Source organism: Crinia signifera, chromosome 9 (assembly GCF_055691185.1).
Source record: "Crinia signifera chromosome 9, ASM5569118v1, whole genome shotgun sequence".
In the NCBI taxonomy this organism is placed as follows: Eukaryota; Metazoa; Chordata; class Amphibia; order Anura; family Myobatrachidae; genus Crinia; species Crinia signifera.
The window spans coordinates 129,221,016-129,293,104 of NC_139225.1; the positions used below are offsets into that span (position 1 = coordinate 129,221,016).

Sequence of the window (72,089 nt, forward strand, 5' to 3'; positions counted from 1 at the left end):
GCCCCACATGTTACATCTGCCCCACCTGCAGTGTACATGGTTTTGCCCATTTTCCAAACAAATTTGTACTGCGATCAGATCTGAATAAGGGCCATAGTGTGTACCCGGTGTGTGTTCGGCTATTGTCTGCTGAGTGTGTACTTTATAACACAGAGAGCAGACACACAGTCATAGCGTTGGTGCACATTATGGGTGGTATTCAATGCCACCAGCGAGGGGGATAAAACAAGCCACCTGCGCCGGGTGCTCACCTATTCAACGTTCCGGGGGCAGCCTCACTGTCAGAGAATGGCGAAGACTCCCCCAAACGGCGAGTTTTGCGGCTAATGCAGAGAGCCCACTGCATTTAGCAGCGAGCCTCGCCATTTTGGCGGCTGCACGCGCTATTTTCACCTCATTGTAAAAACCCAGCAAGGTGGAAACGGCGAGATGAATACTGACCCGCAAGCAATCAGCACTGCTCGCCGTCACAGCTCGCTAAAGAGCAATGAATACCGCCCAACGACTTCACTTGCAGCTGGGGTATTTTACTAGTGCCTGGAACACAAATATCTTACCCACTATATAGCTATTTCGGACTCTCAAGAGGTTCCTTAGTTCTTTGGACTGCAGAATAATTTAACATTCATTATTTGTGCCCTATTAAATTCAATTTGCAAAAACACTGAAAATTGGTGGTTCTGAAAGGTAACTGACTGCTTAGGAAATAGTGTCACAGGTGTAAAATGATGACAATTGGTAGCCAATTCAATTCACATTTATTTCCCCTAAGATCTGGTCATTCAAGTTGACTACAAGTAAAACCAGCGCTTGTTGTCGTCGTCCCCCCAGTGCCATTGTCTATTTATAGGAAGCCTAACAACCTTCAGATGCTGGAATGCAAGGAATTTTTACTGGTTATACTGGTTATACTGGTCTTACTGGAATTAGGCCATTAAAATTTGGTATAAGACCTGGTGACCTGTTAACTCCTTCCCAGCTGTGCCGGCTTATGCTCTCCAGATCCAAGTTAAACAGTCCTCACGTATTTTGCAGAGATTGATGAGTCGTTTAATGACTGAAAACAACAATACACCTTACCCCTGCACAGTTTCCCACACAGAGGAGTCTACAGAAGCTCATACACTACTTGGCTAGTTGGAATGGAGATCTGCTAATGAATGAGGGATTATTGACCATTGCCCCTAAACACTGGAGAACAGACAAAAACAGAGTTAACTAATAGTTTGTACACACGGTGCGATATGGCTTCCGATGTTGCCGATATAGTGAACATCGGAAGCCATATCGCACGCTGATTGTGTGTTTTTTAGGGCTTGCAAGCCCGATGCGCGCTCCCATGTGAGCGCAAATCGGCAGCCAAATAGAGAGGGCAGATCTGCACTGTATAGTCAAATTTGTGCCCCTCCATGCATGCCGTGCTATGCGAGTCCCGATACGAACTGATCGTATTGGGACTCGCTTAGCACGGCATATCTACCGTGTGTACACACCTTAAGTTGTCTGAACTATCGCTTTGTCCATTTCCCAGTATTTAGGAGCATATGGCTGATTGTTATTTGAACACATATTACCAGAATAGTTGGATGGTTGGACAGATCATCTTAAGGTGTATGGCCAGATTTAATTCTGATATGATTAGGTTTCACTAACAAAATATAGAGAGAGAGAGAGTTCTATAGAAAACCAATCCATTTTATACAGATAATATTTAATGTGGCAGTTTCCAGGATGATTTTAACACCGCAGTGCTCCATAGCCCCCCAACTTAAAACAGTATGTTCCCTACACCAGGGGTATCCTGCTTTCTGGTATTACTATAACTCTCTGGAAGGTCCTGGACAGCAGGTGCACCTGGGAGCGGTATCCGGTCGAAGGATGTACGATGTCTAGATGGAACATGTTATGGTTGACCGCGCTTAGTGAAACGCGTCTAGTTAGATGCCCAAAGACAGTGGACCACGTCCAGATCGTCCGTAACGGTGGTAAGACACCAGCCTTAGAGAGACGGGAGCGTGGTCGACTGTCACTTTTTCCACATGAGTTTTCCATGTTTTTTTTTTTTTTGGTGCCGAATGTCACAGGTCAACTATGTTCATACTTTACTATCCAAGTGGACATAGAGTGAGATTATAATAGTGTGCCCAAAGCGAGGGGACACTGTGCACATATCCACGGGGACCCCTGTGACATTCGGCACCAAAAAAAACATGAAAAACTCATATAGACCATGTGACCACAGACCGCTCTCTTGTCGCTCTAACACTGGCAACTTCCGTTACTGACGATCTAGATGAGGTCTACTATCTTTAGGCGTCTATCTAGACGGGTTCGACTAAGGGTTGTTGTACATAACATGGTCAATCTAGATAGCGTTGATGCATTACAGAACTTAAGCTGGCCATACACTTGTCCAAACTGGCCACTTTTCAACCGATTATTGAATTTGGGTGAAAAGTGGCCAAATCAGATGTGTTTGACATCTGATCTCATGCAATGCACGGTCCCTTGCCCATCCGATCGAAGTCAGAGATCAGACCTGCTTGCACGTCCGACTCAGACAGTGTAAGGGGTATGGCTCATAGGGTCCACCAACATTATGTCGACATGCATTGGGTCAATCACTGATGGTCGACATGGATTTGGTTGACACATTAAATAGGTTGACATGGCTAAGGTCGACAGGGTTTAAGGTCGACAGAAACATTATGTCGACGATGGCTAGGTCGAAATTCAAAAATGATAATGGACTTTACCTGATCTGTTTATTACAAATATATTGTGCAACATCGGAAGGTCTATTTGTGATATACTGTACGGTACAGATGTAACAAATAAAAGCAAAGAGCGCCTCCTAGTGCATTAAATTAGAAGTACAATTGCCCATTGTGACGGGATAGAGAAAACACAAGCATCATAAGGCTGGTTTCACACACTCCGGCTCCTGCCGGACGGTGAAATCCCGCACGGCCAGGGAGCCGTGCCGCACACATTAGTTGTGAATGGACACTATTGTGTCCATTCACACGGGACGGCCACGGCCCGGCCGCACGGCTGCAGCCGGATCCCACCACTGGAAGGGACGGCTGCCGGGCTGTGGCCATCCCCACCATTGTAATCTGCTGAGTGCGGCACGGCTCCCTGGCCGTGCGGGATTTCACCGTCCGGCAGCAGCCGGAGTGTGTGAAACCAGCCTAAAGGTTACAAAAAGAGCTTCCTTGGGAATATAATGCTCAAGAGTCATAAAAATGTATGCGTACATTAAAGCAATGCACAAAATTCAGCTTATCTGAGAGATAGGAACTTCAGGAGTAAATCTCAGTAACCAGGACTTCATCGGGAGGCCCATCTCGGTGCCGCTGTTCAGAAAGATGGGACAACTCACGGTTCTTGTAACTAGCAGGAACAAGGAAATACAGCTGCAATGTAAGGAATGTACAGTGTCTGCACACAATATACATGTTTATACTCACAATCAAGGTATGTCAGGTGTGTACCAGTGTTTGTGGGACAATAACAAGCTGATGTATGCCATGGACTTTCCCGGTTTTGCATATGAGTCTTGATTAGCATCTGAAATTCAGGGATAACAAGAATGGCACCAACTACTGGTAATGAGGTCTTTCCTCCCAACTGTCCTCTCGTGGGACCATCCCATTTTTTTAGGATGGTCCCGCATCCCACCCAGGGTGGGCAGTATCGCACGGTGGGGAAGGGGAGGGGGGCAGTAGAAAGTCCCCCCTGCCTGGCGCTGCTCTGTTGAGGAGAGTGTCTATTCCCGGAGACAGAGGTGCTGGGGGCATGGTCAGCAGGTGTCAGAGGGCTGGCCATGCACCTACAGCGGTGAAAATAGGGGCATCTGCGGTGTGCGCACAGGTGTTCTGCTGAGCATATTAAAGAGGTGGGGAGGTATGAATGAGGTTTATAAATAAAATGTTCCTCCCCTGCAGCTCAGTGGATGTGGGAGGTCATGTGTAGCGGAACAGGTTCCAATATTAAATAGTCAAAGATTCCTTTCTTACAACAAACCTAGAACTCCCATCTTAGTAAATTTACCCCATGCTCTCTCATCCGGCGGTACAAGCAAAACAAGTGCTGCTGAGCCCTTTTCCAGTGTGCAATGCTGATCATGGGACTTTAACATTAGTTGCACACTGTGTTAAGTTCATGTGCAAGATGGGATCTGGATAATAGGGCGACACATAGGGGGAAATGTAATAGGATGAGAGATTCAGAAAGTAAGAGATTTGGTAAGAAATTTCCAGTATTTTTAAAGCGGCAATCATTTACACAGCAACACCAGCTTAATTTTGCAGTGTAAATCAATGGAGTAACAACAGAGGGACAGTCCCTCCTCCACTTGTTTTAAAACCATTTTTTTTAATGCTGCAACATGCGGGTGCGGAGCCGGTGCTGTGCTGCAGAGTAGAGAGATCTGGTCAGAAGCAGCCACAGCGCTGGAAGTGAGGAGGGGCATACTAACACTTCCTGCCTGCGCTGCTCCCCACTTCTACCCGCCAGCAGCACTGGGACCCGGTGCGATAATATTGTTGAAGTGACGGCTCTGCCTCTGCTGATGACTGATGCTTGGCCGCCCAGCAGTTGATGAGTTCTTGGCCGCCCAGCAGTTGACTTCAGCAAGATATGTCCGGATACAATGCTGGAACCAGCAGTGTGTGCATTATGCATACCTCCCAACAGTCCCGATTTTATCGGGACAGTCCCGATTGTCAGGGCTTGTCCCGATGTCCCACCCGCGGGCGGCAGTGTCCCGCGGTGTGGGGGGGCTGTTGGGAGTCCCCTCTGTCAGCTGCTAAGCAGCGGGGAATAAACGCTGTGCGCATGCGCACAGCGTCTATTCCCGCAGCCAGGGGACTGGGGGCTCTATTCCCGCAGCCAGGGGACTGGGGGCATGGCTAGAGGCTCACAGAGCCTCTGGGTCATGCCCCCATAGCGGCAAAATGGGGGCGTGGCCTCGCGGAAGAGCCGCGCGTATAGGCCACGCCCCCAAATTAGGCCATGCCCCCAGAGGCACGCAGGAGCATCGTCCCGATTGCAGAATTTCTAAAGTTGGGAGGTATGCATTATGTGTGTGCGACAGTAAAAGTAACTTCTATCTGTAAGTGTGTGTCTGTGTGTGTGTGACTGACAGTGTGTGCATGCCATGTGTGTGACATTGGCCCTTATTCAGATCTGATCGCAGTACAAATTTGTTCTCAAAATGGGCAAAACCATGTGCACTGCAGGTGGGGCAGATGTAACATGTGCAGAGAGAGTTAGATTTGGGTGGGGTGTGTTGAAACTGAAATCTAAATTGCAGTGTAAAAATAATGCAGCCAGTATTTACCCTGCACAGAAACAAAATAACTCACACAAATCTAACTCTCTCTGCACATGTTACATCTGCCCCCCTGCAGTGCACATGGATTTGCCCATTTTGGGAACAAATTTGTACTGCGATCAGATCTGAATAAGGGCCATTGTGTAACGCTAATTAAAGGAGAGAGACACAAAGGAGAGCATGTTGGGAGTAAAAGGGATACCTAGGATGATAGGGGGCTGTTGGAATCCTATTTCCACGCCCCCAAATTCCCATTTTGTGCATTGACCGTAAGCAAATCTGCAATAACGAGGGGGGCCCCCAGTCTAGATTTTGCTATGGGGCCCAGAAAGGTCTAGTTATGCCCCTGGTGTAAATGATTGCCGCTTTAAAAAAACTGCAGATTTCTTATCAAATCTCTCACTTTCTGAATCTCTCATCCTATTACATTTCACCCATTATGTCCACACTGACATGCAGAAAGTCAACATAGATAAAATATTGCATTGACACCAGCAAATGGTCGACATAATGGTTTTATAGTTTTATTTCATTTTTTAAAACTTTTTCCTTCTTTAATATTCACAAGGACTACGATTAGGAATGGTAACGTGTGCGGAGCACAGCAGCAGCAGAGCGAGGCCCCTGGCCGGAAGCATGGTGAGCAATGCAAGGTTATGCAGTACACTAATTGGGGAGCCACGCCCCAAGGGTTTAACATTGACACAAAAAACGTAAAAAATGCATGTTGTCATTTTCATGTGTCGACCTTTTGATCGTGTTGACAATTTTGCCAGTGTCAACATTGTGCATGTTGACCTTTTGATGTCAACATATGATCCGAACCCCAGTAGGGTAATGTACCCCCCAATGTTACAGAGATCCCAGTTCTTACATAGGTCACTAAGAGGACAGGTCTTGTGATTCCATATTCGGCAAATGATGAGAAGCAGGAAGTGCTGTGTCGGCATGATCTGTGCCGCTGTAATAAATCTCCCACTGTAATTGGAGCCAGCAACTTACCACCATAGGCCAAACCATGGCAGAGGGGAAACTGCGCCGCAGGGGCACCAGGTCTCTGCAGGTTCCATGCCGACGGCATGGACATCAACCAAAAAATGGCCACCGCCTTCTAGGAGACAGATGCTAGAGGTCTTTCTAGACCTCTGGCGTCTGTCAGTGCGTAGAGCAATATCTGGAAGTGTGGATTCCGGGAGAGCTGGTGCACTCTGAGCAGTAACCCTGGCAACAAGCATGTAACCCCATGGCAATGAGCATGTAATCCCTGGACACGAGAAAGAAACCCTATGGCAACAAACAAGTAACCCCTGGCAACAAGCATGTAACCCCTGGCAATGACCATGTAAACCCAGGCAAGGAGCATATATAACCCCTGTCAACGAGCATGTAACCCCATGGCAATGAGCATGTAATCCCTGGACACGAGAAAGAAATCCTATGGCAACAGGCAAGTAACCCTTGGCAACAAGCATGTAACCACTGGCAATGAGCCGCCGCTGAGTCCGGGGGGGGGGGGGGGGGTGCGGCTGCCGCCAAGTCGGACCTTGGTTGGGGGGGTGTAGATGCGGGTGCCGCTCACCTGGGAGGGGATGCTCTGAAATGCCATCGTCCAGTGGCCGGCGCCCCCAGGCAAATGCCTAAAGCTGCCTAGTGGTGGCACCAGCCCTGTTCATCCCTCATAGGTTTCTATGTATCAGGAGGGACTGGGGACCCAATAGGTTTCTATGGGGGATGCAAAGCTGCCCGATATATCAACATCGGCCAGCAACACTTTGCATTTTATTTATTTATTTATTAAGTTTCTTATGCTGCTTTCCCACTGCAGACCAGTTTAAAGTACTGGTAATCTTAAATGGTATTTAAAACGGTATTAGCATTCCCACTGCAGCAGATTACCGTTTTAAATACCATTTAAGTACCATTCCCATTGCAGTGAACCGTGTAAAATGTAGAGTGCCTAACCCCCCCCCCCCAGTGTAAAGAGTGCCTAATCCCTCCCCCCCCCCCCAAGTGTGAAGAGTGCCTAACCCCCCTGCCCTGTGCCCCCACCTCCCCTCCCCTTGTACTTACCTGCACGGGGATGCAGGGCAGTGGGGAGGCAGCGGGGGTCCATGCAAGGTACAGGCAGTCCCAGTGCCTGATGAGAACTAGTAGTTCTCACTTTGCGCATATGTAATGAGTGCACGTGCATAATAATGAGCCGCTCATTACATATGCACATATGTAATGAGCGGCTCATTATTATGCACGTGCACTCATTACACATGCACAAAGTGAGAACTACTAGGTCTCATCAGGCACTGGGACTGCCTGGAGGCTAAATAACGTTTAAGAGGCATTCCCACTGCCTCTTAAACGTTATTTTAACGTGTAGGACTCTGCTTTAAAAACGGGTTGAAATACCATTTAGCTTTAAATGGTATTTCAACTCTGGCACTTTCCCACTGCAGCCTTAAACGGTAAATTGCGCTGAAAATCGGCAATTTACCGTTTTTTAGCTGCAGTGGGAAAGGGGCATTATGTAGCGCAGCATACTCTGTTGCCTTTACAAAAGGAGACAGTGATACAACAAACTGGGTATTTACAGACAGTCAAAATGTAGGAGGGCCCTGCTCGCAAAGCTCACAATCCCTGGGCTAGCACCATTCTGGGATGGCGGTAGCCCATTGTAGCCTATGGGCTGCACACCGCACTGCTGCCGGGGCAGTGACGTCTGGGGTTGGGATAGTTTGGTCTACAGTATGTTGGTCAAAAAGCATTAGGTCGACACCATTGGGTCGACATGGGGAAAGGTTAACATGGTTCTAGGTCAACATGGGTTTAGGTGGACAGGACATTAGGTCGACACAAGCATTAGGTCGAAAGTGTCTAGGTTGACAGTCAAAAGGTTGACATGGGGTTTTTCAATGTTTTTGACCCGAATGTCGACACAGTCGACATGGACACAGTTTGAAGTGCACCGCATCCCCTCTTGCAACGTTTGCTACACTCGTGATGCTTCGGGCACGGTGCCTCGCTGCGCTCGGCACACTATTTTATTCTCCCACCATGCCCTAGCCTAGTGGATGGTAGGGCATGAAATACCGCCTGTCAGCACATGTCGGCTCAAACAAACAATGAAAAACCCCATGTCGACCTTTTGACTGTCGACCTAATGACCTGTCGAAGTATACCCATGTTGACCTTGACCAATGTAGACCTAATAGTGTCGACCCAATGCGTGTCGACCAAAACATACTGTAGACCAAATGACCGTATCCCTGACGTCGGCGGGGGTCAGCGCTAACTGTGCTTGCACAGATTCCCGGCACCGGGCTCAGCACATCGCAGGGTGTATGGGTGTATATTGGTGTATTGGAGAATTGTTAAGAAGAGAATAATGCAGATTTTTTTGAAGTGATAGCTGATCCTATAGATTGTAAGCTTGCAGCAGGGCCCTCCTACCTCCAAGTCTATCTGTTGTTACCCAGTTTGTTTTATCACTGTCTACTATTGTAAAGCGCAACGGAATCTGCTGCGCTATATAAGAAACTGTAAATAACTAACTGTATAAGATCCATAAGTTATCGGCACTGATCGTGCCAGTAACAAAATGTCCTACTCAGTTTCTAGTCCATGCTGATGTGGCAATATTGCCCTCCAGTGGATTTCTTTGGGATTACAGTACACCAATTGCAAAAAATGTTACTGGAAGAATTTTACATGTTAGTTGGGCGCCCACTATAGTTAGTACGCTCCTAGCCCCACTATCTATGTCGGCATGGAGTTGATTTTATATAGTGTGGCGAGCCACCGAGCCCAAAGCGTGGCGAGCGGACGCGGAAAACTAAGCAAATAGCTTAGTGGGCGCCCAACTAACTTATAAGTACCTTTTTTTGTTTCTTTTTTGTTTCTCCCCTTAACACCTCACCAGGAAACAGGAAAACAAATACATGATCCCTGAAGTGTGTACACACTGGGCGACATAATGAACAATGGGCCTAATTCAGACCTCATTGCTCATCTGCAAAGTTGCAGATGACTGCTAGTAGATGTTTACAGAAAAGTGCGTTTTGGATTCACAGTGCGCTCTCAGGTGGGCAGCAAATGTGTTAAGGGGATAAAAGGAGGTAATTCCACAACCCCTCCAAAACGAATATACTCAAAAAGAAAATGTAATATCTCCAACACTTATGCGCCTCAACCCTTCCACATGTGTATACAGACAGAATTAAGAGATATATATATAGCTTATCTTAATCCGATTGGTCGCACGAAAATCCTTTTTCAGGTATTTCCAATTTATATCATGCAAAAGAGAAGTGTGAAAACAACCATAGCGTAATCGAGTTTTTAATACAATAAAAAGTTCTCTAAATGAGCATAAAAATCATTTAAAAGGCGATCCACCCCAGACAGTTCAGCAAGAAAGAAAGTCCGCAAATTACCAGATCTTGTGGAGAACTAGTGATGGACTTAGTTCTCAAACAGGCAAAGTTGCGGCTACATGCCGATCCTGGACCTCTGCAGTCAGTCCCCGAGCAGCATCTTTTATCCTCGCCTCTGCACTGGTGGTGGGTCCCCGTAGTCCTCTCTCACAAGCCGACGCGTTTCGACCACGTCCGTGGTCTTTATCAAGGCAGACAGATTAGTCATCTGTCTGCCTTGATAAAGACCACGGACGTGCGGAGGCGACGATAAAAGACGCTGCTTGGGGACTGACTGCAGAGGTCCAGGATCGTCGTGTAGCCAAAACTTTGCCTGCTTATTGCCAGGGGTCAATACTCCTTGCCAAGGGGTCAGTACTCATTGCCATGGGGTTAATGTCCATTGCCAGGAGTTAATGCTCGTTGCCAAGGGGTTACTGCCTGCCTACCTCCGTCATCTTCCCCTACACCCCTCTGCCTTGAAGGAGACAGATGCTAGAAGTCATATTTGACTTCTAGTGCCTGACAAGGAGCACAGCGATGCAGCGTTACCAGGAAATGCCGGGAGTGCTTACCGCTGTGCTTCCTGTCAAATGCTAGAGGTCAAATATGACCTCTAGCGTCTGTCTCCTCAAAAGGGAGGAGTGCGTGTTTGCGAGTGTTTGCAGCGTATATTGTCGGCGGCGGAGGAAGGCGGCAGCAGCAGCGAACAGATGGGCGGATAACAGTGGTTGAGCCACCCGTATTACTCAGGCGAGCTACCGCTAGCTTGCGAGCAACGGGTTTGGTGACCACTGTGTTAGAGCACATGTGATTGGTAAGAATTCAGTACCCGGCTGAGACAGGCAAAAATGTGAGGCAGATGTTAGAACATCCCACCCTACAGCACACCTGTCGGACACTCACTGGAAATGGGTGGTTATCAAGAAACAAGGGGGTGCTCCATAGTGCATGGTGGTCCAGGGCACCATCAGGCCACCCCTAACACATATTGGCAGAAGACCTCATCCGCCGCTCTGTGGCAAAGTCTTCTGCCGAAACACGTTGGTGCGTGACCTGCTGACACGCTTTGCTCTGCCCGGTTGCTCCTTTGCGTTTGCCTGTTAAACACTCATCTTTTATGTTTTAATAAAACTACACTGTTATTGTCCATTTGAGTTACTATTACTAATGACTAAATACAGAGGACAGCTTTGTTAAAAATAAAAGCATGAACCTGGTGTCCTGGAGTTGTTTCATTGACGACATTTGTTTTATTTGGTCAGGTGATAAGGATTCCCTGGACCTTTTTTGTTCATTTTTAAATAGGAATATGAATAATATCAAACTTACGTTCAATTGTAGTCAAAAAGAAGTGTCCTTCCTGGACTTAAGACTCTATGTGGAAAATGGAGTTCTAAAAACAAAGACCTTCAGGAAGGAGACCGACTCCAATAGTTTTATATTCACCGCCAGTCAACACCACCAAAACTGGTTGGATGCTATTCCGTACGGGAAATTTGCCCGCATAAAACGGAACTGCACTGATGAGTTAGTTTGTAGCGAACAATTGGAAGAAGTTTCTAAAAGACTTAGCGTAAAAGGGTACTCAAAAGAACTTATCAACAACGCTAGAGAAAGAATTGATCGGAACGGAAAGATCAGTATTGTTGACAGTAAAACCAAAACCTGATACTGTTAATGATAAATTTAAATGGGCATTTGTCAGTAAATATAGCTCCATCCATAAAGATATGGAGAAAATATTTCGTAATAACTGGCACTTGCTCCAAAATGACCCAATTATTGGTGCACAATTACTATCTAAGCCACAATTTATTTATAAGAAAGCACCTTCGCTTAGGGATCATTTAGTTCACAGCTCCACAGACAGTGCTCCTCGCCAGACAATTAGAACAATTAGATTCCATCGTTGCAGGTCCTGTCTGGCATGTAGAACGGTTAAATCGAAGGAGAAAAAAAATGGATCAATTCACTGTAAATGGAGTTTCCTTTCCAATTAAACAATTTTTGACCTGTCATTCTAGGAATGTTATTTATGTGCTACAGTGCAGCTGCGGCCTGTCATATGTGAGAAAGACCTGTAGACAGATGAAGGCTCGCATTGCTGAGTTATGAAAACACATCCCCTCGCATGTGCACGCATCAAGAGAAATCATTCGATAGTCGGTGACTATCGAATTACTTATCCCGGGCTCACAAATATATGTGGGGTCAGCTGCCTGTCTCCCGGCACACTTTGTCCCGCTCGCATTTGCATGGGAACTTCCAGCGTTATCATGGGGACACCCATGAATCGCTGGGTGTTCCAATGTCCCTCCCCGCTGCGATCGGCCTAGTGACAGTGTAAATCACTGAGGCCGTTCACAGTCGGTATTTGCACATGCACAAACCCTGACCATCAGGCAGGGGACGAATTTGGTTAATTCCGAATAAACCAGAATCGGCCCCTATAGCTCCAGCACCCTGATGAAAATATGCCCATTATTGTGATCAGCCGGCCACGCGGTCATCCATAACTCGAGTATTAAAATTGTATTTCTAGTTTCCTCATAAAATGAGACAATTTTTCAATTTAGGATAGAAAATGGGACCGATAGTGTAGTCAAGAGGTCCCCACACTGTGTGACATGCCGCCCTGGGGTGCCTCGGACACTTGCATAGGTACCTTGCATTGGTCACCCAGGACCAACTCAAATTGTTTATTAAATACAATGTAAATAATAGGCAAACCAGTGCTGGTGGCTACCAATTCTAACATATGTAGACAAACAGAAGTGAATCTGATCCCTCATCACATTATTGATTCTAGGAATGACATATAAACACAATTTACTTAATTTCATATTTTACATAAGAAGAATGTGTTGGCACAGGGGTTCCATGTAAACAATTCTTATACTCAAGGGTGCCATTATTGAATAAAAGGTACCTGTTTAGTTTCATGGCGGCAGTTGCGTAGTCAGCGTAGTGTCCCTGTCAGTGTCAGCGTAGTGTTCCTGTGGCCAGCGTAGTCAGCGTCCCTGTCAGTGTCAGCGCAGTGTTCCTGTGGCCAGCGTAGTCAGCGGCCCTGTCAGTGTCAGCGTAGTGTTCCATCGGCTAGCGGCCCTGTCAGTATCAGCGTAGTGTTCCTGTGGCCAGCGTAGTCAGCGTCCCTGTCAGTGTCAGCGTAGTGTTCCATCGGCTAGCGGCCCTGTCAGTGTCAGCGCAGTGTTCCATCGGCTAGCGGCCCTGTCAGTATCAGCGTAGTGTTCCTGTGGCCAGCGTAGTCAGCGTCCCTGTCAGTGTCAGTGTAGTGTTCCATCGGCTAGCGGCCCTGTCAGTGTCAGCGTAGTGTTCCATCGGCTAGCGGCCCTGTCAGTGTCAGCGTAGTGTTCCATCGGCTAGCGGCCCTGTCAGTATCAGCGCAGTGTTCCTGTGGCCAGCGTAGTCAGCGTCTCTGTCAGCGTAGTGTTCCATCGGCTAGCGGCCCTGTCAGTATCAGCGCAGTGTTCCTGTGGCCAGCGTAGTCAGCATCCCTGTCAGTGTCAGCGTAGTGTTCCATCGGCTAGCGGCCCTGTCAGTATCAGCGTAGTGTTCCCACCCGTTCGCAGCTTGCCGGAGCTTACGTAGTTAGCGTAGTCACTCAGGCGTCCCTGTTAGTATCAGCATCGTGTTCCCGCCCGTTCGCAGCTTGCCGGAGCTTACATAGCTAGCGTAGTCAGTCAGCGCTTATTACATTGTGGGAACCATTGACCATTTTAACCTGCCTGACATGACAGGTGTGATTGTGTTCTTGAAATACCCCCACTATTAACGCCAGCCCAAAGCATAGCGAGCCCCGCAAGGGGATGCGGTACGCATCCTCCCGACCTGTTCATGGATGCATTTGCCAGTATGTAACATAGAGCACGGGCAAATGTGTCCTTTATTGTGCATGAGACGCACTTGTGCACCGCACACACACACCCCCCCCCCCCTTTGTGCAGGAGACGCACGTGCTACTGAACCCCTAACACTGTCTGTCTTCCTGAAGCGGACACAGTGCTGTGTGAGAGGCGCTCACTAGGCTTGCAGCTCCCGGGGACTACGCTGCCTCACAGGGACACTATGCTGACTATGCAGGGCTGCCACAGGGACACTACGCTGACTACGCAGGGCTGCCACAGAGACACTACGCTGACTACGCAGGGCTGCCACAGGGACACTATGCTGACTACGCAGGGCTGCCACAGGGACACTATGCTGACTACGCAGGGCTGCCACAGGGACACTACGCTGACTACGCTGCCTCACAGGGACACTATGCTGACTATGCAGGGCTGCCACAGGGACACTACGCTGACTACGCAGGGCTGCCACAGAGACACTACGCTGACTACGCAGGGCTGCCACAGAGACACTACGCTGACTACGCAGGGCTGCCACAGGGACACTATGCTGACTACGCAGGGCTGCCACAGGGACACTATGCTGACTACGCTAGGCAGCTGTTGGACTACACTGACAACGTAGCTTAGCCTATGCTAAAAACATAGCGTTAGCTGCCGTCTTGAAACTACACAAGTACCGAAAAAAAAGGTTGTGAACCACTGGTGTAGAGAATTTACACACCCGCACCTACACAGCACTGGCCACACCCACACAGCACTGATCACACCAATATGACACTGGCCACACCTACACAGCACCAATAACACCCACACAGCACTGATCACACCAATATGATGTTGGCCACACCTACACAGCTCCAATAACACCCACACAGCACTGATCACACCAATATGACGCTGGCCACACCTACACAGCAGTGATCACACTCACATGGCACTGGCTGCACCCACACGGCACTGGCCACACCTACACAGCGCTGATCACACCCCCACGGCACTGCTCACACCCAAATGGCACTGCCACACCTACACAGCACTGATCACATACACAGCACTGGCCACACCCACACAGCACTGATCACATCACCTTCACTTCTCATAATGGGGCAGATGTATTAAGCCTTAACAAGAGATAAATGCAAGGGTGATAAAGAGAGATAAACGTCCAGCCAATCAGCTCCTTACTGACTTTTTTCAAACACAGCCTATAACATGGCAGTAGGCAGGTGATTGGCTGGACGTTTATCTCTCCTTATCACACTTGCGCACAGCGTCCATTCTTGGTAGGCTGGGGGGACTCCCAACTGTCCACCCCACCGCGGGACAATGGCGGCCCCGGGCGGGATGCGGGAACGTCCCCGAATATCGGGACGTTTCCACGGTAAGCGGGACAGTTGGGAGGTATGCACAAAGCTACATTTCCTATAGGTCACAGAGATCCAGGATGATTTCTCATGTGTGCCTTTCTCCTTATAATACTCAAAATTCAAGACTATAAAATCAAAGCTTACTGTCCATGGGCCCGATTCAGGCCTGATGTTTGTGCTACTGCGCATGCCCCCGACTGCGACCGGTTTGGCAAATATTTCTATTTGTAAGCCGATCGCAACATAATTGACAGGGATCGGGGTGTATAACACATAGGTATCACACAATTAGTAATCACAAAACTACATAAAATAAATAAACTATATATTTTCTTAATAAAGTTAACAATTTTTTTTGGCCCGGAGAAAATAGAAGGGAATATGTTTAGTGATCCACCAACAGTGCCATTACAAAAGCAGTTTTTTTTTTATTTCACATGTAAAGTTAGAAACAGACTAATATCCATACAGAGATAACAGTGGAAGCATCCATTAGTGTGAAACAGAAGTGTTTGTAGTACTACCAAAACAGTCCAGCAGAGGGCAGCAGGAAGAGGACAGTGAACATAAATATACTACTTATGTTTGTTGTTAGGACTCTGGTCGATGTTCTATCGATATATCGTTCATTCAATTGAGTATATTGGCCAGTGTGTATGTACACGCTATCACTTTCTCTACATATATTATTCCAGCCCCTCCTACAGTGCAGCATAACTTCGTTTTGCCCAGTGGTGTGCTTTTTTGCTTTTCTAACAAAGCTGAATTAGGCCTTTGGGGACAAATGTAAGGTGAGGTGAGAATCAGAAAGGGATAAATTTTGGTAGAGGTTTCCATTTTATTTCTTTATTAAAGCGGCAATCAATTACATGGCAAAATCAATCTGGATTTTCAGTGTAAATGGTTGCCGCTTTAAAAAAATGAAAACAAGGTGCAGTGTGACATTTTTCGGTACTTGTGTACTTTCACGGCTCCCACGATGTGCATCGTACAGGGAAAAATCGCATCGCATCGCATCGCATGAGATCGCATGCGATCTCATGCGATGCAATGTCATTTTTCACAGAAATTATGGAAATGAGTTGAAATCATGTAAAATGCACCCCAAATGTCATTTTTCACACTGTACCACCCCCACTATCAACGCCAACCCGAGCGCAACGAGCCTGCGAGGGGCGGTGGTACGCGTCCTACGACCTTTTCATACCCCCACTATCCACGTCGGCGTGGAGTTGAGAATAGAAAGTGTGGCGAGCGCAGCGAGCCACCGAGCCCGAAGCGTGGCGAGCGGACGCGGATACCTGTGAAGCCCGCGAGGGGACACGGATACCTGTGAAGATATCCACGTCCGCTCGCCACACTTTTTTTATTCTCAACTCACATGCCTCTACTATACCAGGGACCATCTGATGACCGCACTCCTATATTCCTCATATCACACATCTCTCCTATACCAGGGACCATCTGATGACTGCACTCCTATATTCCTCATGTCACACGCCTCTCCTATACCAGGGACCATCTGATGACCGCACTCCTATATTCCTCATATCACACATCTCTCCTATACCAGGGACCATCTGATGACTGCACTCCTATATTCCTCATGTCACATGTCTCTCCTATACCAGGGACCATCTGATGACTGCACTCCTATATTCCTCATGCCACACCCCTCTCCTATACCTGTGACCATCTGATGACTGCACCCCAATATTCCTCATATCACACATCTCTCCTATACCAGGGACCATCTGATGACTGCACTCCTATATTCCTCATGTCACATGCCTCTCCTATACCAGGGACCATCTGATGACGGCACTCCTATATTCCTTATATCACACACCTCTCCTATACCTGGGACATCTGATGACGGCAGTCCTATATTCCTCAGATCACACGTCTCTCCTATACCTGTGACATCTGATGACTGCACTCCTATATTCATCATATCACACATCTCTCCTAAACCTGGGACCATCTGATGACCACACTCCTATATTCCTCATATAACACATCTCTCCTATACCAGGGACCATCTGATGACCACACTCCTATATTCCTCATATAACACATCTCTCCTATACCTGGGGCATCTGATGACTGCACTCCTATATTCCTCAGATCACATGCCTCTCCTATACCAGGGACCATCTGATGACTGCACTCCTATATTCCTCATATCACACATCTCTCCTATACCTGGGGCATCTGATGATGGCACTTCTATATTCCTCATATCACACGTCTCTCCTATACCAGGGAACATATGAGGACGGCACTCCTATATTCCTCATATCACACGTCTCTCCTATACCAGAGAATATTTGAGGACTGCACTCCTATATTCCTCATGTCACAGGTCTCTCCTATACCAGGGAACATATGAGGACGGCACTCCTATATTCCTTATATTACACATCTCTCCTACACCTGGGACCATCTGATGACTGCACTCGTATATTCCTCATATCACAGGTTTCTCCTATACCAGGGAACATATGAGGACTCTACTCCTATATTCCTCATATCACAGGTCTCTCCTATACCAGGGAACATATGAGGACGGTACTCCTATATTCCTTATATTACACATCTCTCCTACACCTGGGACCATCTGATGACTGCACTCCTATATTCCTCATATCACAGGTTTCTCCTATACCAGGGACATCTGATGATGGCACTCCTATATTCCTCATATCACACATCTCTCCTATACCAGAGAATATTTGAGGACTGCACTCCTATATTCCTCATATCACAGGTCTCTCCTATACCAGGGACCATCTGATGACTGCACTCCTATATTCCTCATGTCACACGCCTCTCCTATACCAGGGACCATCTGATGACCGCACTCCTATATTCCTCATATCACACATCTCTCCTATACCAGGGACCATCTGATGACTGCACTCCTATATTCCTCATGTCACATGTCTCTCCTATACCAGGGACCATCTGATGACTGCACTCCTATATTCCTCATGCCACACCCCTCTCCTATACCTGTGACCATCTGATGACTGCACCCCAATATTCCTCATATCACACATCTCTCCTATACCAGGGACCATCTGATGACTGCACTCCTATATTCCTCATGTCACATGCCTCTCCTATACCAGGGACCATCTGATGACGGCACTCCTATATTCCTTATATCACACACCTCTCCTATACCTGGGACATCTGATGACGGCAGTCCTATATTCCTCAGATCACACGTCTCTCCTATACCTGTGACATCTGATGACTGCACTCCTATATTCATCATATCACACATCTCTCCTAAACCTGGGACCATCTGATGACCACACTCCTATATTCCTCATATAACACATCTCTCCTATACCAGGGACCATCTGATGACCACACTCCTATATTCCTCATATAACACATCTCTCCTATACCTGGGGCATCTGATGACTGCACTCCTATATTCCTCAGATCACATGCCTCTCCTATACCAGGGACCATCTGATGACTGCACTCCTATATTCCTCATATCACACATCTCTCCTATACCTGGGGCATCTGATGATGGCACTTCTATATTCCTCATATCACACGTCTCTCCTATACCAGGGAACATATGATGACGGCACTCCTATATTCCTCATATCACACGTCTCTCCTATACCAGAGAATATTTGAGGACTGCACTCCTATATTCCTCATGTCACAGGTCTCTCCTATACCAGGGAACATATGAGGACGGCACTCCCATATTCCTTATATTACACATCTCTCCTACACCTGGGACCATCTGATGACTGCACTCGTATATTCCTCATATCACAGGTTTCTCCTATACCAGGGAACATATGAGGACTCTACTCCTATATTCCTCATATCACAGGTCTCTCCTATACCAGGGAACATATGAGGACGGCACTCCTATATTCCTTATATTACACATCTCTCCTACACCTGGGACCATCTGATGACTGCACTCCTATATTCCTCATATCACAGGTTTCTCCTATACCAGGGACATCTGATGATGGCACTCCTATATTCCTCATATCACACATCTCTCCTATACCAGAGAATATTTGAGGACTGCACTCCTATATTCCTCATATCACAGGTCTCTCCTATACCAGGGACCATCTGATGACTGCACTCCTATATTCCTCATATCACAGGTCTCTCCTATACCAGGGAACATGAGGACTGCACTCAGTAGCCCAGACTGAATCCGGTGCACCTTCACACAGCAGAGCCTGCCCAGTAGCTCAGGTCAAATCCGATCCCAGAAGTAAAGCGACGCCCTATGCAATCACTTACTGCTGAGACTCGCTCTTATCATACTGCCACTTCATAGAGAAAATATCCGACTCTGGCTCCATATATTTTTAATTGTGCCTAGTACAGAGTAATGTATATGTACATGTATGTTAGTCTGCCAATGCTTAGCACCCTGGAGCACAGGTGTAGTCATTACTGACTGACATTTCAGTCCTTTCAGTTCCTCGACACAATGATGTCATACCCTGGACCAATAATATTACACATTGCTCTCTGCTAGGGACAGCCCTAATAGCCCATAGTTATATTATTGTGTGATGATCATCGGCGCTCAGTAAGACTGACAGGAGAGCTCTGGTTGAGGTAAAAGGTTTATGGGTAACAGAGATCCAATCATGGGAACTGTACTATACTATATCATGAGATGTATCACACAGACCTATAGGGCACCACAAAACCTAGAACAGGGACTAACATAGGAATATTTATACAGTCACACTTTAATATTTACAGTAGACAAATACATAGGAAAGATAAAAACTATAGGGTTAGCGTTCCATTAATAACACATCCGACATGTTGTCTCTTCAATCGCCAGGAGATGTGCTTTGGAGCAAATTCCGTGATTTGTAGAAAATGTTCTAGGTCCGTAAAAGACAGAGCAGAGAAAGATTCACAAGGGACGAGGGGACTAATTCAGTTGCAGTTTTGCTATTAAAAAAAACCTGCAACTGCGTTTTCCCGTATGCATGTTGACAAGAGAATGCTGGCAGGGTCAAATTGTCAACATGATAACTGTCGACCATTTGTACCCAACTCCGTTGGCGACAAGCAATGGGGTATGGTCCATAAGGTCGACACAATTAAGATTAACAGTCAAGGTCGACCACTATTGGTTGACACAGGAAAAAGTCTACATACAGATGTAGAGACTCTCGTTCAGCGCCGGGGCTTGCTAGAATGCCCCTGTTGGCGAGATGGAGGTCCATCTGACTGGGATGCGCGAGCGTACCACACACACGCGTGTCCCAGTTTCCGGGCGGAGGGAGGCGTGAACCCTGCTCATCTCCGCTTCAGGGAGACAGGCAGGGTTAGGTGGACCGGCGGCGGGGAGCTCCACTGTAAGGGGACCCCCTCTAGATGGAGTGTGCTCCATCTGTAGCTTAGGTTGACATGGTTATATGGTCGACACAAGCAATAGATCGACATGGAAAAGGTCAACATGAATTTTACAAATGTGGGTGTCTATGTTGACATAAATGACACGGACATAAGTGTACCGTGTCCCCTCGTGACGATTATAATCTAATTATATGTCCACTTGGTCAGTAACATATGAAAAAAGTCCATTTTGGGGGGGGGGAAATAAATTAAATAAACTCGTGTCGACCTATTCCATGTGGACCTATTGCTTGTGTCAACCTTTTGAGCAAGTCGACATTGCTATGTTGACCTTTTTCCACATGTCATCCTATCTCGTGTCGACCAATAGTGGTTGACCTATTGACTCTCAACCTTAATTGCTTCAACCTGCCGACCGTATTTCCAAGCAATGAATCATGGATCATGGTGGAACTAGACTTTGGTGGAGGGTTTTTTACCACATTTTGGGATGCTGTAAGCATCCCCCGCCGGGTTACCGCGGCGGGGAGCATCGCCAGAAAAATCTGGAGCCTAAGGGCTTCTAATGCAAACCCACCGCCGCCCCGCACCGACCTACCGCCGCCCCACACGGACTCCTGCTGCCCCACATCGACCCCCCCTTACCTGTGTCCGGGCAGCACAGAGCTGTGCTGCCCGGACCTGTGACCTCCTCCCTGCACTAAAATCCTCTTCCAGGTGAAGGGAGGAGGAGAGCCCGGTGCAGCAGCAGCAGTGCCAGGTGAGGGAGGGGGGAGCCGCCGGGACCCGATGGGACCCGGCGACTCTCACCGCAAAGGACAGCTCTTAACGCAAGAGCTGTCCTTTGCCATAATTATCGCATATGTTAGAACATATGCAATAATTATGTATGCAAAGGGGGGCGGAGCTGAGCCGCGATTTTTAGAGAATCTCCTCCTTTGTCTTTTGGCTTTCTTATCCACAGAAGTGTACAGTAGACAATACTGAATTGTAAACTAAGTTATTACAACACGATAGAAACTGAACAGTAATGTTACATCCTGATTTTAAAAAATAAGCAGATAAGAAATATTGTTTTTTCATAAATGATATGGTTTTCTATAGATTTTATACCAGCAAGGTTAGCCATATAATATGCCATTGTTCTACTATAAAATACTGTTCCTATGGCAGGAATCACTGATCACAGAGAGATAGTGACCTGATGATAGTAGTCTGTCATTACATTTGCTCTCTGGAGCTTTCACGTACAATAATAAATAGTGTCCATAATTGTTTATATACAAGGTTTTGGTGTGTGTTCACTAAGTTTTATACCCATCCATTATCCGCAAGACATCATCCAGGATTGACGGGCCGAGATCCAGCTCCAGCCCGAAGAGAGACTCAGTAGGTGGAATGTCCATGTTGTGCGTGACAGAGCTGTCCGTTTTGTCTTGAGATACATCTGCCCCATGTTCTGGACTGAACATGCTGTTCTCAGTCATGGAACCATCAGATGAGCTGGTTGAAGCTGTCATAAACCTACTGCTTTCTTCTTTTGAGAAAGAGGAAAAGGACATCTCTTCATCACTGCGAAAGCAACTCTCTCCATAGCTGATGGACATGGAACGTTGGCTTGGGACTTCTTCCAAGTGGAGCCTGGGGGGCTTTGGAGGGGCTTTCTCCTTACTATGTGTTCCACTGACGACAGGTAGAGAGACCGCATTTTTTAGGAAAGGGCGGAAGCCACCATCACTGTCGTGAGAGTGAAACTCTTGGTCCACACTGTTGTCTGCGCTCTGGATGGTCAACTTACGTCCCTGGTTTGGAAGTACATCATACTTCCCCTGCAGAAATGAAAGCTCCCCAAACATGTCCTCTTCTCCTTCTAGCCCGATGTGAGCACTGTGTCTGAAGTCTCCCAGAGGGGGGCTGATCATCTCCCTTGATAAAACATCCCGTAGTTTTGGCTTTTTACCTCGCTTGGGAGTTGATGTTTTCAAATAAATTGGAGTTTTTGCCGGCATCTTGGATTTACAGCAATGGGGACGAGAGAGACTCTGTATGGATTAATGATGGCGACAGCACCACACGGGGCCCTCACTGATGCTTGGAGGACATTGTCTTTATAATTCCAGAAATGTCTTCACCCTTGGTCAAACGTCTTGTTCTTGTTATCTTTCTGCAGATCTGAAGAAGAAATATTACAAATTAAGCTTGGAAGGATTTGCTATTTTCTGTGATCAGATTATATTAATTGCAACAATATTCAGCTAAAACCATAATATCATTTAATATATAATTTATCTGTATATCTATCTATCGGTCATGGTTGAACCAGGCAGGGTTGGCATAGCCATAAAAATAACTATTCTCTATGCTTGTTTCTTGGAATTTGTATAAATAGATATCCGGGGTAATCCGGGGCCTGTGGGATAAGCTTCCTTCCCCGAACACAAACAGGATGGACGCCCTTCCACAGTGAATCACAGAATAATTGCCTGTCACAGTAACTTTCATCCTACTTGGCCACTGAAACGAGATCTCTGATTGCACGGAGACAGGAATCCAGTGATAGAGACTTCTGTCAAAGTGGCGTGTTTCCCTGTACAGACATAGTATGCGCCATGCAGGCCACAATGTCTGTGTATACTAGTGCTAGAGGATCAATCATCTGAAACTAAATCTAAATACCACTTACAGTAAATTGCCATAGTTATACTCTATTGGTGTGTACACACGTTAGATGTGCCTTAAGATCCTATCCACGATCTGATCAGATAGGATCGTGGATAGGATCTTAAGGCACATCAGATTTGCATCCTATCTTGACTATATAGTGCAGATCTGCACTATATAGACAAGGCAGCCAAGACTTTCTGGCTTCCGATACGTGAACGCGGATCGGGATCGCAAGGGTTAAAACCCTTGCGATCTGCATCCGATGTTGATCCGATGCCGATCCGATGTTGACTATATCGTCAACATCGGAAAGTAAATCGGACCGTGTGTACACAGCATAAGGATCGATCCAACTATTTTGTTTCTCAATTGGTGTCATGAGCCATCTATAGTCAGACAGTTTTGTGCTAACGTAGGGTTAATGATTTTGTTGATTATAGAACATGCACTACCAGCCTGAAATGTACTTGTATACCACTGTACCTGTTCCTCCACTCCTACCCTGAGAAATGTGGCTGTGGGGAAGAGAAATGAGCCAGCTGCTGACTTTTAGGATGCTTCAAAAAGTTTGGATACTTGAGATACTGTAAGTAAGCCTAGTACTAGATAATCCTAAAGTAGCAGACTATACAGAACAATATTTTGCACTCTTGCTGGATAAACATTTAGTGGACTTGCTGACTGCTGTAAATACATATAAATTATGGTGCAAATTCCCAAAAGTATTTGGGCTGCCATCACTTACAGCTGTATGTACTCCGTGACCATATCATTTGGATCATGGACTCTGTTCGCCACCGGGACCGCAGATCTACTTGTCTCTTGTCTGCGGTCCCGGCTCCCCTCCTTTCAGGCTTCTGTTAATGAAAATGGACATCACAAAATGGCCGCCCCCTAACAGCAGACCATTTTTGAGGATGCTAGAAGAGGCTGCCGTCTTCTCTAGCATCCTCAAAAAGTGTCTGCTGTTAGGGGGCGGCCATTTTGTGAGGTCCATTTTCATTAACAAGCCTGACAGGAGGAGAGCCGCGACCGCAGACAAGAGACAAGTAGATCTGCTGTACCGGCGAGCAGAGGGGTAAGTGCGGGGTGGGAGGCAGGTGGGGTTTATTTTAGGGGGGGAGGATGTGGCTGAAATTGCCTACCCTATATACTTAATACAACCCTGAAAGCCGTTCACTGATGGGCACTTCCGGCACAATGAAATCACAATTTTTTCAGCTTAAAACATATGTTTTGTGACTCTGTGAGACCGTGAGAAAATGCCACATATTTGGGATAGCTATTACAAGGTAACATATAATAGAGTTCAAATTTTGGGATATAATAAAAATTACTTTGTACATGGCATTTAGGAGCTAATTGGCTGGTAAGTGGTAACTCGACACCAACGCTTAGTACATAGTCTTGACAGATTGAGTAGGTCGACACCTAAAAATGGTCAACATACATTGATAGAGGTCAACACAAATGTTAGACTTGTGAAAAGGTTGACACAAGTTTTTCAGGATTTTTTCTTTTTAATCGACTCGCCGTGCCTGAAGCAGCTGGGAACGCGGTACACTTATATGGTGCCCACATGGACATAGACTCCTAAATGCCATGTTGTTACAGGATGTGTATGTCAATGTTGAAATATATGATCATTGATCATGAACCTGCCAGCATACGTAGAGTGTCATTTTGTTTGCAGCCTATACTGCTTAGTGCAGGCTGGTCTTGTTATGTTCACTGCATGTCACATTTTGTTTGCAGGCTGTTACCGTAGCAACCGGCACAGGATAAGCGCGTCATCAGTGGGCGCGTCAGTCCGGTACCGGAATCAGACAGGGGGCCACACGTGGTGGGGGACTTCTTTTAAAGGTATGTGCACTGTATTTGTATGTTATCCTGATAACGATGTGAAACAATACATCGAAAACGTTTGATCGTGCCACTGCCATTTGTACACGTTATTGCCTTCTGGTGCCGCCGTCTGTATTGTGCAGTAATAGTAATATGTGTAGTATAGCAATACAGGTTGAGCCTACCTTATCCATATATTCCAAAAACCAAAATATTCAGAAAACCGTGTTTTTTCAGAATATTTCAGGTTTTTTTTGTTTTTGCTATAAATGTATAATATGTACAGTATAGTAATATGTATAGTAATAGTAATATATATATGGTACTTCTTTACTTTCACGGCGCCAGCATGGCGCCGCGCGTCAGAGTCCCCTTGCGGGGCTCGCTTCGCTCGCCCACGCTGCGGGCTCGGTGGCTCGCTACGCTCGCCACGCTAATTAAAATCAACTCCATGCCAACATGGATAGTGGGGGTATGAACTATCCATGTTGGCATGGCGTTAACCCCGTTTATTTAACTTAATTAGTGGCGAGCGTAACCCGGAAGTACGCGCGGCGCCATGCTGGCGCCGTGAAAGTAAAGAAGTACCATATATATATATATATATATATATAGCATAGTAATATGTATACTACTATGTATAGTATAGTAATATGTATAGTATAGTACAGTAATATGTATAGTATAGTAATATGTATAGTAAAAGTAATATATATAGCATAGTAATAAGGAATTTGGTACTCACCGGTAATTCCCTTTCTCCGAGGTAGCAGGGGACACTGCAGTCATCACGTGTGGGATAGTATGGTGTACTGGAGGAGTCGGCACTTTAAGAAAATTTAAGTGTGGCTGGCTCCTCCCCCCTCTATCCCCACCCAGACCTCAGTCTTAAAAAACCGTGTCCGAGAGGAAGATGATAGGGCAAGCACCCGACAGGAGGAGGACACATCCATTCATATGGAGATTAGAATCCAACACACATCAACTGTTTTAACAGACATAAGTATCAACAGACACATTAAAACATCTAGAACAAAAGAAGTAGAAGAACTACTAACCAAACATTCAATCTGCAAGTTCCATTCACTGGGTAACTACGCCCCGGAACCAGGGGATATTTTTATGATCAGCATGGCAGGAAGACTAGTGCTGGGAGGGCGTGCAGTGTCCCCTGCTACCTCGGAGAAAGGGAATTACCGGTGAGTACCAAATTCCTTATTTCTCCCTCGGATAGCAGGGGACACTGCAGTCATAACGTGTGGGAATAATACCCAAGCACTACTCCCGGGTGGGAGAGCACTGGGATTCCTGCAACACTGCCCTTCCAAATGAAGCCTCAGAGGAGGCGAAGGTGTCAAACTTGTAAAACCTTGCGAATGTATTCACACCTGCCCAGGTAGCCGCCCTACATACCTGAGCCAGGGAGACTCCCCTAGCTAGGGCCCAGGACGTGCTGACTGACCTTGTGGAGTGAGCGGAAATGCCAGACGGAACTTGTCTGTGAGCCTGTACATAAGCTTCCTTAATGGTTAGGCACAGCCAACGGGCCAGCGTCTGTTTGGAAGCTGGCCACCCTCTTTTTTCAGCTCCATAAAGAACAAAAAGATTATCTGATTTTCTCAGAGCAGCTGTACGTTTTAGATAAATCCGAAGAGCACGGACTAATTTTGAATCTCCAGAAAGAACTGGAATCACTATAGGTTCGTTCACATGAAAGGACGACACCACCTTCGGCAAAAATTCCTTGCATGTCCTTAATTCGGCTCTATCTTTATGGAAGATCAGGAAAGGTTCCCGACACGATAGCGCCCCCAACTCTGACACCCGACGTGCAGAGGCTAAAGCTAACAACATGACAGTCTTCCATGTGAGATATTTTTGGTCAACCGAGATAAGGGGTTCAAAAAGGTCTGACTTGAGGAAGTTCAAGACCAGCGGTAGTTCCCAGGGTTCAGTCGGAGATACAAAAGGGGGTTGTATTCTAAGTACCCCTTTTAGAAAAGTCTGCACCTCCGGGATGAGAGCTAATCTGCGGTGGAAAAAGATAGAGAGGGCAGAAATTTGCACCTTTAAGGAGCCCAACCGCAGGCCAGAGTTCAACCCTACTTGTAGGAACTGTAGCAGTCTGGACAAACTAAAGACCGCCCTGGGAAATTTCTTGGACTCACACCAGCTGACATAGGATTTCCATAACCTATGGTAGTGGGCCGATGTAACCCCCTTTCTGGCTTTAAGCATGGTTGGGATTACAGATGATGGAATTCCCCTTCGTTTTAGCAGGTCGGCCTCAACAGCCAGGCCGTCAAATGTAGATGCTGTAAGCTTTGGTAAGCGAATGGTCCCTGTTGAAGCAGATCTGGCCGCATTGGGAGACGCCAAGGGTCGTCTATCAACAGGAGTTTGAGGTCGGAGTACCACGACCTTCTCGGCCAGTCTGGTGCCACCAATATGACTGTTGTGGCCTCCCTCTTTATCTTCTTGAGGACTCTTGGAAGAAGAGGGAAAGGAGGAAAGATGTAGACTAGCCTGTACGGCCATGGAATGGACAAGGCGTCCACCGCCAGCGCCGCTGGATCCAGTGACCTGGCACAATAGAGGGGTAGTTGATGATTCAGTCTGGAAGCCATCAGGTCTACCTGTGGGGTCCCCCACCTGAGGGTGATCTGTCGGAACACCTCCGGGTGGAGGGCCCACTCCCCTGGGTGGAAATCCTGGCGACTGAGATAATCCGCCTGCCAGTTCTCCACCCCTGGAATGAAAACTGCCGAGAAGTCCGTCGCATGAGCCTCTGCCCATTCCAAAATGGGTCGAACCTCTTTCATGGCAGCACGGCTCCTTGTGCCCCCCTGCCGATTTATGTAGGCTACTGCTGTCATGTTATCGGACTGGATCCTTATGGAGCGTCCCCTGAGGAGATCGTGCCCCTGTGCCAGGGTCAGCCTGATGGCCCGTAGCTCCAGAATATTTATGGGAAGCTTGGCCTCCTGCGAGGACCATCTTCCCTTAAACCTGTGGTTCAGAGCTACGGCTCCCCAGCCTCGGAGGCTGGCGTCTGTCGTCACCATTGTCCAAGTGCACGGCTTGAAGCTGCGGCCCTGCAACAGATGTGGGGTATGGAGCCACCATCGAAGTGATGTGCGAGTTTTCTGTGACAGATAGATTCTCTTGTGGATCTGCAGGTGTGATCCCGACCACTGGGATAACAGATTTTCCTGAAAGGTTCGGGAGTGGAAACGCCCGTATGGGAGGGCCTCGAATGACGCCACCATCAATCCCAACAGGCGGGTACAAAGGTGTGCAGAGACTGTGCGTAGTTGCAGAATCTGACGTACTCTTAGCTGAAGAGTCCTGATCTTGTCCAACGGTAGGAATACCCTTTCCTGGACTGTGTCCAAGATCAGGCCCAAGAACTGAAGTCTCTGGGATGGATTTAGTTGTGACTTCTTGAAGTTCATTATCCATCCGTTTTGGACCAGAAAATTGCAGGTTAGGAGGGCGTCTGCTGCCAATTTTTCTGGAGAAGGTGACTTTAAAAGAAGGTCGTCTAAATAAGGTATGATGGTAACCCCCTTTAGACGAAGCGCCGTTATCATACAAGACAGTACTTTGGTAAATACCCTCGGGGCGGAGGAGAGGCCAAACGGTAGTCCCCTGAACTGGTAATGATTGTCTTGTATGGCGAACCTGAGGAACCTCTGATGTGGTTCCCAGATGGGTATGTGTAGGTACGCGTCCTTGATATCTAGGGAGAGAAGAAATTCTCCCTTCTCCAAGGACGCCACTACTGAGCGAATTGACTCCATCTTGAACTTGTGATAGAACACAAATTCGTTCAGATTCTTTAAATTGAGAATGGGCCGGACGGAGCCGTCCGGCTTTGGTACTACAAAGATGCTTGAATAGTACCCGGTGCCCTTTTGATGTGCTGGAACCGGGACAATCACCTTTGAAGAGAGGAGTGATTGAATTGACCCACAAAGGGCTGAAGCTGTCTCTTCTGAAGACGGAAGTCCTATTGGGAAAAACAAGTTTGGAGGAGGGGCAGTGAGCTCCAGCTTGTAACCCTGAGTCACAATCTGAAGTGCCCAGGCATTTTTGCAGTGGGACTTCCAGGTGTCTGCAAAGAATAACAGCCTGGCGCCCACCTCGGGATCCCCTAGGTGAGCTGGGAGACCGTCATGCCACTGACTTCTCAGTGGTCTTGGTGTCTCTAATAGTGGCGGCTGCTGAGGGCTGGGCTGATCTGGCCCTACGACCACGGCGGCCTCTGTATGAAGGGAAACCCCCTCTGGACCTACCTCTAAAGCCCGCGTTCCCTCGAAAGGAACGAAAGGTAGTGGACACAAACGGCCTTTTTGGAGGCGGAGCAGATGAGGGAAGAAACGCAGACTTCCCCCCTGTTGCTTTGGAGATAAGCCTTTAGATCAGGCCCAAAGAGCATGTCGCCCCCGAAGGGAAGAGCCTCCACGGCCTTTTTGATTTCTGGTTCAGCTTGCCAAGAACGCAGCCAGACTGAACGTCTAGCCACGACCGCAGAAGCTGAAGCCTTTGCTCCTAGGATAGAAATGGGATGCAGTTAAAATCCCGGCGGTCGGGATCCCGGCGTTCAGAATCCCGACGCCGGAATCCCGACCGCCGAAATCCCGACACATTCTCCCTCCTGGGGTGTCCACGACACCCCTGGAGGGAGAATAAATTAGTGTGCCGAGCGTAGCGAGGCACCGGGCCCGCTGCGTGGCGAGCGCAGCGAGCCCGCAAGGGGGGGCGATCCACGTCCCCCCCTTGTCGGGATTTCGGCTGTCGGGATTCCGGCGTCGGGATTCTGAACGCCGGGATCCCGACCGCCGGGATTCAATACTGAATCCGATAGAAATATCAGAGGCAGCTTTCCCTATGTAGGAGGACGCATCCCTGATGCATTCTGCTAAAGAAATTAGTTCATCTCGGGGAGTATTCTGTTCTAAACCAGTAACAAGATCAGAGGCCCATTTCTCCATTGCTCTTGCAACCCAAGCAGATGCCAGAGCAGGGCGCAACAGAACTCCTACGTTGGTATAAATGTTTTTGAGAGAACTATCCAAACGTCTGTCCTGTGACTCTTTTAGGGACACCGCTCCCGGGATAGGGAGTGTGGTTTTCTTAGATAAGCGTGAAAGGGACACATCTGGGGTGGGAGGAGTCTCCCATTTTTCTCTGGATGCATCTGAGAAGGGGTAAAGGACCTTTAATCTCTTGGACATTTGAAACTTTTTGTCCGGAGACTTCCAGACTTTTAAAAGAGGGTTGTCTAACTCATCTGAGTCCGGGAAAGTTAGGGGCTGCTTTTGGATTCTACCAAAAATGGACACCTGAGGAGGTGCGGATGTATTGGCAATGTGGAAAGTGTCACGGATCTCCCTGATCAGACCTTCCACTCCCTGGACCTCATCCTCTGGGAGATCGTCCCCTGCGGGGTCCTGAGCTAGTTCAGGAGGAAATTCCCCCTCTTCCAAGGGAATACAATCATCTGGGTCGTCCGCCAGGACTATGGCCTGAACCGCCCTTCTCTTCACCGGGGGTGAGGAAGGTCTAGTCTGGGAGTAAGCCGACACAGACTGTTTTACGGAGTCAACAGACTGAATAAGGGATGAAGCCCATAGAGGCTCAGAAGTAGCTAACTGAGACAGATGGGAGTGAAAGACTTCCCTGTCTTTTCTAGAAGCTTCCATCTTAGCCGTAAAACTGGAGAGAAGGGTCTGTAAAACCTCCCCAGGACATGGGGTGTTTGGCTGGGTCCCAGGGGACCTGGAAGTAACAGCAACCTGCACCCTTGCAGAAGACTGAATTCTAGTATAGCAGGGGCCGCACAGGGAAACACCCTTGATATGTGGCGTATACTGCTCCTTGCGCTCCTTACAGGAGTACACCTTTTGTGCTGCTTTTGATGTAGCCCTTCCTGCCATACTGACAAAAGTTTTAAGCACCCCACACGCACACCCTTATACAGACACAAGTACTCCCTAGCACCACTTAACACAGTGAGAAGCCCGAGGCCTGAGTGCTAATAGGGAGAGAGGAGCCAATCCTGCCCCCCGATGTGTATTGTGTATGGGGATAACCCCTGCTGACTCACAGTACAGTTGAGGTCCCAGGGGAAGCGCTTTAACCACACAGGAGCCGGTATACCGGGACTGCAGGTGTCTGAGACTGCTGGAGCAGTGGAGAGAAGCTGCGTTCCGGGCAATGGCGGCCGTGCTGAGAGAGACGCCGATGCTAGCTCCGCCTCATTGACGCGGACGCTTCCCGCGCCGATCTGTGGGCGGGAAATACAAGCGCGGCCGTGTCAGCGCTGTGCGCGACCTATAATGGCTGCGGCCGCTGACACTCTCTCCCCAGCTAGTGCGCTCACTTCTGGCTGGTCCCCCTTTTCTGTGTTCCTGGAGAAGGCAGGGGAGGCATAACCTTGGACCCGGAACGCTCGCTGCGTGCAGCTGCGGCGGGTCCCCAGAGCGGGTGCCCTGGTGGTCTTTTGGTAGCAGAGGAACACTGCGTGCAGCGTCGACTGTACCTCTCCAGGGTTCCTCTTCACAGGCAGACCGTCCTGTCTGCCTGCCACTAACATAAAGTTTAAATAAATTAATAAAGAAATAAAAAACCTAATCTCCCTCAGGAGACCCTTGCCCAGGAGACCGACTCCTCCGGGCACTTTTTTAAGACTGAGGTCTGGGTGGGGATAGAGGGGGGAGGAGCCAGCCACACTTCAATTTTCTTAAAGTGCCGACTCCTCCAGTACACCATACTATCCCACACGTGATGACTGCAGTGTCCCCTGCTATCCGAGGGAGAAATGTGTATAGTACTATGTATAGTATAGTAATATGTATAGTATAGTAATATGTATAGTATAGTAACAGTAATATGTATAGTATAGTAATATGCAGTGGCGTAACTATAGTCCCGCAGCCCCCGCGGTGGCGGGGAGGCGCTAAGAAGGTGGGGGCGCCGGGACTATAGTTACCGCCGGCGCTCCTGCCCCCCCCCCCCCCCCCGAAAAGTTAACACCCTCCTTAACCCGTTGCCGCCGCCTCCCTCTAGCATCCTCAAAAACTGTCTGCATTATGGGGGCAGCCATATTCCGTGTGTCACTTATTAGCTGCGGGAGAGCCAGGGACCCGACAGATCTGCGTGTCGGGGTTAGAGGCGGCGGCAACGGGGTAAGGAGGGTGTTAACTTTTCGGAGGGGGGGGGGGCAGGAGCGCCGGCGGTAACTAAAGTCCCGGCGCCACCACCTTCTTTTTATTAGGAGCCGGGAGAGCCGGGGACCCGACAGATCTGTGTGTCTGGCGGCAACGGGGTAAGGAGGGTGATAAATTTTATGCGCTTTAAATGTAGTTACGCCACTGGTAATATGTAAAGTATAGTATAGCAATATTTATAGTACCAGTAATATGTATATTAATAGTAATATTTATAGTACCAGTAATATGTATATTAATAGTAATATATATAGTAACAGTAATATGTATAGTATCTCATATATTTAGCCAGATCTGTCACTCATCCCCTGTGTGTATAACGTTCACGCCCAGCGTTCTACACAAACCCGCCCCCCCTAGGGAAAAGACACTCATCCCCTGTGTGCAGGGGTGCCGGGAGAGGGGGGAGCAGGTACAATTTACCCGGGCCCGGGCCTGTCAGGGGGGCCCTGGTCTGGACACACAGGTTTTTTTTTTTATTTGGTGGCAAGTACCCCCAACATGACCCATCCCATTAGGTACAAAATGAGGTAGCGCTCCAGCACAGTCCAAAATTCAAAGAGGGGCAGTCACATCAACTGCCAGTGAGTCCAGGACAGTGATGCTTGGGGTGGCAGTATATGTGACCCCCACTTTTGAATATAGGACTGTGCTGCTGGCTCACATCTGTAATTGCCACTGGCAGGGAAGTCCAGGAACAGAGCATTTTGTACCTAATGAAATGGGCCATGTTGGAGGGTATGTGTAAATCCTTTGCAAAGAGCATGTAACCCCTGACAGAGCATGTTAACCCCTGGCAGAGCATGTAAATCAGGGCAGACAGGTTAATCTCTTGCACAGAATGTTAACCCCTGGCAGAGCATGTTAACCCCTGGTAGAGCATGTTAACTTCTTAATATGCAATGAGCATTGTAATGGGTGTGTGACATGTGTAATAGGCATTACAGTGTACATTTTTGTACGTGTATCCACCTTGGAAGCAGTGGCGTAACACCAGGTCCGCAGAGTGTGCGGGGATCTCCGTCCATGGGGGCCCCAGGAAGTTGCTGTACCGGGGCCCAGGATTTCTCTTGGCGGCCCTGCCTGTGTGTATAACGTTCCCGCCCAGTGTTCTACACAAACCCGTCCCCCCTAGGAAAAAACCAGTGTGATACACACCACCACCCCCTTGGCATCACCTCCCCCCGGCCCAGCCAGGGCTACAGTACACGCCCACCATCCACCATTACTCCACAGCCACTAGGTGCCCCCCCCCCCCCACGACCCCCCTCCCGTGATTCGCGGGCCCCCCCGCTATTCATGGGGAAAAAACCGCACCCCCCCCTCCCGCGATTCGCGGACCCTCTCGACCACCCCTCCCGCAATCACGTCACCGCACACCCCCCCTCCCGCAACTCTCGGACCCCCGCGACCCCCCTACCGCGATTCACGACCCCCGCGCGATTCACGGCACCCCTCGCGACCACCCTCCCGCAATTCACGACCCCCCTCCCGCGATTCACGGCACCACCGTCCCCCTCCCGCAAGTGGCGGACCCCCGCGACCCCCCCTTCCCGTGATTCACGCCGCGCCCCCCGCAAGTTACGGACCCCCCCTTCCCACGATTCACGCCCCCGCACGATACACGGCACCCCCCGCAACCCCCCCTCCAACGATTCGCGCCCCTTTTCCCACAATTCACGGCACCCCTCCCTTGATTCACGGCACCCCCGCCCCCCTTTATTCACGGCACCCCCGCACCCCTCCCGTGTTTCACGGACCCCCACAATTCCATCTCTCCGCGGTTCACGAACCACCACAACCCCCCCTCCCGCAATTTGCGGCCCCCCCTTCCCCCGTGTGAAGTGGGGGAACCTGCAGAGCGGCAGCCAGGGCCAGATTTCCCACCCAGAAAGAGGAGACACTGACTCACTACCACGCTGGACCCTCACCCACTGGCGGAAGCTGCACAGTGTCCCCCACCCTCCTCTTTAGTCCCCCATATGCCCACACACCCCTATCACTACCCGGCTTCCTGTTTTCCTGTGTCGTGACCTCCGCCAGTGGGGAGCCGCTGACTCAAAAACACCCTACTATACTTTTGCATACACACCTAAACAACACGCACGCACACCCCCACACCCACAAATGTCACTGTACCCTCCACACTATCAATGTACATCTTACTCTGTAACCACTTTTTAATTAAACAAAACAATACACACCCCCTTCCACATCATGTGCTCTCTATTTAACACATTTCACCTATAACTCAAGTTGCAATACAGGCATCTTACATACAATTCTAACCATATTTCTCACAATACAAACATTCACAAATTAAGGAGGCGCATCCCCTTACGCCGGTGTGAAGAGCGCCCGTAGGGCACGATGAATCACCTAGTAGTAATATGTATAGTATAGTAATATATATATATAGTAATAGTAATATGTATAGTATAGTAATATGTATAGTATAGTAATATGTACTGTATAGTATAGTAATATATATATATATAGTAATATGTATAGTAATATGTATAGTATAGTAATAGGTATAGTAATAGTAATATGTATAGTAATATGTATAGTATAGCAATATGTACAGTAACAGTAATAGTAATATATATGTATAGTAATATTTTTAGTATAGTATAGTATAGTAATATGTATAGTATAGTATAGCAGTATGTATGTATAGTATAGTAATATGTATAGTATAGTAACAGTAATATGTATAGTATAGTAATATGTATAGTTTAGCAATATGTATAGTATAGTAATATATATAGTAATATGTATAGTATAATAACAGTAATATGTATAGTATAGTAATATGTATAGTTTAGCAATATGTATAGTATAGTAATATATATGTAATATGTATAGTATAATAACAGTAATATGTATAGTATAGTAATATGTATAGTAAAATGTATAGTATAGTAATATGTATAGAATAGCAATATGTACAGTAACAGTAATAGTAATATATATAGTATGGTATAGTAATATGTATAGTATAGCAGTATGTATAGTATAGTAATATGTATAGTAATATGCATAGTATAGTAATATTTATAGTACTAGGTGATTCATCGCGCCCTATGGGCGCTCTTCACACCGTCGTAAGGGGCTGCGTCCCCTTAATTTGTGAACGTTTGTATATGAGAAATATGGTTAGAATTGTATGAAAGATGCCCTGTATTGCAACTTAGGTGTCCGCGAATCGCGGGAGGGGGGGTCGCGGAGGGTGCCGCGAATTGCAGGAGGGGGGGTCGCGGGGGGTGCCGCGAATTGCAGGAGGGGGGTTGTGGGGGGGTGGATGCTGCGAATCGCGGGAGGGGAGGGATTGCAGAGAATCGCGGGAGGGGGGTCGCGGGGTGGGTTGCCGCAAATCGCGGGAGGGGGTTACGGGGGCGGGGGTTGCGGCGAATCATGGTAGGGGGGGTCGCGGGGGGTGTGCCGTGAATCACGGGAGGGGGGGTCACGGGGTGGGGTGCCGAGAATCGCGGGGGGGGGTGTGTGTGCCGTGAATTGCGGGAGTGGGGGTTGCGGGGGGGTGTGACGCGAATCGCCACAAGAAAAAATCAACACAGAAAGGTCAACACATGTAAATGTTGACATAAGTGTGGCACTTCATTGGTGTCCATGTCGACACATGAGAATGAATATGAAAACATTCAAAAAAAAAAAAAAAAAAACTTCAAAAACTCATGTCAACCTTTTTCATTGTCGACCATAGCCATGTCAGTGTTTTCCATGTGCAATTTAATTCTGGAGCTGCCGCGAATCGCGGGGGGGTGCCGCGAATTGCGGGAGGGGGGGTCGCGTGGGTGGGTGCCGCGAATCGCGGGAGGGGGGGTTACGGGGCGGGGGTTGCGGCGAATCATGGGAGGGGGGGTCGCGGGGGTGTGCCGTGAATCACGGGAGGGGGGGTCACGGGGTGGGGTGCCGAGAATCGCGGGGGAGGTGTGTGTGTGCCGTAAATCGCGGGAGTGGGGGTTGTGGGGGGGGTGACGCAAATCGCCACAAGAAAAAATCAACACAGAAAGGTCAACACATGTAAATGTTGACATAAGTGTGGCACTTCATTGGTGTCCATGTCGACACATGAGAATGAATATGAAAATATTAAAAAAATGAAAAAAAAAAACTTCAAAAACTCATGTCAACCTTTTTCATTGTCGACCATAGCCATGTCAGTGTTTTCCATGTGCAATTTAATTCTGGAGCTGCCGCGAATCACGGGGGGTGCCGCGGGGTTGGGTGCCGCGAATCGCGGGAGGGCGGGGTTCACAGGGGTTCCGGTGGGGGGTTGCCGCGAATTGCAGGAGGTGGGGGGTTGCGGGGGGGTGTGACGTGAATCGCCACAAGAAAAAATCAACACAGAAAGGTCAACACATGTAAATGTTGACATAAGTGTGCCACTTCATTGGTGTCCATGTTGACACATGACAATGAATATGAAAACATTCAAAAAATGAAATAAATCTTCAAAAACTCATGTCAACCTTTTTCATTGTCGACCATAGCCGTGCCAGTGTTTTGCATGTGCCATTTAATCCTGGGGCTGCCGCGAATCGCGGGGGGTGCTGCGATTTGCGGGAGGGGGGGGTTGCGGGGGGGTGGGTGCCGCGAATCGCGTGGTTCATGGGGGTTGCGGTGGGGGGTTGCCGCGAATTGCGGGAGGGGGGGGGGTCGCGGGGGGTGCCGCGAATCGCCGGAGGGGGGGTTGCGGGGGGGGGGGGGGGTGACGCGAATCGCCACAAGAAAAAAATCAACACAGAAAAGGTCAACACATGTAAATGTTGACATAAGTGTGGCACTTCATTGGTGTCCATGTCGACACATGAGAATGAATATGAAAATATTCAAAAAATGACAAAAAAACTTCAAAAACTCATGTCAACCTTTTTCATTGTCGACCATAGCCATGTCAGTGTTTTTCATGTGCAATTTAATTCTGGAGCTGCCGCGAATCACGGGGGGTGCCGCGAATTGCGGGAGGGGGGGTCGCGGGGGTGGGTGCCGCGAATCGCGGGAGGGCGGGGTTCACAGGGGTTCCGGTGGGGGGTTGCCGCGAATTGCGGGAGGTGGGGGGTCACCGGGGGTGCCGCGAATCGCGGGAGGGGGGGTTGCGGGGGGTGTGACGCGAATCGCCACAAGAAAAAATCAACACAGAAAGGTCAACACATGTAAATGTTGACATAAGTGTGCCACTTCATTGGTGTCCATGTCGACACATGACAATGAATATGAAAAAATTAAAAAACTCATGTCAACCTTTTTCATTGTCGACCATAGCCATGTCAGTGTTTTGCATGTGCCATTTAATCCTGGGGCTGCTGCGAATTGCGGGGGGGGGGGGGGGGGGTGCCGCGAATCGCGGGAGGGGGGTCGCAGGGGGGGTGCCGCCAATCGTGCAAGGAGGGGTCGCGGGAGGGTTCTTTTTGCCGCGAATCGCGGGAGGGAGGTCGCGGGGGGGTGTTTTTTCCGCGAATTGGGGGGGGTCACGGGGGAGGGTTTGCCGCGATTCGCGGGAGGGGGGGGTCGCGGGGTGGTGGTTATGCCGCGAATTGCGGGAGGGGTCGTGGGGGGGTTCTTTTTGCAGCGAATCGCGGGAGGGGGGGTCGCGGGGGTGTTTTTGCTGCGAATCGCGGTAGGGGGGTCGCGGGGTAGCGGGTGTTTTTGCCGCGAATCGCGGGAGGGGGGGCGCGCGGGGGGCGGAGGTTTTGCCGCAAATCGCGGGAGGGGGGTGCTCACCTGGTGGCTGTGGAGTAGCAGTGCTGGGCAACATGGGAAGGCAGTGGGTGTCTGGCACTGTCTGTGGGCTCACTGGGCTGGTTCTCTGTCACATACCTCCCAACATGACCCTCTCCAGGAGGGACACAATGCTCTGTTTCTAGACTTCCCCTTAATGTATGATTGCCATCACCTGTTTTAAACAGGTTAATTTCTCAGAAAGGTGTTCAGCACAGATGAAGGCAATCACACATTAAGAGGAAAGTCCAGGAACAGAGCGTTATAGACACAGACACCCACTTTGAGTGACAGATGTAGCCAAATATATAGGAGATGGTATAGTATAGTAATATGTATAGTATAGTAATATGTATAGTATGGTATAGTAATATGTATAGTATAGTATAGCAGTATGTACAGTATAGTAATATTTATAGTATAGCAATATGTACAGTAACAGTAATAGTAATATATAGTATGGTATAGTAATATGTATAGTATAGCAGTATGTATAGTAATATGTATAGTATAGCAGTATGTATAGTAATATGTATAGTATAGTAATATGTATAGTATGGTATAGTAATATGTATAGTATAGTATAGCAGTATGTACAGTATAGTAATATTTATAGTATAGCAATATGTACAGTAACAGTAATAGTAATATATAGTATGGTATAGTAATATGTATAGTATAGCAGTATGTATAGTAATATGTATAGTATAGCAGTATGTATAGTAATATGTATAGTATAGCAGTATGTATAGTAATATGTATAGTATAGCAGTATGTATAGTAATATGTATAGTATAGTAATATGTATAGTATGGTATAGTAATATGTATAGTATAGTATAGTAATATGTATAGTATAGTAATATGTATAGTATAGTATAGTAATATGTATAGTATAGCAGTATGTATAGTATAGTAATATGTATAGTATAGTATAGCAGTATGTATAGTATAGTAATATGTATAGTATAGTAATATGTATAGTATGGTATAGTAGTATGTATAGTATAGTAATATGTATGGTATAGTAGTATGTATAGTATAGTAATATGTATATTATAGCAGTATGTATAGTATAGTAATATGTATAGTATAGCAGTATGTATAGTACTATGTATAGTATGGTATAGTAACCTGTCCAGAGAAGTTGCTGCTGCCCTTATTTCAGTAGCCTCCCTAGAAGGAGCAGTTTGTCCCAGCAGACAGATGGCCCTAGAGCTGATCTCACAGATTAATCAGACACCACTCACATCCCAGCTGGTTCCCTGCACTAATGTAAAATTCAGGATTCATTTCAGGTTAGATTTCTGTCTTTTCCCTTAAGTGGAAAGTGTATGGAGAATAGTAAATGTATTATGACCATGTGGTCTCCGATAATAAAAGTCCCCATCTGTCGTCACACCCCATTTCCTATGGCAATCATAGTAAATGCACCCACCCTGCTGCAGGCCCACCCCATCCTCCGATCCTATCTGCACCACCCCTCCCCTGGTCCTCTGCACCTTGCTGCATTAACAGACCTTTAGTCATTCTATTATGGCCCTATGTATGATGCATAACACTTAGGAGGTCATTCTGGTTGACTCACAAAGAAGCAAATTTTGTTGCTTTGCGAGCCAACTAATGCCCAACCCGCTGGACGGCGAATGTCCAAGCGCAGCCTTGCGTGCAGGCCCCAAATCATTTGATGGTTGCCGACCATTGAATGATTTATGTAGCTCTTGCAAATCTAAGTTACTCTCTGGTGATTTAGATTTGCAGCTCGTTGCTACTTAACCAGGATGGGCAGTTGACGGCGACGTCAGCTGCCAGACCACGGGAAGCCACCTCCATTCGCATATAGACACCCAGCATTTTCCTGGGCGCACCCATTTTCTTGGCGTACCCATTTTCATGGGTTTTCGCATGCATGCCTCTTGCATGCCCCCCACCGATGCGAGGGCCTCGGAGACTCTGTTGGGCACCATCTAGTACCCCCGGTGCCCAAGAACCTGAATCCCCCCCAATACAGGTGAACAGCGACGTTAGCTGTCCGGCCGTCTGCCTGCATCGGAGATGTGCCCGGGGATTACACCTGATTAGAGGCACACAGCCACCGAATGCCATTAATGCACCCAGCACTGCCTGTATATATATAGATGGGATTATTTAGTATGCAGCATCAGCAAAATCAGCAGTGACAAACACATCATGTCAGTGTGTATTATGTTCCAAGCACACATGGTCACATCATCCGCTCACCCGCCCTACTGACCTGGCATGTCTCACAGAAATCTCAGTCAGGGAGAAGACGGCACTTACTACATGTGCTCCCAGCCTCATTCGTACAGTAATTCCGATATTATTCCTGATTATGTCATATTCTCAGACAGATAAACATAGTTACAAATTAATATACTGAAGATCAGCCTGGTACATGGGCGGATCCAGGATAAAATGACAGAGGGGGCACGATGATAAAAGAGGGTTTGGGTGAGGGAGGGACGGTGTTAGTGGTGCCAGTGTACATGCTAACAGAGCGGCAGATAGAGGGTAGGAATGGGATTAAAAATAGGCCCTGGCATTTAAAGTACGCAGGCCCACCATGGCGACAAAAGTGAAGGATGTAGTTGTGCACGCGCCGAAGGTGGGCTCCAGATAAGGGGGTGTGGCCACTCAACAGGGGGCGTGTTCTTGAGTGTAGTGTACCACACCATATACAACTTCTACACATTATGCAACAAAATACTAAACCCCATTATACTTGCCCCTTACACATGATGCCAAATTAAATGAGCCAAAATTCACATAATAACACGGCATAATAACACTGACATCAGCTGCCTGCCCCCTGCACCCACGTCACCGGTCCATTACTATAGGAACATTGGGCGTTCCTATGGGCTGTGCCCCATGCCCCTCGCCCACACTGCTAGGAACGCTGCAGTTTGCCAGGCCTGCTCGCACCAAGGATCTGCACGTGCGCATAACTACGCATGCACGGACGCTAAAAATCGAACGCGCAGGGGACCGATGAAACTAGAATAACCCCCATTGTCCGCAATGTGCATGCGTTAGATCAGGGTTGATAGGGTTGGGGTGGATCCCCAGAGTTTCCTGGGTGTGCCAAAAACGGTGGTCGCTACCAAGGAAATGCTGGGAGTGTCCAGCCAAATGCTGGCGTATTTTGCCTGCATGGGGCAGGCGCATGATGTTGATGTGGGATACGGTCATTAGGTTTACAACAACTAGGTCGACAAGCATTGGGTTGACACCACTAGGTCGACATGGGTTAAGGTCGACATGGGTTAAGGTCAACATGGGTCAAGTTCGACATGAGTTAAGGTCAACATGGGTCAAGGTCGACGTGGTTCTAGGTTGACATGGGTCTAGGTCAACATGACATTAGGTCGACACAAGCATTATGTAGACATGAGCTAGGTTGACAGTCAAAAGGTTGACATGGGGTTTTCCCCCTTGATCCATGTCGACCTTAACCCATGTCGACCTTGCTGCATATCAACCTAGCAGTTTCGACCCAATGCTTGTTGACCTAGTTGTTGTAGACCAAACGATCCACACCCGAAGATGCCCGCCCAGAAACGGCTGTTTTGCACGCAGCCACCGAGTGAGTCCTGGGCTACACAGCGGCTGTGAGTACCAGGGAGCAGAGAAAGATTTCTCCTCTGAGCTGACGCATTCGGACAGATGCGGTTTCGTACACATCCATTCGCAGCCCTGCAAACCCCTATGTAAGGCGGGATTTCAGAGTGCAGGGCTCCGTACACTTGCAGCCCAGGTCTGAATCAGGCCCACAATAAGTGGTCTAGGACCCATGTCACCTCTTGCTATATGATCAGGTCCTGGCCAGGCTAATAGGGCACAGAGAAGTAAGTGACCAAAGTGCCTCTGTAATCACGGCCCAGTGTGTGTCAGCATTTCCTTGCAGGAAGACGGTTACATTACAGTATCAGTCTCCTGTCTCCAGTCCAGATCTCCCTGCCAAAAATATGTCAGTGCGAGGGCTGCGCCCCTCCATCTGTCAGGCCATCCCTCCTGCTACACTCCTGCTGACTGCATGAAGGTCAGAGCTCCAGAGTGGAGAACAAATATTTGGGAGTCTCTATCTCTCTTGTTATATTTAAGTGTTATTAGATCTGACAGCATGTTACTGGTCCTGGTTGATAGAGCTACAGTGTCTAGATAGGCAATAGGTCGACACTAATAGGTCGACATGCAATAGGTCAACAGAGTCAAAAGGTCGACATGGTCAAAAGGCAGACTTGAAAAAGTGTTGAGAGGCAATAGGTCTACAGAGTCAAAAGTTTGACTTAAAAAGGTAGACACATGAAAAGGTCAACATGAGTTTTGGGGGATTTTTTTCTATACTTGACCATCCAAGTGGACTATCGACAATGGTAACGTGTGCTGAGCAAAGTGAGGCACCAGGCCCTGGTGCCTCACCATGGCACTGGTGAGCAAAGCTAGCCCTGTGAGGGTACGCCTTATACTAACTGAGGGTCCATGTTGACAGGTGACAACAAAAACATTTCAAAAACTCATGTCAACCTTTTCATATTTGGACCCTGTCAACCTATTGGTGTTGACATATTGACTGACTATCTAGACACTGTCTATCTAAAACTTCACACCCCATGTAACATATTGTTACACTATGTTACTGATGAGGACATCCATATACGTTAATGGTAACAAAACTGTTGCTTTCAATTATCATTGAACTACAACATAGTTGCCTACCCTCCTGCATTCTGCAGGAGACTCCCTGAACTAACAGCAATCTCCCTCTCTCTCCCTCATTAGTCTAGCAATCGCCCTCATTTCACCTAGCCCACATTACACTGTTACATATTTGGGGGAAAAAGGAATGAGAGATAGATACATTTACAATGAATCATCAGCACCATTTTCCAGCACTATACCAAGTATAGTAGCTCTTTGGGGATCATCTACATCTGGATATAAATCATTTAAAAAGATTCCTCTCAGCTGTAGCAGTACACACCCAAGCTTCTAGGTGCCACGTTCACAATCTCTTTTCACAATCTCACCATATATGGAACTAGACACGCCCTTTGGGAGGAGCATGACACCCCCCTCAATAGGGTGCTTTGCAAAATTCTGCTACCAACTATAATCTCCCTGAAACTAGTTTTCAAAAGTAGGCAAGTATGAACTACAAGTCCCAGCATACTCTTGCAGTCATCTGAAAGGGATGCGGTTAATTTGCCGGCGGTCGGAATCCCGACACTGGAATCCCGACCGCCGAAATCCCGACACTGGAATCCCGACCGCCGAAATCCCGAAACTTTCTCCCTCCGTGGGTGTCCACGACACCCATAGAGGGAGAATAAAATAGCGTGCCGAGCGTAGCGAGGCACTGGGCCCGCTGCGTGGCGAGCGCAGCGAGCCCGCAAGGGGGGGCGATCCATGTCCCCCCCTTGTCGGGATTTCGGCGGTCGGGATTTCGGCGGTCGGGATTCCAGTGTCGGGATTCCAAACGCCGGGATCCCGACCGCCGGGAAACCGTATCGGATCCATCTGAAACTCTTAACTGAATAACTTCTGGAGAACCAGAGTTTACCTAAAGGTCCATACACACTGGGTGATTATGCCCAGTGTGTATGGTGCACGATGATGGGTAAAATAGCTGGGCTGAAAAAATGCTCAGTGCAGAGACATCCCGCTACCATAAAAAGACCACGCAGGCTAACTATGCTCACTGTCCATGTGTATGATAACCATGATCTTTAGGCCCACATACTGCAGTCGCAGGAAACATAGAATTTGATGGCAGATAAGAACCACTTGGCCCATCTATTCTGCCCCTTTTTTTTAAACATGTTACCTCAAACCATATTTAATCCTTATTTTTTTTGTAAGGATATCAATATGCCTATCCCAAGCATGTTTAAATTGTACTACTGTATTTGCATCTACCACCTCTGATGGGAGGCTATTCCACTTATCTACTACTCTTTCTGTGAAGTAATTCTTCCTCACATTTCCCCTGAATTTTCCTCCCTCTAGTGTCAGTGCATGTCCTTGTGTTCTGTTGCTCCTCTTCCTGTGAAGAATGTCTCCCACCTGTACCTTGTTAAAACCCTTGATATATTTGAAAGTTTCTATCATGTCCCCCCTTTCCCTTCTCTGCTCTAAAGTATACATATTAAGATCTTTTAGTCTTTCCTGGTACGTTTTGTGATGTAGGCCATGCACCATTTTAGTTGCTCTTCTTTGTACAGTCTCTAATGTATTTATATCCTTCTGGAGATATGGCCTCCAGAACTGAACACAATACTCTAGGTGAGGTCGTACCAATGACCTATACAGTGGCATTATTACTTCTTTCTTTCTACTGCTGATACCTCTCGCTATGCAACCAAGCATCTGACTTGCCTTCTTCATTGCTTTGTTACATTGCCTACCTGCTTTTAAGTCCCTTGAAATAGTGACACCTAGATCCCTCTCTTCCTCAGTAGTTTCCATTATAATGCCATTTATACTATATTTAGTCTTTGGATTTCTGAGACCCAAGTGCATGATTTTGCATTTTTTTGGCATTAAACTGTAGTTGCCATTCTCTTGACCATTTCTCTAATTTGCCTAGATCCTCAATCATTTGTTTTACCCCTCCTGGTGTGTCTACCCTGTTGCATACCTTTATACCGTATCATCTGCAAAAAGGCACATTTTACCCTCAATTCCATTTGCAATATCACCAATAAAGATATTAAAAAGCAGTGGTCCAAGTACAGATCCCTGGGTTTCCCTCCTTTGACTGTACTCCATTTACTACAACTCTGTTTTCTGTTCTGCAACCAAAATCTTATCCATTCAACTATCTTAGAATCCAATCCCAAGCTTTCAAGTTTATTTAACAGTCTGCGATGTGGGACAGTGTCAAAAGCCTTACTAAAGTCTAGATAAGCTACATCTACAGCCCCACCTTGATCTACTACTTTTGTCACCCAGTCAAAAAAGTCAATAAGATTTGTTTGACATGATCTTCCCCCAGTAAACCCACTTGCTTGACATCATCTGTGATATCCCAGCATTGAATGTACACTGTTACTTCATGTGCGGTGAACCAATCTGGCTGTTACTAAGCAACTCATCAGTACTGGCGTGGAAGTGGATCTGACCGCTGTACGTTTCCCTTCTTATTGGATCAAATCAGGTTGGCTGAATCTGTGACATTCATATTGTAAATATGCCCATACACTAGGGCAATATACTTAGGATTTGGTCACTTTTTATGCAATTGCGGCAATCGCATAAAAAGCATCCAAATCGCATGTATGTGACAGCAGGTCCGATGTGATGCAGGCAGACCACTCACAAGATCTGACACTGGCACAGATTATGTGGTTTGTAGCTCCTCCGGCATCCGCTCTCCCTTTTAGGATCTCAATAAAAATGTCAGCAAGTATGTTCGAGACACAGAGAGACAGTAACATGGTTGAGAATCTTACCCTACACACAGAGCTGGCCCTAACCAATTTGATGCCCTTGGCAAGATTTTGTTTAGTGTCCCCTAGCACTGCCCCTAGCTCAAACTCTGACCCAGCACCCATCACACAGCAGTACAGATCACAGCAGCATCCAGAAAACCCATCACCCTATAGCAATCCTCATTTTGGCGCCTTGTCGGCAAAAGCACTGGAAGCACAACTGGCATATTTTACATAGGTACAGTGCATGCAGGCCAAAATGGGGCGTATTTTTGCTGGGAATGGGTGTGGTCACACAATAATTATTATGACACAGGCTTGGTATTCCCCTAGGTATTTGCCTAGTTTGCCTTTCACCATATAGTGCCAAACTGGTCATTCAGATTCAGATATGTCTATCACTATATAACAAAATACAGCATAGTTACCTCCCCTCCTGCATTCTGCAGGAGACTCCCTGAAATAGCAGCAATCTCCCTCTCTCCCTTATTAGTCTAGCAATCTCCCTCATGTCACCTAGCCCACATTACACTGTTACATTTTTGGGAAAAAAGGAATGAGGGACAGATACATTTACATCAGCACCATTTCCCAGCACTTTACCAAGTATAGTAGCTCTTAATAACTGCTTTGGGGCTCATCTACGATTGTAAGTCATGTTACAAGATTCCTCTCAGATGTAGCAGTGCACAGCCACGCTTCTAGGTGCCACGTTCACAATCTCTTTTCACAGTCTCTCCATATATGGAACTAGACACGCCTTTTGGGTGGAGTATGACACGCCCCCTCATTGAGGCATTGTGCAAAATTATTTGGTACTTGTTTCCTAGCACGGCCACACCGATTTGCATCGGGGTGGTCGTGTCGGAAAAATTGCGTCGGTCGCATCGCATGCGACCAAATCACATGCGATGCGACCGACGCGATCGACCCGATTTTTACATTGAATCAAATGTGAATAGGGTCTCTAGGACCCTATTTTACATTGGATTCAATGTAAAATATTCCCCAGACCCCCAATTTTACCCCCTCAACGCCACCCCACGATTGACGCCAACCCGAAGCGTGGCGAGGGCAGCGAGCCAGCGAGGGGCGGCGGTGCGCTTCCTCCGACCTTTTCATACCCCTACTATCCACGTCGGCGTGGAGTTGAGAATATAAAGTGAGGGGACGCGTATAACTTCACAGGTATGCGCGTCCCCTCGCTGCGCTCACCACACTTCGGGCTCGGTGGCTCGCCACACTTTATATTCTCAACTCCACGCCGACGTGGATAGTAGGGGTATGAAAAGGTCGGAGGACGCGCACCGCCGCCCCTCGCGGGCTCGCTGCGCTCGCCACGCTTCGGGTTGGCGTCAATCATGGGGTGACGACGGGGCCATATACAATGTGAAATGGGTCATATTGGCCCATTTCATATTGTTTCCTATGTAAAATGGACTTAATCAAGTCCATCTCATCTTGTGCCATTATAATGGCACAAGACCGACGCGATGCTCCCGATTTCAATGTTAAAAATAATTTAACATTGAAGCCTATGGCAAAATCGCGGGCATCGCGTCGGAAGCCATGTTAATGCACGCGACCGACGCGATGCCCCCGATTTTGCCAGCAAAATGGACCTGATTTCAAAGGAAATCGGGTCCATCGCGGGCATCGTGTACCTTAACTTTAAGGTACACGATGCCCGCGATTGTGGCCATTCTAGGAAACAAGTACCAATTATTTTACCAACTATAATCTCCCTGAAACTAGTTTTAAAGTAGGCAAGTATGAAATACAGTCTGTGGGGATATATCTCCGATTTGTCTGTGCGCAGAGCCACCCAAGGCCCTTTTTGTTTTTGGTAAGCAGATATATACTTCATACTCTCCGGCATACGTTTCCGAAAAAGGTCTCATGGGGAAAGCCCAGTTGTAGTGCCCTTTACATATTATGTCCACCATAGCAGGCAGTGGTGTTGGCGCTGCTGTGCTGTGTCTGGAACCGCTGCACACTGCAGTACTGTGGAGAAATGCAAATAAACTACCATTCCCAGCAACTAATCCTGAGGGTGTTTGTTTATTTTGTGTGTGTGTGTTATATTGTGAAGAAACGTAAAATAAACTACAGCTCCCAGCTGCCCTTGTTGTGCGGAAGCAAAGGCTGCTGAATGTGGTAGTTTATTTACATTTTTCACAGTTTTGTAGTGCGGTGCCAGACACTGTGCGCTGCTTGCACTGCAAGTCCCCTGGCAGGTTGTTTGATGCATGTTGCTGGCACAGCTGAGCCAGGCAGGGCCCTACATATATGCATACCCAGTGTGCGTGATAATGCCATGGTGCGAGACTGTGATGAGTGGAGTGGCAATGAAAGGGTTATACTTCCTGCACTCCTCCATCTGCTGCATCCTCTGTAAGGGGCCTTGGGGGGGCTCCAGAGGGGTCCGAGGTGAGAGTTCACCCTCTTCTCACAGTCTAAATTCCCTGGATCCAGTGTTCCCATTAACCCTTGCAGGACCAGAATCTCTCCAGAGGAGAGATACAACAACGAGAGCCTTATGTGAGGATTGTCAGGTTCCCCAGCCAGGCGGTGGTACCAGTTCCACCAAGCTCCTTCCTTATCTGCTGTAGAATTCCTGCAGTTCTTGTCTCCTAGGAGGCTGGAAGTGTTTGTTTTGCAAGTCTCAATATTAGGGCGCCTTGTACTGTAGAGTCCTTTCTTGGTAGTTCTATGAGTCCTTCCCATGATTGTGAAACAGAGAACACTTGTACATCTGGGAAGGTTGCTCATCCGCCATAAGCCATCTTGTAGTAGAGGATCTTACTAGCAAAGAGAGGTACTGTAGTAACTGACCAGGCGCCACTTCAAATGTTATGTATAGCAGCTGTCATACAATAGGAGCCAGTCCTGCTTCAATTATATTACAGGTCGAGTATCCCGTATCCGAATATCCGTTATCCGAATTATTCCGAAATACGGACATTCCAGAAAGTGAAAAAAAAATTTTTTTTTGCTAAAAACTCACTGGGGACATATGTAACAGCATCACTGGGGACATGATATGTAACTGGCACTATATATGTGCAAGACAATGATTGCTTGGCATTCAAATTCAGTGCTGAGATAGTACACACATTTTGTTTCACGTTTTGAAACCTTGTTTTTTGAACAATTAAAATATGTTTGTGTGTATTTTATGTGGTAATAAAATATATTTGTGTGTATATTATGTGTTTATACAGCATAAATGCAAGATACTTCAAAATACATCATTGAAATATTAAAATATTCCGAAATACGGAATAATCCGTTATCCAAAATTCTCCTGGTCCCGAGCATTTTGGATACGGGATACTCAACCTGTACCACAATTTCATCACGATAACAGCGCTTATGAGAAGATACTGTTATTGATTTCTCATAAACATATATTATACACGTGTTTAATCAAAAACATTAGGACAAATACAATTGCAATTGAAAACTGGACATGTTAGTGCGTAGTCGTTTCCATTTACCCTTATAAATGCGACATTTGTATGAACTCAAATGTGTGGATTTGTCTAGAAATAGTCCATTCCTGGTTGTTCTAATTAAATTAGGCAGCTGCCATTTATATCAAGGAGAAAATCCAGAATTATATGTGTATTAGGTATATCACCAGTACATGGGGACCTTCAACGAAACGCGTCAGTAGCTTGCCAGTCTACAATACCCTAACCCCAAATCACTGTGGACCTATTGTGGACTTTATTTTACACCTGGAATTACCTTTGGGAGCAACTGTACATTGAAACGATGGGTGTACAACAACAAACATTTGTCATGGACAGGTAATATACCAATTTATCTGGATCTTTATGGTTTATGAAGATTCCATTACAATAACAACCTATTCTCATAAGCGCTGTTATCATTTTGGAATTGATCTTATTCTTACAAGTTTGATAAAATGATTTTGATTTTTACCAGGCAAGAGCTCTTCTCCGTACTTTCATTGAAGAACATTTTTAAAGCTGAAATATCTTGATATAAATTTGGCCATGAATTTTTGCACTTTAGTCAGAATTTGGCTGTAGGTGTTGTCAGTGTAATTCTGCGAGTTGTAGCTTTGCGTCATGACGTCTGCATGTTGTTGACGCATTTTGCAGTGCCACACTACTGCACCTCCTACCTGGACCCCTCATTCAACCAGGAAAGGTGTGTTGCATATACATAAACAGGTCTGGTTCGGGAGGACAAGGGGCGTGGTTTAGGTGGATCGGGTTAGAGTACTAGGAACGTCGTCGTTGGTGGTTAACTGTACTCCCCAGAAATGACTGCTAAAGTTGTGTACTTATAATGAAATTATATTGTACGTAAAATATTCACAGTCCAGAAATGTTACATACAGAATAAAAAAAATAAAGAAACTGAGAAAATTTCAGTTTCCACTCACTTTTATTTGCAAAGGCAGGAGAAATCAATCGATGGTCGGCATCCATCGAATGATTTCTCCTGGTGCGGAGACATGTGAGCAATGTTCCCTCTAATTTTACGAAGGTTGTGTGCGGCAAAAGATTTTGGCTGTGCAACTTTGGAAAGGAAATTTTAATTTTTGTGCGTCAATTATATATAACTGAAAAATGACGTTCAGTATTTGTGTTAACTTTACTTAAAAATGATATTAAACATTTAAACATTCAAAACACAGCACACAATGTAGTTATTGGGTGAAACACACATTAATTGAGTCCACAACTGTAAAAAGGGACCACTGCTGCTTTGTGCGCTCAGTTGTAATGTCTGTGCGCACGATTGTTGAGTTGTGTGCGCGCGCACGTGCGCACAGCTTAGAGGGAACACTGCATGTGAGGGGAGGTGTTTTCTTTACACATCCCCTCACATGTTAAAGAGCCAAACAGAATCACCCCCAAAACCCGTAAAGTGTCCGGTGAACATCCCTACTATATAAAAAAAAGGCTAACTACTCCTCACCTCTATAAGGCGAAATAGCTCCAGTGACCACTAGAAAGCACTGGACGGACCAAATTACTCCTTAAAAAGAAAGTGAAAGCAATTTTTGCAGGGACACTGATCTGTTTCAAGCTTGCTGGATATGGAGAGTGGGAGCTGTTAAGACAGCGTGTCACCTGCCACGTCCTGCTATTGCACACTACTGGAGGTGGTGGAAGTGACGTTTGCGCTCCATATGCCTGTCACCTGCCACTTCTGGTATCAGAAAAAGTCCACGGCGCTTATAAAAATGGCTGAACTACGCCTTGTTTATAATATGTCTAATAGGGCTGATTTTCCTAACGGACACATGGCGAGATAATCAGTTGGGACACTGTAAAAGATGTTTTTAACCTGTGGGGAACTAGCAGGGAGCACTTCCTGTACTGACTCCTCCCCATTGTTTAGAACTCTCCAATGGCTTAACAGCTAAACACTTCCACTGGTGACAGTCACTCTCCAGCCTTGAAAAAGACAGCTCGTCTGTCAAAACGCATTGGGAGGACTTTGCTATATCTACCTGTGTAACATTGAATTGTGAACACCTGGCTTCTGGCCATATACCACTCTGCGGGTACCGCAATTTTGTTATGTCACAGGCTGTTTTTATTAGGGATGTGCACCGGCCACTTGTCGCATTTTGGGTTTTGGGTTCTGATTACCTTCAGATTTTGGGTTCTAATGGGTTTTGCCAAAACACCCCCTAAACATTTTGGGTTCTGATTTTTTTTTAAATGCATAAAAACTGCTGAAATTGCATAATGTTTGTGTTTTTTTGCTCCTACGCTATTATTAACCTCAATAACATTAATTTCCACTCATTTCCAGACTATTCTGAACACCTCACACCTCACAATATTGTTTTTAGGGCAAACGGTTGCACCGAGGTAGCTGGATAACTATGCTAAGCCACACAAGTGTGCGGCACAAACACGTGGCTCATCTAGGAGTGGCACTGCAGCGGCAGACAGGATGGCCCCAAAAAGACCCCTATCTGGATTAATCGTGTTTACCACCAGCCGAGGAGCAGTGGGCAAATCGTCAGCCTCCGGCAGGCAGTGGCAGATTGGCACACAGTCATGTATGTGTTATCTGTGCTTAAGGTACAGTGCCTCCATTAACAACACTGCAGAATGGCTTCCTGGAGACACCTGTAACACCCTATCTAAGACAGTATATGCAGGGTTGCCGACTTTATAATTCTCCTCTCCGGGCTTCTCCCGGAGAGGAGAGTTCCAGCAGCCGCTCAGGGGGCGGGGCTTAAGTGTGACGTCACTAAGCCCCATCCCCATGATGACAAACTGCCGAATTCACGGATCTCCGTGGAGGGGGCGGGCCTAAAATGACGCGATTGTGACATTTTAGCTCCGCCCCCTCCTCTGAGACCCGAGGATTGCGGCATTTTAACGCCGCGATCCGGGGCGCAGGGTCCCCCCTGAATCCGTGAGGGTTGCCCACCCTTCAGGGGGGCCGGGAGGGGGTCCCGATTTTCTGGAGACTCCCAGCCATTCCGGGAGAGTCGGCAACCCTGAGTTTATGCACTAGCAGAGAGATATTATTTTTATACGGCAGTACAGGTTGAGTATCCCTTATCCGAAATGCTCAGGACCACGATCATTCCGAATAAGGGATTTTTCCGGTTTTTGGAATAATTTTTTTATTACATACTTACCTGTCCCCTGGTGGGTCTCCGATGTTCCCTCAGCGTCCATGGAGTCCTCTTGCGTCCATGGCAGGCCTTCAGCTTCATCTCAGGCATCTCCAGCGGTCCCAGGAGCATACCTCCCAACTGTCACGATTACAGCGGGACAGTCCCGATTTTCGGGTCCTGTCCCGCTGTCCCACCCGCAGCAGGCATTGTCCCGCTGCGGGGGGTGGCAGTTGGGAGACCCCCCAATCTAATAGAATAGACGCTGTGTGCATGCGCACAGCGTCTATTCTCGTATGAAAATGAGGTTGCAGCTAATTAGCATAAGCCGTGCCCTCATTTGCATATGCCCCGTTTCCGGACGCTAGTGGCCCTATTTCATCAGCACAGAAGTTGGGAGGTATGCAGGAGTGCATTGCGCGAGTTCCCAGGCGCGCCGGTGACGTCACCCGCGTGCCTGTGAACTCACGCAATGAACTCCTGGGACCGCTGGAGACTCCGGAGATGAAGCTGAAGGCCTGCCGTGGACGCCGGAGGACTAGGTAAGTATAAAAAAAGGGTGGGGGGGGGGGAGAATAAAATGCGAACTATTCCAAAGAAAAAACACGTTTTTTGGAATAAATCGGATAATGGATATGCGGATACCGGATACTCAACCTGTATAATATTTATGCACCAGCAGAGAGATATTATTTTATTTATATGGCAGTACTTTCACCAGTACACTGTTATTAGAATTTATTTATATGTCAGACTCCGTACAGTAGATGCACCAGCAGAGAATATGTTTACTAGTTATATAAGGCTGTAAATACACCAGAAGGGAGGTATTATACAGCATTTTGACAGGCTTTTAACTAGTATGATATATAATATTATGCTGCTGTACTGCTCTAGATTTCAAGATCACTTTAAACAAATTCACACTTAAATTCCAATCCCTAGGTCAGAATCGCCAAACCTTCTCCCAAGGGATCCCTGCAAAAATGCTTCTACCGGGCGAGGCTGTGGTTGCAATGTAGGTATGTACACACAAGCACATAGCTGGACCCTACATCTGTTATTATAACACTGCGGGAAATCCATCGGAGGAATTCTATGGCATTACAAATCTGACGCTTGCACCCTCTGAGTGTAAAGGGGTGGGGGGCATGATACACAGCTGTTCCCTGGGCACTCTGATCACTTCAGCTTTATGAAGAGAGCGTACTTTCTCAACAGAGTGATCTCTTAAAGACTTTCATCCCTCAAGAGGTTTGTCCTTAAGTGGCCTTTTACTGGAGATCTACAGGTTATCTATTTACAGAAGAGTTATTGGTTTTGGATTAATTTATTTATTAACAGTTTCTTATATAGCGCAAACAGATTCTGCAGCACTTTACAGAGAATATTTGACCATTCACATCAGACCCTGCACCAGTGGAGCTTACAATCTATATTCCCTACCACATATACAGACATTCTAGGGTTAATTTTGTTGGGAGCCAATTAGCCTACCTGTATATTTTTGGATTGTGGGAGGAAACTGGAGTACCCCGAGGAAACCCACGCAAGAACGGGGAGAATATACAAACTCCGCACAGTGAGAGCCATGGTGGGAATAGAACCCATGACCTCAGTGCTGTGAGGCAGTAATGCTATCCATTACACCATCCGTACTGCCCTGTATATATAACACATGGTGGGAATAGAACCCATGACCTCAGTGCTGTGAGGAGGTAATGCTAACCATTACACCATCCGTACTGCCCCGTATATATAACACATGGTGGGGATAGAACCCATGACCTCAGCGCTGTGAGGAGGTAATGCTAACCATTACACCATCCGTACTGCCCCGTATATATAACACATGGTGGGGATAGAACCCATGACCTCAGTGCTGTGAGGCAGTAATTCTAAACATTACACCAGGGGTCTTCAACCTTTAAGACCGTGTGGGCCACATTAAAAAATCCAACGATGCCCGAGGGCCACTAAGCTCTACTGTGGTATTTAGCACAGCTCTTAATAGATAGACAGCACAGCCCCCGCATAGATAGTTGGCACAGCTGCCCATACACATAAACCCTGCCCCCAATATATAGTCAGCACCAGGGTTATTTCTAAACAATTAGGGTCCCAGTGCAAACAGAATAAAAATGCAGCCCCCCATACATAACTTGGTATTTAAGAAATTGCGCGCGCCTGCATGGCCAGACATTGGTTACTGCAGGAATAGTTGTTGTCCTTCCATGCTTAAGTTGGCTGTCTAAAGGCCGCACAGTGACATCTAAACATGAAGGCCCATTATACCATGATGCTCATTGCACATTATGCCACACACCGTGATGCCCATTGCACATCATGCCTCACACCATGATGCCCATTGCACCTTGCACTATAAGGCCCCCAATAATCCTGCTTATGCATATGATGCCCCCAGCAGTGCCTATCACAAAATGCCACCAGTAGTGTCCTTCATAAAATGCCACCAGTAGTGTCCCTCACAAAATGTCCCAGTATTGCCCTCCATAGTCAGCACTGCATTGCACAGCATGCCAGCCCTCCCTTAGTCAGCACCACATTGCACTGCCAGCCCCCCTCCCCCATAGTCAGCACCCTCCCATACAAAGGGCCACATTGCACTGCCAGCCCCCCTCCCCCATACTCAGCACTCTCCCCATACACAGGGCCACATTGCACGGCCAGCCCCCCTCCCCCATAGTCAGCACCCCCAAAACATTTCTAAATGCAGCCTTCTAAGCCAGCTCACCTCACCCTCACCCTAGCCAGCTCACCTCACCCTCACCCTCACCTTCAACAAAACAATTCTAAAAACAGACAGCTCACCCTCTCCTAAGGCACCTGCCTCATTGTCCCTTGCAAAGGGCTGCTGCTGCTGCTGCTGCTGGCGATGTCGGCGTCTGTCTTTGCTGCTAAGAAGGGACAGGTGCTGAGGTGCAATGCAGTGCAGTGCGCGGCTGGCAGCAGTTGTCAGTCAGTCTCCTCCCAGCTGTCTGGAAGGGCGCGGGCGGGACGTGTGCACGGCGTCAGGAAGTAGACAATGCGCATGTCTGCACACAGTCCCGCCCGCCCCAGCCTCAACGTCACCCAGCAGCATCCTCCGCTGCGTCCCTCTGCTAAGAGGACAGCGCGGAAGGATTTTTTTTTTTTTTGAAAGCAAGAATCTTTTGACTGGCGGGCCAGTAAAAACAAGTCGGCGGGCCACGGGTTGAAGACCCCTGCATTACACCATCCGTACTGCCCAATGAATCCAATGCTACATACACTGCTAATTGTTCTTCACTTTCACAAGTTATTTACATTCCTCAAATAATTCAACATCATAAAGACAAGGACTGTGTATTTAATTGAAGTAATTGTGACGGATGCCTGGTTTATGAAGTAATCTCTGCAAGGGCCAGATGTATCAAGCTTCAAAAAGTGATAACGTGGAGAGTGATACAACCAGTGAATCAGCTCCTAACAGTCATTATTCAAACACCGCCTGTGACATGGCAGTTGGGAGCTAATTGGCTGGCTATTCATCACTCCATTTCATCACTCCATTTTAGGTATTGATGCTTGATACCTACTGTATGTGAAGAGAGCCCTATAAGAGGGACATTAGTATCAGAATAATGAATGGGGTGTATAACATAACAGAGCAGTACATTGTGACACAACTTGTGAGAAGACAGTCAGTAGGTCCACACCGGGATATGGTCATTAGGTCTACAAGCATTAGGTCGACACCACTAAGTCGACATGCACGAAGGTCAACAATCATTAGGTCGACATGACTGAAGGTCAACATGGGATAGGTCAAAAGGGTTATTAGGGCGACACAAGCATTAGGTCGACATGGGGAAGTTTCGACAGTCAAACGGTCGATATGGGGTTTTTCACGTGTTTTTTTTCTAACCGACATGTGCCGACAGGCTGTATTTATGCACTACCATCCACTAGGTCGTGTTGTAGAATAAAATACTGTGCTGAGCGCAGCGAGGTACCTTGCCCGAAGCATGGCGAGCACAGCAGTGCTATGTTTCAGTGTCTATGTTGACATTCAGGACAAAAAACGTGAAAACCCCCAAGTTTTCCCCTTGACTGTCGACCTTTCATCCGTCTCCCTGAACATGTCGACATATTGCATGTTGACCTTTTGTCAACATCGACCTACTGCATGTTGACTCTTTGTGTCAATCTAGTGCATGTTGACCTCTTGGTGTCGAGTCGACCCTCTGACTGTCTAACTAGACAATGTAGACCTTTCAGTCGGCACCCATATACATTTCTGAAACATAAATGCAGTCTGTGTATAGCTCCCCCGTAACATCTCATTATGGTAGGCGCACATTCCGCTATGTGGTCTATAGGGCAACAGTAATTACGTCAATAGGTCGACACTATTGGTCGACCGGCAAAGGGTTAAGACATGAAAAAGGTCAACATTCGTTGGGTCGACATGGTCAAAAAGTCAACGCAAACAATATGTTGACATGGATAAAGTTCGACATGAGTTGTTTTTTTTTTTTAAAGGGTGTTTTTCATACTTAAATAACCTTGTGACATAGAGGGAGAATACAATAATGCCAAAGCATCGCGAGCGACATAGACACCAAATACATGTTGACCTTTTTCATGTCAATCTATTGTTTGTTTTGACCTTTTGACCAAGTCTACCTTTTTCATGTGTCAGCCTTTTGCCTGTCAACCCAATTACTGTCGACCTTACGACACATACCCCGTATTCCAATACACTGGTCCCAAGCATCTTGGATATGGGAGACTCAACCTGTATTCGGCCACCTGCCACTTTCCCCAAATGCATGATCTTATCCTGTGATTCCCCTTCTCAGCCGCATACTGTGTTTATGTGACCAGAATGGTTGCTGTGTTTGCACTGCCTGGGATTCCAGCAGTTGTACTCGGTACAGCTTTGTTTTGTAACCCAGGACAGAGACAACTATGTCTGATCATACACAGTAATCACATGGAAGTAAAGCACAGAAGCAAGATAACAAGAAAAGGTAGTGTCACCGGAACACATGTTACCGTCTATGCTGCATTCCAGTTGCAGGGAAACCTTTATGGGCCTCCAAGTATTGCTAACTCAGGAACACTGGGATGGATCCAGGTGGTGCAGACACATCTCAGACATGGCGTCACTAACAGCTCATAGTGTGTCTGCTCCATCAGTGCAGGTTACAAAGGAGTCATATGTGAGTGTATGCATGTGTGTATTGAGAATGTACAGTATGACTGTATATTAATGTCACTACTAATAACAGTTGTTAACCCTTCCAGTGCCAACATCCGCTAAAAATGCCAGCGTCGCTCACATTTGTTGTATAAATATAATACAGGGTTGCTGACACTCCCGAATTACCGGGAGTCTCCCGAAAATCGGGTCCCCCTCCCGGTCCCCCGGAAGGGTGGGCAACCCTCCCGGAATCAGGGGGACCCCCACTGAGCCCCCCGATTGTGGTATTTAAATGCCGCAATCGGCGGGTCACAGAGAAGGGGGACGGAGCTAAAACGACACACTCGTGTAATTTTAGCCCCACCCCCTTCATGGAGATCAGTGATTTCGGCCATTTCCGTAATGGGAGCGGGGCTTAATGACGTCACAGTCAAGCCCCCCCCCGAACGGGTAATGAAAGTCTCCTCTCCGGGCTTCTCCCAGCATTTGAAAGTCGGCAACCCTGATATAATAAAAAAATGCTATGTAAAAAAAAGATTATGGGGGAGATGTAATAGGGTGAGAGAATCAGAAAGTGAGAGATTTGGGAAGAAATCTCCAGTTATTTTTAAAGCAGCAATCATTTACACTGCAAAATCAGTTTGGTTTTGCAGTGTAAATGATTGCCGCTTTAAAAAAAACCTGGAGATTTCTTCCCAAATCTCTCACTTTCTCAATCTCTCATCCCCCCATTATTTCCTATATAAGGTAAACATTACAGGTCTTTATGAGGAATACAAATGTTTGCTTGCCAACTTTCACACCTATTTTGACAAATTCACTTGGCACTCAAAGGGTTAAACTATTTTCCCAGAATGCAGCATACCAAAGAAACATATCATAACTTTTAATTGTGGCAGAAAAAAATACCAACAGTCCCTATTTTTCCGTTATTATTGTTTAGAGGGCTAGCCCAGTATATATCCCAGCCAATTGTAGTTTCCCATACATATTAGTTCTGTGATCACATCCTGCTGGGTGTAATGCTGGGTACACACCAGGACGACTATGGCCCGATCCCCTCAATCTAGATCCAATTCCGACCAATTGGATGTAGATTGTAGGTAGATTGGGCCCTTTTTTCCCCTGTTCTGGTCCAATGCGTTGCGCGGCCCCTGCTGCAGGTAGGATCTGACGAACGACTATACAGCCGGGGGCGGGTCGCCATCGGATCGGACCCGCTTATGGTGCACATCGTGAGCGGGTCGTGCCCCCCCCCCCCCGCGTCACCGTGAGCAGGTCGGACGAGACACTGACGACCCGCTTACGATGTGCATCATGAGCGGGTCGTCGTGGTGTGTACCCTACATTAATGCCCAGTAGATACTACTTTTTCAGTATTATGTTATTTACTGTCTCCACAGCTAACCCACTCGCTCATCTGTAGAGAGGACATCTCCGATATGGAAACCACATGAGTAACTGCATGACAGCTTTCCCTATCCTGGACATAACTGAGATTTCCTGTGTCCCAGTCCTCACGTCAGGACAGTACAGAATGCTCTCGGACCACACAGTAGCATTCACCAAACTATCCCAGTTTGCATGAGTGAGTTGTGTGTATGGCAAGTACAAAGTGATGGACAAAGATCAAAGAGCTTGCAATTAATCATATTCCGTTTGACTTTCCAGTTATCCTATTACAATCATTGATACATTACAGACACAAGTAGCTGGGTACACACTGTAAGTTATTTCCAAACGATATGTACAATAACGATATTGCTAAAATTATTATTGTGCATATTATTTACGTTAACGATGGAAGCTCCCGTGGGTCGTTAGCGATCCCGTTATCTGGACATCCAGTCAAATCTGACAAAATTGTATGTTTGGTGGGTTCTTGGGGATGTCACTGAACAATATCATCACCAATATCGTTTAGTGTTTTAGCGCTAGATCATTTGTCCTTTGGAACCACCGATATTGTATGGTGTGTACCCAGCTTAAAACGCAGACTAGCCACATTATTCTAGACCAGTGGTTCCCAAACTGTGTGCCGTGGCACCCTGGGGTGCCTTGGGGGACTTGCAGGGGTGCCCTGGGTTGATGGTCCAGGACCAATTCAAGTTATTTATATCCAATATAATAGTCAATTTATGGACAAACAGAAGTACATTTTGTCCATTACCACATGTAACTGATCCTAAGGATGAGATATAAACACAATTTATTTAATTTGATATTTGTTTCTGATTTACTCAATGAGAAACCTTTAGCCTAGGGGTGCCACGATAACATTTCTGATGCTTCGGGGTGCCGTGAGTCAAAAAAGTTTGGGAACCCCTGTTCTAGACTAATCATATGTACATTAGCCTTACCAGGAACGGCTTAAAGACGTATAGATCCTTGCACTGCAAAGTTTTACAGAATAGATAGATAGATAGATAGATAGATAGATAGATAGATAGATAGATAGATAGATAGATAGATAGATAGATAGATAGATAGATAGACAGATAGACACAGACAGACAGATTAGATAGATAGATAGATAGATAGATAGATAGATAGATAGAAATTCATTTTGAGGAAGCCTACTTAGTTGATGTGACTATGTAGGCTTCTCTGTAAAGCGCTGCGGCATATGTATGTGCTATATAAGAAACATTTAATAATAATAATAATAATAATAATTGTAGAATGTATTATTTAAAAAGTAAACTAGTATAATAGTAAAAAGTAAAATAGTATAACTATCTAGCAACTTTATTTATGAGCCAACATTTATAAAGATAGATCTTAATTCGAGTACATAGCCATTACTAGAACCCTTGTATAATAATTTAGTATATAATTTCTGTAGTATAATAATAATAATATAACCTAGTTTTCTAAACCTCGCACAGTTACTTAATGTGATTCTGAACCAATGTACATACATATAACCCCTCTCTAGAAGCCAGGAGTAACTGATACAGCCCATATCTAAAGGACAATGGTTAAATGGCCATTTCTAGAAACCTTCTATAGACTCTTTCTAGAAACACAATGCCATTATTGACTATAGAATGATTTTTCTAGAAATACAGTATGTAGTCCTTTTATATCAGTACATTGTATCCTGTGAGGCTCCATTCTAGAGACCCTTCTATGGATATGTAGCCTCTCTCAATGAAGCACAAGGTGAAAGTATTGTGCTAAAGGGTTAACACTGATCTACATTGGGGCAGTAATAGACAAGTGAAAGGATTCAAGGTGATATTACCTGTGTGATGTTCCCCAGACAGACAGACAGACACATCAGGTTATAGTGCATGGACCTATATGATTCTCTTCTCCTTGTCAGACACAGAGCAGTCTCATATCTGTGAGTCACATTCAGTTCTGAGCATAGAGCAAAGGAGGAGCCAGAATACATTCACCTTCCCCTACCCTGACTGTGCAATCCCTACAGACCCTGACGTCTGGCTCATAGTGTAACCCCTCAATGGCTGGACACTCATCAGCCAGAAGGTATCATATCCTGGACATCTCCTGGTTCCTCCCTATTATCAGGACAGGATCAGCAGCACCAGATCTCTATCTAATATAGAGCGATCTCCTGACTGGTCACTATTATCAGGACAGGATTATGCTGAGTCGAGCCTCTGTATCTAACACAGTTTCCTACTTTTAAAGGACCAGATGCACTAAGCTTCAAAATGATAAAATGGAGAGTGATAAACAACCAACCAACCAATCAGCTCCTACCTGCCATGTAACAGACGGTTTGAAAAATGTCAGGTAGGAGCTGATTGGCTGGTTGTTTATCACTCTCCATTTTATCACTTTTGAAGCTTAGTGCATTTGGCCCAAAGTCTCTCCAGGAGAAGCCCTGAGAGGAGACTGTCAGCAGCACTTCAACCCCCGCCCCCAGTACTGCAAATCCCGCGATTTACGGGTCTTTGAGGAGGGAGCGGGGCTAACATGACGCAATTTGTATCTTTAACCCCATTACTTCCCCCCCAAAAGCCTGCGAATTGCTGGAAATGATTGCTGTCCTGGGGGAGATAATGGGGGGGGGGGGCAGTATTCAGGAGGGTTGCCAATGATTTTCGGGAGCCTCCCGGCCAATCCGGGAGGGTAGGTAACCCTGATCTAATATACAGATGAAGGCGCTATAGTTGTTTCCGCCAGCTTGCCATATCGGGGACCTGGCAGACGGCAGAGATGGGGACGCACGTGCGTTTCACATGCTTGCGCCTCCCATTGCCAAGAATGGGGTGTGCGAGCTCCTCGTGCGCGCACACTCTGTTCTCGGCAGACCTGGCAAATGGCGGTAGTCGCACTGGGAGCCGCTCCAACGAGAGCGGCTCCATCTTTAGGGGCCAATTCAGACCTGTTCCCTCCGAATTCGGACCCATCTCCGATGGTGGGAGAGTGTGCACGGAACATAGTCGCTCATGCGCATGTGCACACCCCGAGAGCGAACGCCTTCAGCGACTTTATCACTCGCCAGGGCATTCAAAAATTGAGTGGCAGGGGGGCGGCCACTGGGATCCGCCCGGTGTTTCATGGGCGTGCCCACTAAAACGGTGGGAGCACCCATGGAAAGGCTGGTCAGACACATAGGAACGCAGGCGTGCCACTGCCTGCTTGGGGCGGGCGGATGATGTCACATGACATCAGCCCCGCCCCAAATTAATTAGGAAACGTCCATAAAAAAAAGGAAGTGTAGGCTACGAACAGAGGTGAACAACCATCACATTATTTCTGCTCTGTGAGGACGCATGCGTCTTAGTGCGGGGATTCAGGCGGCTGGGTGGGCGTGCGTCCCGCAATTACCTGCTCACCAGGCAGCCAATATAAGCAGCCTAGCGAGCAGGTCTGAATTACCCCATCGAAAGATCTGCTGAGTGGTCATTATTGCCTGGACCGGATCAGACAGCATCGGGTTTCTGTATGTATAATATGCAGAGGGATGAAATCCCGGCGGTCGGGATCCCGGCGTTCAAAATCCCGACGCCGGAATCCCGACCGCCGAAATCCCGACAAGGGGGGGACGTGGATCGCCCCCCCTTGCGGGCTCGCTGCGCTCGCCACGCAGCGGGCCCGGTGCCTTGCTACGCTCGGCATGCTAATTTATTCTCCCTCCAGGGGTGTCATGGACACCCACGGAGGTAAAAAGTGTCGGGATTTCGTCGGTCGGGATTCTGAACGCCGAGATCACGACCGCCGGGATTTTAACTGCATCCCATGCAGAGATTTACCGACTGGTCATTATTATCACAAGACCAGATAATGAGTGTCGGGTCTCGGTCGTATATAGAGAGATCTCCCGACCGGTCATTACTATCAGGACAAGGTCAGGCAGCGCTGGGTAACTGTATGATTGAGGAATGCTAACGTTGGAATATGTCCTCACTACAAGGGTAGGAAATCTCACAGCAGCTATGGGGTTAATATTTTAACTTGAACTTTGCAAATACCTATCAGAATTAGGGGTCGCTCTTTTTATAGTAAAAAAAATATAGCAATGACCGTCCTTTTGGCCTAAAGGATATGGCGTAAGACATATCGAAAGTGTTGGGGAATTCCATCGGGGTACAGATGTAATCAGGACGGACTGGGAAAACCCATGCATGCACCAGTAATTATTACCTCACAGGCAGCGCTGGCAAACAGTAACTACTCTGTAGGGAAACACGTACATTTATCATCCTGCATGTTATCCACGCAGATGTGTAAGACTAAGCACCTACTGGCACTGACTCTTTTCCACACGGATGTGTAAGACTAAGCACCTCCTGACACTGACTCTTTTCCACAAAGATGTGTAAGACTAAGCACCTCCTGACACGGACTCTTTTCAGTGTCACATTTTTGCTATTAAAGAGACCTACTGCAATTTGGTCACGTTCTTCTATATGTCCATTCCCATGTTGTAGGCAAGGTATACAAATTATTCTTTATTCTGATTTATTGTAATATAAGAACTTATTCATCATCAGGGCCCATCCTCATTAATTAGGTGTACAACCGGCCCCATTGGCATACCTCCCAATTGTTCCAATTTCCGCAGGAAAGGCCCTTTTATTAGGACTGTTCTGCTATCCCACCTGCAGCCAGCAGTGTCCCTCGGCAGTGCGTGAGCATTTTTGAAGATATCTGGTGCATTTGGTATGCCAGGGTTGAGGTGTTGATTTGCGAGGGTGAATTGTGGTTGGTGGGGTGACAGTGTCAAGTGCAGAGGTAAGGGATGAGTTGTATAGGGAAGTGGCTTGTTCAGGGCATGAGAGAGGGAGAATAGGAGAGAGAAGTGAGTCAAATAGCGAGGACAAGGATGAGGTGTCAAAGCCTCAATGTTACGTTTGGTGATGGTAGCCTTAGGAGGTAGAGATGGGGAAGCAGAGAGAGATCATGTAAAGGGGAGCAGGTGGTGGTCAGAGAGGGGAAAAGGGGAGTTGGAGAAATCAGAAATATCACAATGATGAGTGAAACCAGATCCAGTGAGTTCCCATTCACATGGGAGGGTGAGGTGGTCCACTGGGAGAGACCAAGTGAAGATGTGAGATGAAAGAGTTTAGAGGCAGGTGATTTTGAGGGGTTATCAATAGGGATGTTGAAATCACCTAGGATAATAGAGGGAATGTCAGAAGAGAGGAAGTGAGGAAGCAAAGTTGTCGAGGAATTTGGAGAACATGCCAGGGGGGGCGGTAAATTACATCAACTCGAAGATTGGCAGGTTAGTAGAGGCGAATAGCATGGACCTCAAATGTAGAGAATGTAAGGGATGGTTCTGGAGGAATGAGTTGATAGGAGTAGCTAGAGGGTAAAAGGACCCCATCACCACCACCAAGGCGACCTCCAGGTCGAGGTGTGTGTGAGAATGTGAGGCCCCCAGCAGAGAGAGCAGCAGGAGAAGTAGTGTCAGAGTAGGTAATCCAGGTTTCAGTAATGGCTAGGAGATGCAGGGAGTTGGAAATTAAAAGGTCATGAGTGGGAACCAGTTTGTTGCAAACAGATCTGGCATTCCAGAGGACACAGGATGGGGGGAATGAGTTAGTGGTTGGGATGTGAATGAGATTATCAGGATTGCTATAGCGTTGAGGTGATATTAATTAAGAAGGCAGAGATGTAGAGGGTGTAGTGATTGTGCTGACTCCTGGGCTAGGAAGGGAAACTAGGAGGAATGAGGGAGCAGGGCTAAGTGGTGGAGTAGAGGGCCCGTGATGGGGTAGAAGTGAGTGCAAGTGGGGTAACAGGAGGGGAAGGGTAACAAAGTCGGTAGCTCAGGGCAAATGAGGAACATTGGGAGTGAGAAGAAGGTCTGTGAGGCACACAATTAAAGTTTCAGGCAAGTGAGGAGCATTTAGGGATCTATTTATGAAGTAATGAGAAAGGGATTATTATTGCTAAATCCTATTAACCGTAATACAGCACAAAAGTGAATTCTCATGAGGTTACTGTATTTTAGCTGTTTACAGCATTCCTAGTCTGTACAATTTATCTAGAAGAGAAAACTATCTCTTTTTGATGCTTTATAGCATCATTTTGAGATAGCATTATTTTGAATATGTGTGTACTATTGAGAGGTGGTAATTATTCACAGATGCCGTTGCTTTGTGTGTAGTGAACAATAAGGTTGATCCACATGTTGACTCCAAAACAGAGTAGGTCTTATTGACAATCACATTATACAGATCATATAATATAAATAGTAGTCAATATAATAAGGTATTAATCTCTCCAGGGCTATGTGTTGTACATTCATACAGCACTGTAATGCTCCAATAACATAGTTAACACGATGTACAAACATCACATTTTGCACTTGATGCATCCTGACACTCACCACATGCATATTGGCATCTACTAACGTATGTATGAAGAAAATCACAAAGGATAGTTCTTGTCAACCGCATTCAAGACCCAGAATCTATCACATTCTGGGGCATGGTGCATATGCAGCAAGAGGTCAAACTTAAAGAAAAAAAGAGGTTGGTCGCATTTTTTAAGCTTCCTGCATAATGTCCAGTGACAGACATGGGCATATGCAGACCTTTTTTATAGAGACAAATAAACAAAATGAACCTGCCATCTATACAACCTGACATTTAAATTGGTAAATAATATGTACTTAGGCATGTCATATTATTAAGGTCATAAAGTCATGCACAATAACACAGGCATGTGATGTTATTGTGTTTGCTGAGTCATGGAGCATGTCAATGTCCCGCTGTAGTAGGGATATCACAGGGTTTCAAAAAGCTAAGTGGAGCATGTTCGTGTCCCACAAATGGCGCTGTGCGTGTGCAAAATAACAAAAGCGGCCATCTTGGTAAAGAACTGATGCCTCCCTAAAAGAGCATCATGCAAAATGTGCAGTAGTGTACCACATATTTTAACACATTAACTATGCCCAGCAATGAAGTATTTGCAAAGTCAGAGAGGCCAAATGCTTATGTAGATCTGTGGCTGATGCTATCTAGACCTGGGTTTCGGTGTCCCTAAAATAAGTCAATAAGGAAAGGGTGAAATTGATAGTTTGGAACATATCTGTTATTAGAGAGAACCACTGTGCGATACTGTATCTGCGTCTCTCTTCTGCACGGATCACTAGCTCCCATTCACTATTACAGGACTTTCATCGGCTGCTCCCATCCTATGGAATGCCCTTCCATGCACAATAATGCTGGGTACACACCAGGACGACTAGGGCCCGATCCACACAATCTAGATCCAATTCCGATCAATTGGATGTAGATTGTGTGCTGATTGGGCCCTTTTCTGACCTGGTGTGGACCGATACCGATCCGATGCGCGGTCCCGCGGGTCGGTCGGTCGTTATTGAGATCCTACCTGCTGCAGGTAGGATCTCAATGACGACCATACAGCCGGGTGCGGGTCGCCATCGGATCGGACCCGCTCACGGTGCACATCGTGAGCGGGTCGTGCCCCCCCGCGTCATCGTGAGCGGGTCGGACGAGACACTGACGACCCGCTCACGATGTGCATCGTGAGCGGGTCGTCCTGGTGTGTACCCCACATAAGACTCTCCACTAGCCTCCAAACTTTCAAGCGTTCCCTGAAAACTCACCTCTTCAGGCAAGCCTATCATATTCAAGTACCACATGCATAACCCTCTGAGGCACTTATGTATTATATAGCTTCCCTTCTGGACTTGTAACTTGGTGGGACTGCTATGCTATTACAGCAGCCTGTCCTTGTGTTTCCCTCCTATGTCCCTATAGATTGTAAGCTTGCAGCAGGGCCCTCCTTCCTCCAAGTCTGTCTGTTGTTACCCAGTTTGTTTTATCACTGTCTATTATTGTAAAACGCAACGGAATCTGCTGCGCTATGTAAGACACTGTAAATAAATAAATAATGGTATAATTGTACAGGGCGATAGTTTCCATGAGCTATTTGGAGAACCAATTTCTCCAGGTCTTTGTCTAATTCCTCTATATGCAAATTCAGCTCTTCTGCCATTCAGGTGGGCCTTCCACATATAGGCCCTTATTCTGATCGGTGCGGACTTTTCCGAATTCTTTCGGATGGCGGTTTTTAGCCGTCTGCGCATGCGTGGAGAACGCGACGCGCATGTGCCACGCATGGTCTCCGTACTTGTTCTCACTAATACCGTACAGAAATGTGCACCGCAATCATTCGGGCAATATGGGTGTGTTATGGGCGTCATGCGGAATGACACAGGGGCGTAGTTTCAAAGTGGGCTAAACTGGGCGGAAACATGGGCGGACACGGGGGAGTACACACATTTTGGTAGGCGTGCATTCGGACAGCACGCCGAATGCACGCGAGCAAAAAGGGAAGAAATGTGCGGTGTACAAAAGGTTACTCTTGCTTTGCGGACACCACTCGGTCATGCGCTAGGCAATCGGAACGCCTAATCAGGACGAACGCACCTCAATCAATGTCACCTGAACACAATACAATCACATACTTTACCCATTACTTGTTAATTACACGCTTCTCACTGCTACAATTGGAAGCATTGCAGCTTAAAGGGAACATTACATGCTGCACTTGTCACACACTTTTACACTGCAAATAATCCACACAACCTAAATATTAATAATACTAATACACATGGCACTTGTGCATGTATCAATTAATACAGACATTTGGGGGGCCAACATAAAATTTATTAAACAAACTTTGGTACAAATTTCAAAACCATATCAAAACAAATGGTACCATACCAGGACAAAAATGACATAATATATAATAAATAGCCACAGCAGAATCATTGGGAACACATCAGGTGGCTTCACAACAAAAGTACAGCACCAACACTTCAAGTACAGCACACAGTAATGGTAGCCGAAACAGGGCAACAGGTGAACCAAACATGACATTTGAACCGCGGGCAAAAGTGGTGACCCTGGGCACGGATTTGGACACAGGATGCTGACACACACAGCTCAATGGAAGATTTGGGAAGACATAACGGAGGAGATTAATGGGGACACAAGTTCATTTGCGAGCACGTTTGCCCCTGGCAGGCTCCTTGCCACGTGCAGCAGCTCTTCGGCCTCGTCCACGGCCAGAGACCGATGGTGGCTCATGTGGAGCACGTGCTGGTGAGGGGGTGGATCTTCTTCCCCCTCTGGCAGCAGGGAGTGATGAGGTTGGTAATGCACCCGAAGCGGGTGACATTAGGGCCCTATTGCTGTTAACTAGCTCCACCATAAGTTCATTATGGCGGAGGAGGAGGTCGTTTTGCCGCAGGGCTTGATCAGCCAGCACCTGCAGGCTACCAGCAATAGCTTGGTGGCTGCCAGCCATAGCTTGCTGGCTGGCACTCATAGCCTGCAGGCTCTCAGCAATACTCTGCTGGCTGGTGGTCAAACCCTGCAGCACCTCCTCGGCCCTACGCACCCGCTCGAATGCCGACTCTCCCTGCTGCACAATACTATCCAGCACACGGCCCCACATGGACAATTCAGCCGCAGACAATCCCGGCGGCTGCTGCACGGGCCTGCTACTGGGGCCAGGTGGCACAGACTCCACAACCTCCGCAAGAGAATCTTGACCAAGCGGTGGCGATGCTGTTGAACAAGAAAATTCCAATTACCACACATTCCATGCAAAATGTAAAACATCTACTTATGGCCTGGCAAATAATTACCTTCAAGAGTAGAAGCCATCACTTCCGCTGGGGACTCGCTGTCTATAGTGCTCACCCCCCGGACCTCCTCCACTGCTATACAGCACTGGGCCATCTCTTCCAGGGGGGTGAGCTCCAGCTTGGCAGGCATGGGGCCAGCCCCAGAGGTCTGGCTGTGTTGCCACCGCTCGGTCAATTTCTTCTTGAGGTTGCCTTTGAAGTCGTGCCACCTGCAATCAAAGTGTACATATTAATACATGTAACTCCTCATGTTTGCTGTAGCACCCATTGCAATCTGAAACATAATACAACATGTGCCTACTGACACCAAACTTACATTATATTCTTTTTTCAAACCAACCCTTAGAAGATACAAAAACAGTCACCCTCCAATAACTATCAATTCAATGTCATGGCCAACATGTCTGTGCGTCCAAGCAACGTGAACACCCATTGCCCAACTCCATCTAATATTGAATGTAAACATTACTGGACTTGTCCTACTCAAATGTTACACACATGTATTTGCCTCTTCTTAACGTGCTCCGTCTGACGAACTTGTGGAGCCACTGCATTAATCTCCGCCGTTATCTCCTCCCAGATCTTCCATCTCCTTGTGTGTGTCAACTTCACCGCTGGACACTCAATTAAATCACGTGCCCGGGTCACCAGGATGTCAAGCTCCCGCGGTTCATATGCCATGTTTCGTGTTGTTGGTTCCCGTGTTGCCCCACTGCGGCCACGGGCACTGCCACGGCCACGGCCACCGGTTGCTGTACCTGAAGTGCTGGGCTGGCTACTCTGTTGGGAAGCCACCTGCTGTGTTCCCAATGATTCTGCTGAAGCTGAGGATGGCCCAGCAGCTGATTGGCCTGATGTTGATGGGCCATCTGGGTCCTCTGGGTTGAGGGGGACATAGGTGGTGTTGGCCTCCATGCGTGCCAAGAGATTCTGCACCACCTGGTCTTCTTCTGAGTCTGAGCCTGGCATGTTTGCAACAACTGTTTGCCTTTCTAGGACAACTTTAAATACTATTTCTGTAATTGGCGTTAATCAGCTGCAACCTGCGTTCCGTACGGCCGTGTCCCGTACGCCAGCGTCAACCGTGCGGCGCATACGTCCCGCCCATTGGTGTTGACAAATATTTCCCAAAAACATGGAAAACTCAGTAAGTCTGATTTATTTGCTAAATGCAGGTTCCAACACCAATGACCAAATACAACTGTGGTCAGACATGCAATGTATATTTGAATGTACTTCTGTACTGTGCACTTGTTTGCTATGTAGTACAACTGACACTACTCATTCCATATGTCAATCCAGTCCCCCACTTAGCCACAAGTAATCAGTGCTAGCATCCAAATCACATGTGAAAGCACTCCACATTCAGGTTAGATGCTAGCTACTTTTCATTCCACCTCTGTAGTAGGGGCCAGTAGAAGGTAAGTGTACACATGGCAGCATGTGGAGTTAGGTGTAAGTGTCTAGAGGTGCACACTATTTCACCAGTTGCTTAGACCCATGTTTGGTCAATGTTATAGATTAGATATAATGTGTTTCCATCTTATTTTACACTGTTTAGGATGGGTGTGCGATGCAATGGGTTAGCCGTCTGTTCGGGCGCATACACGCTGTTAGTGTACAAATGAACAATAAAGTTAATACCAAATATCACTCTGATCAACCAATGACAGCACATGATTGTTTGATTTGTGCCATTGCTAAGATGGCGGCTTATGGCAGAGCAGCACCCTTTTCAGCAGCCGAGCTGAGGACACTGGTCTCCGTTATGGAGACCAGGCTGGGTCGTGCTGGCCCATTCATAACAAATAGGCAGAAACGCTCTGCCTATGCGGTGGCCCGCCGGCGGATATACGCCTGCACCCAAGTGCGGCGGACCATCGCTCAGCTTGAGCGGCGGTGGTCCGACCTCCGGCGCAGGGAGCCAGAGAGGCTTCAAGCCATAAGGGCCAGCATTGCTAGATGTGAGTATTTCAACAGTAAATGTGGATTTGTACATGATTGGTTACCTGACATTATTGAATCCACTAAGGTCAGCAGCCTGATCATGAGTTAAACATGGCATACAATATATGAGTGCTACTTCCTGATTGACACCCTGTAATGGTCATAAAATATGTTATTGGGGAGGATTAATGCTTGTGATGCTTACAATGCCCAAATGTCACAGCATACCTGCCATGTTATAGGCTGTGTTTTGTAAAGGCCACTGAGGAGCTGTTTGCATGTACAAGTATCAGTACCTCTAACCTTTGCATTTATAGGTTGATAAGGCTTAATACAAATTACCACTAATTGGCACTTTTTTGATTTTTCCAAAACACAGCACGAGCAACGCAGGCCCGGGAGGAGGCAGAGGCGGCCCAGGAGGAGGCAGAGGCGCCCCAGGCCCAGGAGGAGGCGGAGCCAGCGAGGGCCGAGGAGGAAGAGACAGATGAAGGGGTGGCAGAGGAAAGCTATGGAGTGGAGGAGGCTGAGTGGCCAGTGGAGGCAGAGGTGGCAGGCGAGGAGGAGGTTGGGCCGGCCGAGGAGGCCCAGGAAGAGGGGGAGGATGAGGAGGCCTGTGAGGTGGAGCAGGCAGCCGAAAGTGGTATGTATACATAAAGATTCGTCATCCACTATTTGATATGTAGCAATGTTGATTCAAATGTGTTTGAAAATACTATAAAGGCAAACAACAAATTGGGTAGCAACAGACACACTTAGGGGTTAGATAGGGTGGCCAAACCATCCCTTTCGTCCTGGACACATATTAATGACACAGGTTGTGCAGATGGCTGTCAGGTCGATTTTAAGTGCCACTGAACCTGTGTAGTTAATCTGTATCCTGGAAGATAGTGATGACTTGCTCATGTAAGGGTTACATGTCCCTGCTGCTTGCATACAATCTGTAGCCTCATATAGGTGAGTAGAGTTTACTGGTGATTGATCTGTGTAAACTAGATTCAGTATGGCATAAATGGAGTATGGCCAGGCGTGGCTTAGACTGGAGTAACAAGTGGTGAGTGCCCCTGGGCCCTCCACTAGCTAACCACCCCCTGCGGTCTGCATGTATGTTTTTCAGCATAATTGTGTGTGGATTTGGTCTTAGTAATGCTTTTGAGCAAGGGAGTGGGTTAGTGCTGCAGCTTCCCCTAACTGGCATTCTGACAATGATTTCTGGAGCAGACCATCAGCAGCCAAGCCATGCTTGATTGCACAAATGTACTGAGCATTCCTGAGAGTTGTGTAACTCCCCTGCCAGGCTCCATCATATAACCGACACTGAACTTTGTTTGCAGAATTGTGATTGGTGCAGCGCGTGGCATGCTTCTCAGAGCTTAGTCATGGGTGGGTTTGGATTGAGAAGGAGCAGTATGACTGTGAGGTGTTCTACAGAGTAAAGGGTAGAGGGCCAAAATCAGCCTTTCCATGTAGTATGTATGCATGTATGTATAGGTGTATGTCTCTTATATATAGGTAGATATGTGTGTATATATATATATCTCTTATATATTTGGCTACATCTGTCACTCAAAGTGTGTCTGGAGATATAACCCTGGGTGGAGCCTCTGACTCACATGACTGACTCACATGACAGAGAACCAGCCCAGTGAGCCCACAGACAGTGCCAGACACCCTCTGCCTCTCCATGTTACACAGCAAAGACACAGCTACACACCAGACACACCAGGTGAGCGACCCACACCTCCATACCTCCCAACATGACCCTCTCCAGGATGGACAGAATACTCTGTTTGTGGACTTCCATCTTAATTTATGATTGTCATCACCTGTCATTTTAAACAGGGTAATTGATAAGAAAGGTGTTTAAGCACAGGTGATGGTAATCCTTAAATTAAGAAGAAAGTCCAGA

The 72,089-nt window shown here is 47.1% G+C and overlaps 1 protein-coding gene across 1 annotated transcript; it reads right to left on the reverse strand.

Moving 5' to 3' along the window:
• Positions 1–19,336: 19,336 nt before the first annotated feature.
• Positions 19,337–60,509, reverse strand: LOC146036017 (cdc42 effector protein 2-like). Its single transcript, XM_083159769.1, has 2 exons — positions 60,368–60,509; positions 19,337–22,540 (listed from the first exon to the last, which is right to left on the reverse strand). The coding sequence occupies exon 2, from the start codon at positions 22,375–22,377 to the stop codon at positions 21,673–21,675; it is 705 nt and encodes a 234-aa protein (XP_083015895.1). The 5' UTR covers positions 22,378–22,540; positions 60,368–60,509; the 3' UTR covers positions 19,337–21,672.
• Between the last annotated feature and the right edge of the window lie 11,580 nt (positions 60,510–72,089).

Bases quoted from the DNA above. Each gene is read 5' to 3' on its own strand.
- LOC146036017 (XM_083159769.1), bottom strand. From the start codon at position 22,377: ATGCCGGCAAAAACTCCAATTTATTTGAAAACATCAACTCCCAAGCGA.